General features: G+C 31.5%; 4 protein-coding genes across 11 annotated transcripts; 3 read left to right on the top strand and 1 right to left on the bottom strand.

The window, feature by feature from the left end:
- Positions 1 to 12,311: 12,311 nt before the first annotated feature.
- On the bottom strand, positions 12,312 to 13,525 carry LOC7475090 (ethylene-responsive transcription factor TINY). Its single transcript, XM_002298200.4, has one exon. The coding sequence runs from the start codon at positions 13,264 to 13,266 to the stop codon at positions 12,565 to 12,567; it is 702 nt and encodes a 233-aa protein (XP_002298236.1). The 5' UTR covers positions 13,267 to 13,525; the 3' UTR covers positions 12,312 to 12,564.
- A 36,447-nt stretch (positions 13,526 to 49,972) lies between these two features.
- On the top strand, positions 49,973 to 54,145 carry LOC7475089 (uncharacterized). The gene is made up of 9 exons (XM_002299692.4): positions 49,973 to 50,242; positions 51,026 to 51,102; positions 51,815 to 52,043; positions 52,183 to 52,337; positions 52,460 to 52,505; positions 52,601 to 52,692; positions 52,840 to 52,930; positions 53,358 to 53,414; positions 53,679 to 54,145. The coding sequence occupies exons 1-9, from the start codon at positions 50,102 to 50,104 to the stop codon at positions 53,778 to 53,780; spliced, it is 990 nt and encodes a 329-aa protein (XP_002299728.3). The 5' UTR covers positions 49,973 to 50,101; the 3' UTR covers positions 53,781 to 54,145.
- A 2,893-nt stretch (positions 54,146 to 57,038) lies between these two features.
- Positions 57,039 to 59,897, top strand: LOC7475088 (uncharacterized). The gene is made up of 4 exons (XM_002299691.4): positions 57,039 to 57,319; positions 58,094 to 58,182; positions 58,315 to 58,412; positions 59,404 to 59,897. The coding sequence occupies exons 1-4, from the start codon at positions 57,310 to 57,312 to the stop codon at positions 59,501 to 59,503; spliced, it is 297 nt and encodes a 98-aa protein (XP_002299727.1). The 5' UTR covers positions 57,039 to 57,309; the 3' UTR covers positions 59,504 to 59,897.
- A 1,320-nt stretch (positions 59,898 to 61,217) lies between these two features.
- LOC18094774 (uncharacterized) lies at positions 61,218 to 66,681 on the top strand. 8 transcript variants are annotated; one of them, XM_024606982.2, is made up of 14 exons: positions 61,218 to 61,406; positions 62,307 to 62,718; positions 62,998 to 63,086; positions 63,400 to 63,564; positions 63,653 to 63,980; positions 64,326 to 64,434; positions 64,506 to 64,578; positions 64,822 to 64,875; positions 64,979 to 65,035; positions 65,139 to 65,307; positions 65,733 to 65,861; positions 65,957 to 66,127; positions 66,250 to 66,309; positions 66,384 to 66,681. In XM_024606982.2, exons 1-14 carry the CDS (start codon positions 61,360 to 61,362, stop codon positions 66,498 to 66,500), a joined length of 1,980 nt encoding a protein of 659 aa, XP_024462750.2. In that variant the 5' UTR covers positions 61,218 to 61,359; the 3' UTR covers positions 66,501 to 66,681. The 8 variants fall into 8 exon arrangements, with proteins under 8 accessions (XP_024462750.2, XP_024462748.2, XP_024462738.2 ...); XM_024606980.2 differs by having other exon boundaries at positions 61,219 to 61,406; positions 63,406 to 63,564; positions 64,316 to 64,434; positions 64,652 to 64,875; XM_024606970.2 differs by having other exon boundaries at positions 61,219 to 61,406; positions 64,316 to 64,434; positions 64,652 to 64,875.
- Positions 66,682 to 72,089: the final 5,408 nt, after the last annotated feature.

Genomic DNA, 72,089 nt, shown 5'->3' with positions numbered 1-72,089 from the left:
CATCTCGATTTATACAGTTCAGCGTTAAGGGTTAAGATTTCAACATATTTTGCTTTACTACGAGAATAGATAAGAAGATTTAAACACACACACAAAAAAAATAGAGCAAAGAAAATTTGTTTTTTTATGAGATGAACAATTTGATCAATTTATAGTTGTGTGGTTGACTTGTTTGCTGAGAAATCAATTATTGAGGGATGGTAAAAGAGAGAAGAAAATGTGTTGCATGTAGTATTGGGTGTTATTTTGTACATATATACACGTGTAAAAAAATGCAATATTTCCTATCAAAATTATCATTATCCTATTTATACACCCATTTCGTAAATATTTTTTTTTATATATAAAAGCCATTAACATCTTAATAAATGAAAGGTAAGGATCAATGTTGTTAAAATCGCGATTCAACTCGTAAAATCATAAAATTTTACGAGTCAATATAAGCTAAACGTGCTAAATCGTTCATAAAACTCGGAAATGGGTAAAATCAGGTTAAAATCAGGTAAAATCGTTAAAATCGGGTGAAATCGCGCAAAAACACGATTTCACCACCGATTTTACGCTTTCAGCACAAAACAGCAGTTGTGAGTCACTGTTCCCTCTAGATCCACGTGTCAAGCAATTATTGGCCTATTACACAGTACACACACAGAACAAAAGCAAAAGCTTCAAAACAATAAACACATAACACGTTCTCTCTTCATCTTTCTTCATCGACTTCTACAATTCAAGTCACTAGCCGACTTGTAGGTTAGCGGGTTCCCTATTTTATTATTATCATTTTTTTCACAACAATGTTCTGATGAAAAAAGTCTGTTAAAAGCGGAACTCAATTTAGGTCACTCTGAATCGGTTTGGAGATGTTATTCACAATTGTTTTCATTATTTTTCAAATTAAAAAGCATGAATAATACAGTTCACACACACACTTTTAGCAAAATATTAAAATTATTTTTGATATTTTTATATTTAATTAGTGTCATAAATTTAATTTTTATAATGAATATAATGTAAAGATTTTGTTTTTGGTTAATTTCTATTGTAATTTTTAATTTAAATAAAATAAAATAAATATTTTACGATCACAACTATAAAATATTAAGAAGATTATTATAATTTATATATGTTTTTTCATGAAAAATAGTTGTAATTTTGATATAACTTTTATTTTATTGTTGAAAAAATTCCTCTTGATTTTTAATAAATAAACTCGTTTTTTCAAAATTTCACCAAAAATAAAAACAAAAAAATAATTAGAAAACTAAAATTTAAAAAGCAAAATAGTTTTCTGTCAACGAAGCTTATGTTGTTTTTGCCTCAGCAGTTTCTGAGCTGAGATAGTCATGGCCTCATGTACATGCGTGGTTAGTTGGTTCTCTTAAGAATTCAAAATGACATGAAAATTCATGTTTGTTTTCTTTTCCATGCCCTTCATCTTGCTATTATTATATCTCAAATAAATTTAGAATGTGAAATTCAATTTGGAAATGGAATGATAGTTATATTCTAATTTTAAATCTAATTTCTGAATTTAGAACAAACCATAATGATCAAAACTTGGAGTCATTGTTATAAAACTCAACACGGTGAGTTAATTGTTGGTCTGCCGGTTTAAACCTGACTCGAGTCTAGTTTAAAATAGAACCAAGTGTAAGGCAAACCAGTCTAACCTAATTGATTGGTAGATCAATTCACGATCTAATTGACTTGGTCAAAAACCGAATGAGATTCAATTTGAAGATTTAAACACACACAAAAAATAGAGCAAAGAAAATTTGTTTGTTTTCTAAGATGAACAATTTGATCAATTTATAGTTGTGTGGTTGATTTGTTTGCTGAGAAATCAATTATTGAGGGATGGTAAAAGAGAGAAGAAAATGTGTTGGATGTAGTTTTGAGTGTTATTTTATACGTGTAAAAAAATGCAATATTTCCTATCAAAATTATCATTATCCTATTTATCGTAAATATTTTTTTAAAAAAAAAGCCATTAACATCTTAATAAATGAAAGGTAAGGATTAAGTGGCATGCTAAAAGTCACACAACTGTAAACCAATATAGCAAGGAAACGAAAAAGAATAGACACCTTGGGTCGACAGTGCTTTAAAGGAAAAGAAAGAAAGAAAGCAAGCAAGCAAGGTGAGAACTACAATGAAGACAAAAGAAAATGTCATTTTCAAACGTTAATTGCCTCATAATGTCTCCCTAAAGTAAAACCACCACCCAAATCCATCTAGGGTTAAGGTTCATGACTCTGACATGTTATCTAACAAATCAACAGGCCTTTAATTTGACAGTATTAATTTTTCATATACTAACAACCGTAAACTTGGTCTTCGCTTCTCGTCATGTCTTAAAAACAACAGCAATAGTAATGTAAGCAATTTTATAAAAGCATAAGTATACGAGCGGGACATTTCAGCTAACAATCATGAAGCACGCTTGGATATCACACTTTATAGGCAATATCTCGTGCCCATTCTTTTATATATATATATATATATATATATATATATATATATCAATTATTTGAGCCTAAACACTGTTGAAATTGCGCACCACAATCTCGAAAGCAACTATCTTATTGTCAAATTGTAAGGAGTCGACAAAGAATATGAGTGGGTGTAGTGAATAAAGAACATTGCCAATTTTAAAGCAAATAGGTGGCAGTGGGCATAAAATAGCCAATTTTGCAGAAGGTGAAGGTGATGAAAAGTTTGCGGATAATTTCATTCTAACTAACTATCAAGTTACAATTATCATCCCACCGAAGAGGATAATTTGGCTTGCAGTGTTCAATGATACTTGAGGTAATATAGTGCTATTAATTTTATTAATTTTGATTTTCAATGGAGCCAGCATAAGAGATTAACAAAAGCTACGCCACATGTAAAATCATTGTAGCTAAATTCATTGTGCTCCCTTTCAGTGGAACGGAGTAGTGAAATTTTTTATAAAAAAAAAACTTATTTTTTCTTTGATTGAGTTATTTTGAGGCTAAATTAATGGCCAATTGTTTCTAAATTGTTGTTAAAATAAAAAGGATAGAAAAAGAAAAAAAACGCTTTTATTTAAAGGTGGTTTCAAAATTCACGCAAAAAATTCATTTTAGTATTATACTTTCCAAAATATAATTTACGGTCTTTTTAGTTTATGAAAATTCAATCGTGGTTTAAAAATTCATTTTCCTTATTTTTTTTTAATTCTTAGTTTAAGAGATGAGAGAAAAGTCATTAGATTACGGTAATAAACAAAGAAAATGTCAATTAATACCGATTTCAGCTACGAGAAAAACTGATCTTGGTGTCCATTCAATGAGAGAAGTTCATCTAAAGTGTTTTTTGTTTTACCTTCCATAGCCTCGGATGGTAGCTTTAACCTCGAAAACAGTTTGAAATCCGAGGCTATTTTGGCCTTTCGAACCATTTTTCTATTTGAGATCGTAAATGGCTTTATCAAGGCCTATAACGTGTTTTTTAGGTGTTTTGAAAGAAAAATAGGTTGAAAAATAAATTTTAGAGCATAAATACATTTGTCTTGATTTCCAGTGACTAGGGCCTCGATTTTACACCGACCCTCCGATCATTAGAATCTAGAGATGCTGACAGCAGGTTATTTGCGCCTTTTTTATAACAAAATAGAGGTTGGATGGTGTGCTATTAGAGGGAGAAAAAAGAAAGAAAGAGGGGGGGGCCTCAGCTGCATGGTTAGGTCCACACGTCTAGCCTGATTGTTAATTTTTTTTAATTATTTTTTACTTAATACATTTCCAAGCCCTTAAACCTTTTTTTTTAAAAAAAAAAAAGAAACATCCTTTGTTATTTGTTATTTAAATGTATTTTTTTTATTTGACTTAAAAAAATATTTTTTATTTAACTTAAAATAGGTCATTTATTTTTTATATTATAGTCCCATGCACTTGTCTTGTTTGTTCTTTTTTAATTTTTTCAGTTGGTGCAAAGAAGTCTCACACACCTGGTTATAGTGTAATTAAATAAAAAAGTAATTTAAGAAACAAAAAGTTGTTAAATCCAGTGAGGTACATAATCTGGACCGTGGATTTAATAAGTCGACATAATTTCACTCGAGTCTTTTTTTAACTTTTTTTTAATTGAATATTTTTATCTTTCATTTTATCCTTCAACATTTGGTATCAAACATCATTATTTTTTAATTTGTTTTTTATAAAGTTATCACAGTCTAATGATCTAAGTCGCGAATTTCGCTAGTTCACCTAGGTCATTCAAATATGATGTTGTCCCAATATTTTTTTAAAAAAATATTTTTCAATATATCACCGTCTCAGTTTTGAAAAAAAAAAGGTGTCATTCAATATGCGTTAAATTTTGTATTTATAATTAAATTTTTTTCTCTTAAAAAACACTTTATAAATACCTAGATAAATTTTGTGTTGAAAAACAATTTATCCAACTCACAATATAACATGTTCCAATTAACTAGTAATTGTCGGATTTTTATTTGACTCGAGTTTAGAAAAAGAATGATATATTAAAATAAGTTAAAAACTTCAAAAAAATGAAATAAGGGAATTGGTTAAAATCTTGTTTGTCCTATTATTTATTTATTTTTCTTTAACTTTTCTAACTTTTTTAATTTATGTTGTATATTATTATTTTATTTATTTATGTAGTATTTTTATTTGAATTCTTAATAGGTAAATGCTTACAGAGATCCCCATATTATTTTTTTATTATAAGATTTGTGATTAATGATGTTAAATATCACCATTAAATGTACATGATCATAACATGTGTCCAATTGTTATATATTCACTTTATATCCAGTATTGGTTCATGGTTTCATTTCCAAGTTCTTATTTCTAGGCAACTTTATGCTCATACACATTTCTACTTTTTTTTTATCTCTAATTTTCATAATTAGTTAAAATCTAAAACACGTTGGCTGAGGTACTATGGAGCCACGCTATTCATACACACATAAAACATTATGGATGGCAATGTGCTTTTTTGGTAATTCATTTTGGTCCTCAAAATTTAATTTTAGGCAATTTCATGCTAATTGAAGATCAATTCATTTTGATTTCTTAAGCAATGGTAGAATTGAAAGAAATTGGACTAAAATGAAAAACATGTCAAACATAGGTAGCATACTAGAATATATTTTAAAAATACACTTAGGTTCTCAAACTTTCAAAATAATACAATTTATACAATTTAGGTTCCTTTAGATTTCAAAAATAATATTTTTGGTAGAAAAGTTTATTTAGATTATTTTTCAATCTATGGGTAGAGAGGGGAGAGAGAGGTAGTAGAATTCCGGCGATGAGAGAGGTCACCATTTAGGCCATTTTCGACCACCAAAATAGAATTTTTTGTTGTCCAGAGATTTCATGAAATGAGAGGGGCTTGATGGTGTTTGTTTGGAACTTTAATGTTGCCTTAAAAAATATATCTAACTTGAAGAAGATAAATCTAACCCGGCTTCATTTCATGTTTATGGACTTTTTTTTAGTATTTTGAGTTGATGGGTTGGTTTATGGGTGTTTCAAGGATATTGGTTAGGTGTTTATGGGTTAAAATGGCTTAAAAATTAGGTTTTATGAACAAAGAATCTACTACCCTAATTTTTCGGCCACCAATGGGTGGCCGGAATCTAGGCATGTGGATGACATGTCGTTTACTTGTTTTTTTTTTAAAAAAAAAGCCCAATTGCGCGGGCCTAGGCTTGAAAGCTCGCCTAGGCTTGAAAGCTCACCGATGCAGTTGGGCTTTTCTTTGCAATGGCCCAGATGAGCTGGGCCATAGGCCCGAGAGTCTGGCCTTTTTTTGCTCTCTTTTGGTTTTTTCTTAAGGTTAGATATAAATTGAAGAACAAAAAATATTGATCCCGGTTTTTCTTATTTAACCTATTTGGATAGAGATTGTTGTTTTAAAATGGTGTTGTTTGTATTTAGTTTTTGAAAATATTATTTTGAGTCATCTAGAATTTTATTTATTTTTATCTTTTATATAGATTAACTTTGTTTTTGGAAATAAAAAATATTTTTAGATAATATTTCTAATATGTGCAGCCTTTCATAATATTTTTTTTCTTTTATGTTATTCAATCAATTTAATGTGTGTGTCTATTTCTATTATTGTTCGATTTAATAAAAAAAATAATTTTAATAAACAAATTCAGCAAGCATAACCGGGTAAATATCACGTCTTGCGAGATTAAGTATCTTGATCTATACTTTTCTTTTTATTTTTTGTTATCGTTAATGACTTTTTTCCTCTTTTATTAACACTTATAGCTCTCGAGTTATTTAATTACATGTATACATTAGCTTTTTTATTTATATAATTTTTGTATGTATAAAAATATATTGAAAAAGTTATTATAAACAATGTTTTTAGAAAATAAAAAAATCTTGTCTGCGATGGAACACGGGTCAAATGGCTAGTAATTATCAAAGCTTGTCTGTTTTTTTTTTTTTTTTTATCTTTGGTCTACACGTCAATTTATTTTTTAACTTTTCCATAATTTATTTTTATTTTCATTTCAAAAAAAATATTCATGATACACGTTGTAAATCCCGAGAAAAAGAAAAGAAAAAAAGGGCTGGATTAAATTAAAGGAAATAAACTAAACTAAAAAGAAGTGGGGGCAAAACGAATACACTTAAAGAAAATGGGGCCTAAATGCAAATAAAAATAATTATAGAGCATAAGTACTCCTCTTCTCACCAAAAACAGATCTGCAGATAACGTAAAGAAATAAAAGAGGGAGTTTTTATATTTATTTTTACAAATCAAGAGAGAAACACCAAAATTTCAGAAACTCATCCAAGATTAAGGGTTATAGGTAGAATAAACACTGGTGGGAAGGGATTATCAAGAGAAATTAAACAAGAAGAGAAGAGGGGAGGGTCGGTTGTCATTAGAAAGAAAATGAGGGATCAAAACCTTGATTCGTACCAGGTAAGGTATTCTAAACATGCTCTTATGAGTCATTTCAAGTCGATTATGAATTGATGCCTGGATATTAATTTATAGATTTGAGTTCTTAGACTTGAATTGAGGAAAAAGTATGAGTTGCTAAATTAAAGAACTTCATGTGTTGAATATAAATGGAAAGATTGACGAATCTGGACAGTTTCATCTCTTGATTTCAGAGAGATTTCAGGTAGGAGGATGAAGGAATTAGGATCAGGTTCCTCATAGAAATTGTAGGGTTGGATGTTGGCTAACTAATGAAATTGGTCTTGCTCAATTTGAAGTTATAAAACTCCAGCTATGGGTCACCAACCGAGACTGGGTCATGACGGACCCTATGGGGTAGTAGGTCTGGTTCATTGATAATAAATTTTGATTGTCTTAGAGGTAGAACCGGGTTCTCCTTCCTTTAGAGAACTTGTAGCCTCATGTCTTAGCTTTCCAATAAAACTAATCTCGCTTGAATCGAAGTTCTATAACTATAGATATAGTTAAAAATCTGAAGAGAGGTCGGAGAGTAACAGTTCAATATCTAGACAGTAACAGTTCAATATCTAGACAATAACAGTTCAAAAAAACAAGACAGTAACAGTTCAATGTCTAGACAATGACAGTTCGGGATTTAAACAGAAACGATTAAAATATATATATAAGGAATGATAATTGTGGTTAGACAAAGAATGACAATATTAATGGGTGAAATGAGAAAAATATAAAATATTAAGAAATGACTGAAAGAAAGACTAATTGGTTGTTGATATGGTTATAATGAAACATATCCTTGGGTGAGGAAAATTTATGAGATAAACCTGTGAATTACAGGAGGGACCACAGGCGTGGTGCAGTAGCAGCAGAGGAGTACGAGTAGAGCTTCTATTGCAGGTAGGTGAATCGCACCTGTACTTCCTAGTAAATTCCATGAATTATTTATTTTACCAATGTAAAATGTGAATTACTAAATGTATGTGTATTCAAGATGAAAACCTGTTGTGTGAATTGTCAAATGATGAAATTATCACTGACAAAAGAAATATGAGAAGTGCGATTTGAGGCGTAAACTAACATACATTTAGTGTATGTTAGGATCCCGGGTAAGGGGATCGCCACGATTGGACCAGCATACATTTAGTGTATGTTAGGATCCCGGGTAAAGGGATCCCCATGTATTGGCTAGCATACATTTAGTGTATGTTAGGATCCCGAGTAAGGGGATCACCTTGCATCGACTCCTATGGGGTGATGATGATGATACCAGTGAAATTGATATCGGTAATGTGATAAGCAAGAATAATCATGGTCGATCTCATAAAGTCTGGAATGAAGGTTAAAAGTGGCAGAGGGAACAGTTATTAATAGTTGAATAAGGAAAAGATTCTGATAAAAACTAGAAAAGAGAAGCGAATGAACTATAAATGCATTTTACCCTGTTGAAATTATTAGATATTTGTGTTGTTATATTTATTGTAATATGCACCTTTCAATAATATGTATTTTGTTTCAGGATCATCGCATGCACGACAGGAATAGATCCTAGCTTATGTTCCCTTCTTGTAATCTAGGTTCTAGGGAGTTACCCATGTATTTTGTAAACATGAAAATGTGTGTATAACTTAATTTATATAATTAATGTTTAACCTTGATTGATTGTAATATGCACCTTTCAATAATATGTATTTTGTTTCAGGATCATCGCATGCACGACAGGAATAGATCCTAGCTTATGTTCCCTTCTTGTAATCTAGGTTCTAGGGAGTATACCCCTGTATTTTGTAAACATGAAAATGTGTGTATAACTTAATTTATATAATTAATGTTTAACCTTGATTGAATGAATTTAACCCTGTAGTTCATATAACCATATTTCATGTCTATGTATTTATATTTATTTATTTTTATCCATCCATAATGATATTTTGTTATATAATGCATATCATAAATATTGTGGTTGATAGGTGTGAGTATAAGTATGGAATTGAAACTCAGGATGATTGGGTCGGTAATTAAGTTATGAGATGCGAGCTATTAGAAGTGTAAACAGATTCCATGTCAATAACTTGGGACCTTCCGGTATAAGGGGGACTCCGTCGAAATTTCGGTAGATTTTAATACGAAGACCATGAATATATATATATTAATTACTCTGTTTTTCGATTGACATGAGATTGTCGTTTTATCCTGGAATGGAGGATGTTACACACATTATATAAGAGTGATATTTAACTTCGTTGGTCATAAACTATGATGGAAGGATGTGATGAAGAATATATAGTTTTTACTCTTGAAGATAGGGAAGGAGTAACTTTTACATATGAGGATACCCTCGTCATTACTATTATTACTTATAATCACAAATTACTTAGGTCTAGCATTTTATCAGGCACGCATTACTTTAGGTTTAACTGATTGCTAAACTAAAGTATGTTGGGCCTAGCATATTGTCAAATACATGTTATCTCGAGTTCAACTGATTGTTGAACCCAAGCTTTTTGGGTTTAATATTTTGCCAAGCGTATATTAAGTTTGTTATTTTTTTAAACCGGCGTTACCTTGAGTTTAGTTAATTGTTTTATCCAAACGTGTTATGCCAAACCCACTTTGTTTTATGCTTTTTCTAGCCACAAAAATATGAACAAAAAATATTCACTTATCAATTTTGGATGAAAGGATAAATGTGTTTTAATATCCAAGTATTCAATTGTCCAAATCAAAATCACATAACTTTATTTGTGATAATTTTGTACAATATGTACCTTTAATATCAAACCCTCATTTCATGCAATAATTTAGATCGACACATTAACAAGTGACCCCCCCCCCCCCCCCCCCACACACACACACAATTGAAGAGAAATATTTCTAATAAATGGTTTTGATTGGAGGTGAATTTTGAAAGTTAAATCGAAAGTTTTGATGGGAAGCTTGGACTATTTTTTTTTTAATATTATTCGTCTGATTGTATTAGTTTAAAAGAAAATAAAAATGATTTTTTTATGTCATTATCTAACTGGAAAAAAAGTTTGCTTACTTGGTAAATAATATTTTTCCATGACATACTTCGTTACATTATATATAGCATGATTAATTAATTAAATTTATAATGGTTCATGTTATTAAGGAATTGTCCTGCCTTGGTTTTAGGATAATAGCATCCTAATCTTTATTCGAATCTTTTTTATTTTATATGTTTAGTAATACGGTGGATAATATTTTTTTAAGTAATTTTTAATTAATAATATATTGAAATAAATTTTATTTTTTTACTTTTATTATCAACATATTAAAAATATAAAAAATATATTTATAAAATATTAATTTAATATTTTTTTATAAAAAACAGTTTTTTTTAATGAAAAAAAAAAAAAGTTGTTTACATTTCACGTCCAATACACCGAATGTCTGAGCAAATTTGTCGCTCACACTGTTGTCATCATCTCACATGGAAAGTCAATGAATTTCAAAAAAACTTGCAACGGTACCTTCCGCTTGTGTCACATCAACAAGCTTCGAACCTTCCAAGTTCCAACGGCACTTTCTGCAATTTGCATTCCTCGTGTATTTCAATGAGAGAAGGTGACAATCATGATTGCGCCACTAAAATATTGATATTGCTATTTAATTTAATTTAATTTTTATTTAATTTTTTTAATTTTTTTTGATATCTTACTATAAAAAATAAATTTTAAAAAATAAATAAATATTATTATTTTAATGTATTTTGAAGTAAAAAAACACTTTAAAAAGCAATATTTACTACAAATAAATTCTAAATTGATAACATACTATTATTAAAGGTATGTTGTGTATTTAGAATTGTGGTATATATTATTTTTTAAAATATTTTTTAATTAAAAATATATCCATCAATAAATAGTTAAAGAAGAAAAGTGTTTATAATTATTTAATTTAAATACAGAGAAAATATTAATTTTTAGAAAAGAAAACAATGATTTTATTACATTAAATAAATGTTATTTTCAATTTACATCTAAAAAATTATAACTTGTTATTTAAAATAATATTTGGCAATATCAATGTGTAACATCTTAGATTTATTTCTTAATGGTCACGAATTCGAGTCTCTCAGAGCCAGTAAAGGTTTACATGGTGTTAACTTTAGGACTCGTGAAATTAGTGGAGGGACGTGCAAACTAACTTAGACATTTATGTTAATAAAAAAAATACAAAAAAAAAACTTCTGAAATTCTCAAATCTAGGCTATCTATGTAGAAACTAATTACAATTCATGCACGCAAATGAATTTGAGTCATCATAAATGAGGGAATATACTGGACTAGTATGCTTTGTTGATAGAAGATCCAAAATCACTGACAAGTGTCATTTCTTCCATTTAGGTAAAAAAGTTACTAGACCTTGATTTAAAAGGAGAAAAACATTAACGAGCAAGGGGAACAAAAGGTAGATATGCGACAACATAAATCTAAATCCATTATCTACATTTATTCACACCCACACAAGAAAAAAAAGAAGAAAATATAAAATCATGAATAATAAAAGAGGAGAAGTTGTCTCCGTTGATTTTGACGGCAGCTATGACTGTTTCAAGAGACGTTTCTTTATACAAGAAAAAGAATGGAATTTGGGATACGCCAAAATAAAATAAACGTGAAAGAAGCAACGAAGGTTACTTTAAATCACGGAAGAACAAACGGTACAAGAGAACAAGAGATAGTGTATTTTTGTGTATTAAAAGAATTAATTCTTTTTTAATATTTTAAAGTTATTTAGAGGTGTGGTATTAAAAATAATTTAAAAAAATAAAACAATATATTATTTTAATAACCACTAACTCTAAATACATGTCGTGTTTCTTGTTGTAAGAATCTTAACTCTGGAAGAGACCGTCATGGCCCACCACATGTTCTTTGTTAAAACCAGGCCATCAAGATATTTTCTTCGTATCAGCAATATCCCATTCGTACCCTTTTTATTCTTTAACCCTTTATTGGAAATTGGAGAAGTAAAATACGGAAAAAAGTCCGTTGCTGAGGATTTTACCAAAACCCTCTTGTTTACTGTAAACTCGTCAAGATAAATGTTTTTTTTTTTTTTAATACTTGAGTTAATTTGTATGTATTTTAATTAATTTTATAAATTTTAAAATTAATATTTATATAAATCTCGAATGATAATTATATTAGCATCACATGGTATAATCACTAATCACAATTTATTACTACACAATTTATTCTAATATGATATTACTTAGAGGGAGCCTCTGGATTAATTACTGTGATTTTATGGTAGATTGGACCACTAATCACAATTTATTACTACAATCTCTTGGTATAATCACCAAATTAATACAGAAGACTAATTACTATTTAAAATAATTATATTACACATCTAAAGTCATATTTATTCAAACATGCATGCTGTGTATTTTACAAAGCACTAGCTAGCGTCTATGATCTATGTGTGTGATATATATATATAGAAAGCATCTAGCTAGTCTAGGAAACAGTATTATCAATCATATTACAGTAGTAAGAATAAAAATGATGACTAGTAGCCAAACATTTTTATATAGAAGCAGAAAATTAAATACAGAATAAAAAGCAAGCACACCACCAATTTCATTAGCCATTAATTCAACTCAGATCCTCCAAAGTTGCTCGGAATCAAGCTCTCCAGGCCCAGTAACTGATCGCAAAATTCTCCACTCAAGTCTAGTGGTGGATACACCCACCTATCAACCGAGTCAAACAACATGAACTCGGTTTGTGACTGATCAGGGGAGTCAAAGCTTCCTTCTATATTCGGTAACTCCACGATTTCACTCAAGTATTCTTCCTCGGATTCTGCCACATCTTCAGACACCGATACCGATGACGACGACAATGATGAGGGTGGTGACGATGAGTTAAAGTCGACCATGGCAGCAGCTTTCGCCGCAGCTGCTTGAATGTCACGTGGCATTAATGACACTGGGCGCGGTAATGAGGCAGCAAGTTCTGGAAAATTCAAAATGGCAGAGTCACCTTTAATACTCAGGGCAGCCACGTCGTGAGCACGAGCTGCCATTTCTGGCGTGGGGAATGTTCCGAGCCAAATACGTGATTTCTTGCGAGGTTGGCGGATTTCGGACACCCATTTGCCCCAGGCTCGCCTTCTAACACCCCTATAAACTGCGTGCTTGCTGCAGTCTCTCGCCTTTCTCGATTTTTGGTCCACTGGGTTTTGTTTCTTGAGCTTGTTGGTGATGGTAGTGGCAAACGACGACGACGACGACGACGATGTTGTACATATTGAACTACATGACCTGTTACTGCTTTCTTCTTTCGTCATTGGAATGCTAGCTAATCTGTGGACAGGAGTTGTTTAAGAGCTGAAAGTGAGAGAGATGGGGAGTTCGAGGCAGAGGAGAAGAATAATAATAACAATAATAATAACAGGAGGGGGGCTCTTTGCTGTGAAAATTTATCTATGGAAGATGTACGCTCCTTTATAGCGACCCATGACCTACCATTGATAAACAAGACAAACTTTCGTGTTTGTTTTTTATCAGAAAAAACATCTATCATAGTCCCAAACACAGCTTCTTGTAGGAGAGAGAGCAAATTAAAGAGATTTCCTTGCAATAATAAAAAAAGTAGAACAAGACAAAAGATCGGGAAGTGAAGTGAAAGGGTTATGCAGGAAAGTGGGACCAGATAAAGAATGGGGCAGGGCTCGTACCAAATAAGCATAACGTTCAATTAAATTTTCTCCCTTCTCTATTCCTGCGTCCACGTCTCTTTTGTTTTGTCCGTTAGGCTAGTTGATTTTTTGCCTTTTTTTTTTCTTTTTCTTTTCTTTTTTCTCTTTTGCACTGATCATGGCCATTCTTACCACTTATGTGAGTAATGTCTAAAGTTGCTCGGCGGAGAAAAGGGAAAGTGGCTACCCTAGTTGTCAAAATTATCAAATCCAACTTATCCATGGAATCGGTAAAGACAACGTCTTTGGGTCCCAGCTTACGGTAAAAAGTTGGAATAATCTTTTGATAACAAAATATATAAATAAATAAAATTAAATATTTGAGAAAACTATATAGTAGGTGGTCCAGTGGTAAGAGTTTGAGACTAAAAATAAATAGATATTATGAAAAAAAATGATGAGAAAAGAACAGATTTTTTAGAATAAAGTAATATTAAATTAAATATGAGCAACACTATTCAAAGTATTAAATAATTAATTTTTAAAGCAAAAAAGACTAACTAATTCATTTCTGGAAATTAAAGAGATTAATTTACAATTTACTCAAAAATATAAATCACTGATAATAATGAGTTTCTGATAAAGAAAAACAAAAAACTGAACGAAACATGTTAAAGAAGTTTCCTATAATCCCATGCATTATTAACAATATCATCAATTTACAAAAATAACAACAACAATGAGGGTACATGTATCTATCAAAGTTCATGTGGAATTTTTTCAAAGTTTATAAAAAGAGAAAGTATATTAAAGAATTCCTGGCCAAACTTTAATTTTTATTGACTTATTGACAAAGTACATTATACATAGTACTTTAAAAAAACAAAGATTATAAGCTTAGGAAAATCATTTTCATCTATCTTGATAAAAATTAAAGCTCTTCTAGAGAAGGCTTTCTTTACAACGTATGGTCCTTCATAGTTTGGCCCCTATTTGCTCTGATGTTCTCTCAACGCTGGCAAGATCTTCTTCAATACCAGGTCTCCTTCTTTAAACACTTTTGGTTTGACCTTCTTGTTGTATGTTTTAGTCATTCTCTTTTGATATATCTGATGATGACCAATTGTTGCCAATCTCTTCTCACCAATCAAATTTAATTGCTTAAATTTTAGCTATCTTCACTCTGATCTTTTCCAATTCTACATCTATTAGAACCCTTAATGATGAAATCTCCACTTCTAAAGGCATTATCGCTTCCACCCCATATACCAAAGAGTAAGGGTTTGCACCAGTGGAAGTTTTGATTGTGGTGTGGTACGCGTGAAGTGCGTACGAAAGCATTTCGTGTCAATCTTTGTAGGTGACTACCATATTCTGGATGATCTTCTTGAGATTTTTGTTGGCTGCCTCAATGACACCATTCATATTGGGTTTGTAATGGGAAGAATTAAAGTGATCAATCTTTCATTTGCTGTAGAGTTTCCTATTGAAATTCATAGCATTGTCAGTTATTAATTTTGTTAGCATGTCATATCAACAAACTAAGTCCTTAACGATGAACATCTTGACTATCGTTTATGTTAAATATGCATAAAAGCTAGCCTCTACCTATTTGATGAAGCATTCGATGGCCATCAAGATGAACCGATGCTCATTGCTAGCCTATGTTTTCATGGGTCCCATGACATCCAATCCCCACTTATCAAAAAGTCAAGCCAAGGTCATATTGATAACAGTGTTGGAGGTGCATTTATCTTGTTACCATATATCTAACACTTATGAAATTTCCTAACATAGTCAACACAATCCCTTTCCATAATCAACAAGAAGTATCTAAATCATTGTATTTGTCTTGCCGTTATATGTCCACTAACATTAGTGGCATAAATTCCCCTGTGGACTTCTTGCAATGCTTGCTTTGCCTCTTTCTCATTATATATCCATTAGCATGAGTAGAGTCCCATTGAATGACCTCTTGTACAAGATTTCACCATTCAAGTAATCCATAACCATCATTCTCAAAGTTTTTTTCATTTATCTTGGGGGCTCCTGGAGGATATTCTTGGTACTGCATAAATTTCTTGATATCATTGTACCATGGTTTTCCATCTGCTGGCTTTCTAAGTGAGTAGCAATAAGTATGGAAATCTCCGACTTTAATTTTTATTGGTTGAATCCTGCCTCCAATATTGATATGCGTCATCGAAGTTAAGGTGGCCAAAACATTAGTAAATTTATTCTTGTCTTTGCTTATATGAGCAAATGTTATCTTATCGAACTCACTAGCCAACTTTGAGAGGTAATCTTGGTATGGTCTCAGTTTCTTATCCTTAGTTTTCCATTCCTCTTTCACTTAACAGCTAATTAGCAATGAATTTCCATAAACATCGAGTTTTCCAAATCTCAACTCTAAAGTAGCTTCTAGACTGATAATGCAAGTTTCTTATTTAATCGTGTTATTAATGCATTCAAACTGCAACCTCACCAAAACAAGGTACTACTTTGTTTCTATAGAAATTATCACTACTCTAGCCCCATTCTTTAATACATTCAATACTCCATTAAAATACATGGTTCACTGGCCATTCATCTCACCATCATCCTCAATTACTAATACATGCTTATTAGAAAGATCAAGATTCAGTGGCTCATAGTCTTCCATAACATTATCTGCTAAATGGTCAGCAATTACGCTTCCCTTTACAACCTTCCTTATCATGTAAACAATATCATATTCCACTAATAACACTTGTCATCTTGCTATCCATCTTGACAAGTAGGGCTTTTCATAGAGTATTTGAGGGAATCCAGTTTTGATATCAACCAGGTTATATGGTACAACATATATTGCCTAAGTCTTTTTGCACTCCAAACCAAGACACAAAATAGCTTTTCTATAGCAGTGTATTGGGATTCACAATCATTAAATTTTTTGCTCAAGTAACAGATGGCTTGTTTTTTCCTTTCCGATTCATCATGCTTGTTTAACACACATCCTATAGCTTTTTTTTTATCATCGTCAATTATAGGATCAAGAATTTTCTTAGCACAAAGGGCACTATTAATGGCAAGTTTTGTAAATATCTATTAATCTTGTTAACAACTTCTTAGCAATCACCATCCTACACCCCTGGATTTTTCTTTCTAAGTAATCAGAATATCGACTCATAAGTCATCATAAGGTAGGATATAAATCGGGCTATGTAATTCAAATGCCAAAGGAACATCCTTACGTCTTTCCTTGTCTTAGACACCGGCATATCTTGGATTGCCTTTACTTTGTTTGGATCAAATTCTATTCCTTGACTACTCATTATGAAACATGATAGTTTTCTTATTTTTACCCCAAATGAACACTTTGCGGGATTTAACTTTAATAGAAACTTTCATAACCTCTCAAACAACTTTCTTGATACTTGCACATGATCTTTTTCTTTCTTTGATTTGGAAAGTATGGCATCCATATGTACCTCCACTTTTTAATGCATCATATAACAGAATAAGGTGGTCATTGCTCTTTGATAAGTGGCCTTGACATTCTTCAATCCAAATGCCCAAACATTATTTGCCAAACACACCTTTAGCAAACATAATTTGGGTCGGCTAGGCTTAAGGCCCAGACCCGACCCATTCTTTTCTTGGGCTCGATCTAGCCCATCCGTACGAGCTGGGATGGACCCAGTCGGCCCAGCCTGGTCACTGGCCCAAACCAATGACCCGATTGGGCATAGCAGTATACATGCGTGAACAATTCACGCATGCATTCTGCAAAGTGCAAAGGTAATTATAATTACCTTTGCATTGTGTAATACAATGCTTACCAAAGAATTACATTGGGAAAGCTTACATGTGCTGTTATTTGAAGACGAAGATGATGGTGATGGAGGGTTGGCCAGCTGCTGTTGTTTTCTCTCATGTTTTTGTTTTTCCTTCATCTTCCCTAGTCTTTCTTTTTGTCCCTTTTCTTTCTTTCTTTTTTAGTTCGTCCTGGTGTTTTCTCCTCTTTGTGTCTGTGTGCCTTATGCTTTTCTATCATGTGTTTGTTCCTTCATCTGTTTGTGTTTGTGTGCCTTCTGGTTTATTGTTTTAGATTGCTTGCTTGTTTGATTAAAAAGGATTTCTACAAACACGTAACGTAGGTTGTGGTTCTTGGCTATGAAAGAAAATGATTCATAAGGCTTAAAGAGTGTTTCAAGGTTTTAAAGACTGAGGATCACTATCAGCAGTTTGACTTTTTGTGTCTTTCATCCTTTTTTTTTTTCTGCTCCTCTTTGATTTTCCTTTTTCATTATTTTGGCTGGGGCATACTCACTTTGTTTTGATTATCACTTTTCTTGTGATTTGGGTATGCCCCCTAGCATTTGAGTTTCTTAGGCTCTTTTGTCTTTTTGGCTCACGGCTTTTTATCCTTTTTTATCATTGAAATTTTCACTTGCCCTCAGTGTGGGGTATGATCCTAGTCGGGATTTTTCATGAAAAAAAATTATTCAGGCTCAAAAAGGGACCGCAAGGGATATACTTATTTTAGAATGTGAAAAGAATAACAAAAATGATATTTCCTCATTTTAAGAGCAAATAGTTAAGATCAATAAACTTTGACCTCGTCTAGTATGATGGTTTGGACTTTTGCAAAGAAATGCATTTCATTAGTCTATGAGTAACGAGTTCACTACATATCATTATTCATGCATTTAAAATACATGGTTCAAAAGTCATAGTGTGAAGGTGAAAATTCATTTTATATTCGTGCACTTTAGTTTAGAGTTTAGTCATCTCAATGAAGGAGTTGCTTAATTTATATGTCATTCTACAAGTAAAATGTCAAAAGTGTTGTTCTAAATAAACATCAAATCATTTTTTAAATTAAAATGCAAGTTTAAGTTTTTTCAAAATTCCACTAGGGGAAAAGATTTTGGTAAAAGAAATGAATCACATTTATGAGATCACGCGAAGCTTCAAAAGTGTGTTTATGAGTTCTTAGAGGGAACCCCTTTCAGGATATTTGGCTATAAACTAAAGGAATGTACATAATTGAAGGTCAAACTCATTATTTCATTGAAATTTTAGAAAAAAAGGCTCAATAACAAAAACCTTATACTAACATCTTGAGTTATGATTACTAGCAAGGTAATACATGAAAGGGCTAAACACTCAGCAATTATTGATTGGAATTTCTAGAATCTTCCAATCATCTCTCTACTATAAACTCCTCAACAGGGGTACCTTTTCAATAGTCAGTTGATGTCATACTTAGTCCAGTCTTGGCCTAATGACACTCTAGCTTCGTCTTTAAGATAATTGATCTCTAGGTGTCTTTGTTTTGGTAGTTCTTTCTCTCGTCTTTATAACCACCTTCGATATTATGAACCTCAGTTTCTTTATTTTTTCCAGTGAAACTTTTCTCCTTAGTCAAGTTAGCAATCCTTCCTAACCAGATGGCTTGTTTAATTCTCTCAACTATCACAACCAGGTCAGAAAAATGTTGTGCAGAGCTTCCAATCAGGTATTCAAAGTATGGAGGCCTTAAAAGTGTTGGCAAACAAATTGATCATCTCTTTTTCCAACAAAGAAGGATTAATTTGTACGATTGTCTCATGCCACCTTTAGGTGTATTCTCTTATGGACTCCTTGTTGTCCTTTTCCATAGCTTGCAAGATTGACCTATTAGGGTCCATATTCGTATTAAACTTATATTGCCTAATGAAAGCATCAACTAAGTCCTTCTAGTTTTTTACTTTGGTATTGATCAACCGCATATATCAAGTAAAGACAGAGTCACTTTAATTGTCTTGAAAGAAGTTAATCAGTAGTTTCTCGTCTAAACCACCTCAATCATTTTGTTATAGTATGCCTTGAGATGGGTTACAATGCATTGAGTTCCTGTATATCTGACGAATTCGTGCACTATAAAATTTATGGGGATGATCACATTAGGCACCAAACACATCTGAGTAGTCTGTATGTGGTCATGTAGGCTAGTTCCCTCGAATGCCATCATCATTTGCTCTAGGACAACCAATTTGTCCAGGCCATCTTCTCTTACCATCTTGTCCTTTTGAGATTTCTTCATTGTAAAGTCAATGGTAGACGACATTCTTATAAGATATGTTAGTTGAGCAATTTGGAAATGCGTAGCTAGTTAAGATTCAAATGACATCTCATTTGCCCCTAGATTCTAGGGATTTGCAGGCAAAGGCTTAGGCTAAGCCATAAACTTTGCTTCTCTAGATTTAGATCTCAAGGCCTGTTCGAATAGATTAATAAGCTTTGCGACTTCTTCTTTAAGACTTTCCAACTCTTTTCGGTGTTGGGCTTTTTTTTGTTTTTCATTTGTCTTTTTCACAGTCGAGTGTTATAGGTGCGTTTCAATAAGAAACTTATATTTCAACCCGCTAAATGAAAATTATGCAATCATGCGCAAGTGATGATGCTATCAACAAGGAAAATGCAGATTCAATGTGGACTCGCCTGTCATAGGGTGGAAATGGTCGATATTCATGGATTTTAGGAACCTGATATCATTATCATGCCAACGAGGGGCTCCTTGTCCAGTCTCGCTCAAGTTTAAGCTTTTGATAAACCTTTCAGCTTTCAATTCAAGTTAGTTCCCTCTTGTCAACTATAATAACTCAGACTCTTGTATCATATGTGACGAGCATTTGCCGCCCAATGGTCTTGGAATTCAAGATGTCGCGTGTTGGGCTAGCCATAGTGAGATTACACAAGGTACAACCTAGCAGGTCAGTTCTAGTCATTAAGTGCATCACCTGGATATGTTACTATTTAGTCTCAAAAGGTCTCTCTCATGCTCAGTGATTGTCCTCAAAAGGTCGATATAAGGCTTATAGGTAATGTGAAGATAGAGGCCATGAGTAATATCAAATTGGCATATCAACCACCATCGAGTAAACAATCAAACGAGAGATGGATAGTTTTCGAGTCTTACCCAAGCTAAAACCATTGGGGTGCCATTACTTCTCCAAATATCCTAAATTTCAAGGTGTGTGCTTTTGAAGTGATGCATGATAATATAAACAGGAATACATGCTAAAGTAGTAAAGGCAATCAAATAAATTGAACAAACACAACAAACGAGATAACAATAAAAAGATAAATAGCAAAGCTTAGTCCTAAAAATTCCAGTGGAGTTGTCATTCTGTCACACCCGGATATCACGGCGACCGATTAAAAATAATCTAGAAAAAAAACAGATATCTGGCATCTTATTCTTTGGGGAAAATTATTTAGTTCAAGGAGTTATCACCTAGTATTATGGTCACTAGGAACCCTAACTGGTTAACAGAGATTCTATGGTACGAGATTGGTTACGCGAAAGGAAAGATGTTATCACCCCTTAAGTCTCATACCCGAGGCAGACTGCATTGCTAGTTTTGTCTAAAATTGCTAAAAAAATGTTCCTCTTTTTTTTATTCTTCCTATCATATTCCCGACTCTGAACCCAGCCAAGATGTTATCTTACGGGCTGGGCTAGACCCATCTAGCCCAACCTAGTCACTAGCCCAAGCCAGTGACCCGGTTGGGCAAAGAAGTATGCATGCGTGCACAATTCACGCATGCATGCTGCACAGTGCGAAGGTAATTATAATTACCTTCGCACTGTGTAATGCAATGCTCACCAAAGAATTACACTGGGAAAGCTTACTTGTGCTGTTATTTGAAGATGAAGATGAAGGTGATGGAGGGTTGGCCGACTACTATTATTTTCTCTCTTGTTTCTATTTTTCCTTCATCTTTCCTAGTCTTTCTTTCTGTCCCTTTTCTTTCCTTTTTTTTAGTTCGTCCTAGCGCTTTCTCTTATTTGCGTCTGTATGCCTTTTGGTTTTCTATCCTGTGTTTGTTCTTTCTTTTTTTCTTTTTTTTAGGTTTTACTTATAATGGCCTCCTCTAGGTTTTTGTCATCTCCTTTAAGGTTTCTTGTAATAGCCTCCTCCCTTGTGCATATGCACTGAGATTTGTATTTATAGTGCAAGAGTCTCATGACGTATGGGAAATAAAGTCTCAAATAAACTCATTCTCTTCTTTGAAATTTAAATTTGATTAAGAATCAAATTCAAAAAAGGATAACTATCATTATCTTAATGATAAGGAGAAAATGACAAAACACGTTGTAGTCCCTAGTTTTTCCACAAGTTGATAAGTCACACTTTTCATCGAAATAAATCTCTGGTATTTTAATTTTAAAATTTAATCCTTGTAAAATTAAATTAAAAGCTAACAGGCCAAAATTGGGTTATAACAGCATTGATAATTTCTTTTAATATTTTGTTCTTATGTTCCACAATGTCATTTTGTTATGGTGAATAAGAAGCAATAGTTTGATGGATAATACTATTTTGGGAACAAAATTCACCAAATGGTGTTTTGTATTCTCTATCTTTATCACTTCTTATTACCTTTATCGTTTTGCTAAGTTAATTTTCAACTTTATTTTTGTAATGTTTAAACATTTCAAGAGCTTTATATTTGCTCTTAAGCAAATAGATATAACAATATCCTGTGTAATCATCTATAAAAGTAATATAATATATTTTTTCATCTCTAGTTTGCACAAACTTTAAATCACTAATATCTAAGTAAATTAAGTCCAGAGGTTCATTACTTCTTTAAATTGTTTAAAGAAAAGGTTTTATAAAATTTGATTCTACAAAAATTTCACACCTATAATTTTTTCCTTAAAAATCATACTTGGTAATAATTCATGGTTTTTTTAGCCTTTGCATAGAATTATAATTCATATGACCTCAAATTTCATGTCATGCATCATAAGACTCAAATAAATAAGAAGATACAATCTTATTTTTGTTCTCGTCATTGGTTACAATGATCATCACATTTATTTTAAAAAGTCATCACACAGATACCCTTTTCCTACAAACATACCTATTAGAAAGTATAAATTTATCACTCTAAAAATCCATCTTAAAACCATTTTTGCTCAACAATGAGCCATACACTAAGTTTTTTCTAATATCATTAACATGCAATACATTATTGAGGGTGAAAAGCTTTTCAAAGGTTATCTTCAATATGACCTTTCCAACACCCAGTACCTTAGAGGTTGATGAGTTTTTCATGTATAGGTTTTCTCCATCCACTTCTTTATAAGTGGAAAACATCCTTTTCTCAGCGTATAAATGTCTTGTAGCACCAATGTCGACCCACCACTACTAAGGATTGTTGATAAGGTTGACTTCATAAACAACACAAGACAAGTTCATTTCTAAAACTTCATTAGTGAGGTGATTAACCTCAATGATATTGGTTTGAACAATCCTTTTCATGGGGTTTCCTTGCTTGCTCTTTTTTCTTTAATTTTTTGTTAGAAGCCTAGTCTAGTTGCAAATAAAGTACTTGTCATTGAACGTCTTAGCAATTCTTTACCTTTCATAACAAGATTCTTTTGGTTCTTGTTGTGGGACTTTATCGTTCTATAATATTTGCTTTTGGGGCGCCAAAAGAGTTGTTTCTCTTTTTAGATAACTTATTATCATCTTCTATTCTTAACCTCAAAATGAGATCATTAATTCTCATCTCCTTATGCTTATGTTTAAGATAGTTCAAAGTCTTTTCAAGATGATGACATTTTCTCAATGATTCCAGCCACTTGAAAGGATTAACATTGAGACATCCATTCAGCATGTATATCATATAAAATGAGTTGAAACTCTTGAACTTCTCTCATTACGATCCTTGAATCAATTATCTTGAAATCTAGCATCTTCAATTTTGTACTTTTTGTTTGCATTCATGATTGAACTATACATATTATATAGTGCATTTTTCAACTCATTCAAGATGTAGTTCTTGCATATGAGATCATTATGATTTCATGCATCCACATCCACCATAATAGTTGGGTCATATTCATTTTTTGATGATTTTAGTGTTTTCTTCGTGCAGAACTCTACCAAGTTCAAGGTGAGATAGAATAATATCTTTTGTTGCCACCTCTTAAAGTTTAATCCATTGAACTTTTTAGATTTCTCACCATGCACCATAGATAGTGATAATGGAATCCTCACTACCTAAGTAATACTTGTCGAAGCAACATTGGTTGACACAACCAAATATTGAATAAAAGGGGTAAAAGATATAATATGATCTATATTAAAAAAAAATAGCCAATAAAATTTATAAATAAATATTTTGACTCCACAATAAGCAAGTAATAATAATAAAAAACTTGTAAAATAGCATCTTTTTAAATAAAATATTTAAATTATACAAGATAAAATCCACAATCATTCCTTTACTTTAGGTTACCATGTTTAGCCCTATTTTATTCACTGAGATTTATTCAATTATTATCATTTCACTTACAAACTGTTTCGTATATAAAAATAATATTATGTGAATAATACTTTCACTAAGTTCTCATAAAAGATTGGAGGGGTCACAAACAATCTCGTTTAAAATACAATCTCCTTATATAGGACTTCCTAGACCGTATCTATTTATAACACTAACTTTTTGTATATGTGAACAAAACTCACCAGATAACTTTTATGACAATCTTATAGAGTATAAGTAAGATAGTATAAACTATCATAAACAAAACAATGATTCACTTATTGAAAAATAAAATTAATAAGATTTATGATATGCATCAAATCATCCAAATATCATGAAAAACAATTTAGAAGATAAACTATAACTTTAAAAAAAAATATATAACCTTCTAAAATTAAACAAAAAAAATCATAACATAGCAAAACGTTTTAGATTAAAGCATATAGAAAAAAAAAACTTAAATCTATATATGAGAATATAGCAACTTAAAAGGAAGTTAAATAATAACTTAAATTTTAAAGATGCTAAAAACCTCTTTCGTAATTAATCTATATTATTAATTTCATTATTTTTTTCCCACACGATAAACTAAACCAAGTCTAATAATAATAAAAATATATAAAGCCTTAAGATTGTAAATCAAAATTTGTAGATATATATATTAGACTAGTGAGTAATGATGTTTAGTTTATCATAACAAGACATGCTAAATATAAGAAAGTTTTCAAGAAAAACCTAAAATTCATACAAGTTTAAATCTATAAGCATGCAAAAGCATAACTAATAAAAAACATTCTTTCAACAAAAATAATAATAAAATACCAAAATGCATATTAAGCATATATTCATAATATATATATTAAACTAGTGAGTAATGATGTTTAGTTTATCATAACAAGGCATGCTAAATATAAGAAAGTTTTCAAAACAAATCTAAAATTCATACAAGTTTAAATCTATAAGCATGCAAAAGCATAACTACTTAAAAACATGTTTTCAACACAAAAATAATAATAAAATATCAGCATGCATACTACGCATATATATATATATATATATGAACAAACCATAGCATGCATACTAATAATAAAATCAATTGTGCTTAAATTAAAAAAAATGGTACTTACTTGTTGAATGGTATTTACTTATTAATGCACTTTAAAATAATGAATCTTCTGTTGTTGTCAAGGATGAATCATTTGTTCTTTAAGGCTATATTGTTTTTCACTTGTATAATTAGAATGTTAGCAATATGTCTCTTAAAATTCTAATAACACCACCTTGATTTAATGCATTTCTAAACAAGGGTTTTGATCTAAAAATTATGTAGCTCAAATACTTCTCAATAAAATGAATTTAAGCTCTAGATTTGGAAGGAAAATCAAAGCATAAAAAGAAGACGAAAAACACTAAAAATGAGATGAGAAAGAGTGAGTAAAATCTAAAAAATTCAAGTTAGAAACTCTTCTTTCACACTCCCTTTTTATAATGAATTTTAGAAGGTAAAAAGTTAAGAATTAATTTTTTTAATTATGACATTTGATTAGCCATTATAAATCAAAAATTAAATCTAGAAAAATCAAGGGTTCCTTGAGTAAGAAAACTAAGGATTCTTTGAATATAAAAATCAATGAATCTTTAAGATTAGTTTTTTATTCACCCATAATTTATTTAATTAAAATAAATTTGAGGCTTATACTTCCATGACTTGGTAGATACCACTTCTTTAACAACCCTGAAGTTTCAAAAATTGACCAAGATGAATCGCAACTGCTGCATTTGAATATTTTGTTCACTTTACATGAATCTATGGATCACATTGATAGGCCTGGAGAGTCTGCTGATAATCGGATTTTATTCATTTTGTAGAACTATTGGTAGCCACTTCATGAATAACTAATTACAAGTGGATAATTGGTCATTTTTCTTGTTTCGGGGATTGCATGTCAAGCCAACAACTAGTAGATTTTAATCACGAACAACGTCTTGTTAGGTTTGATGAGTATGGTTTTGAAATCTTCAGTTTAAATCGTTTTACTCATCTCTCCATTTATGTCATTCTGATGTTAGATCTTGCTGAACTATTTGGGTAGAGAGCTTATGCTATAAGCATTAGTATCAGTCTACCATTCACGGGAAGGAAAAAATGAAAAAAAAATTCATCTTCTTGATTCTAGTCAATTAAACTCTATGAGTTTTGATCTTTGATCTAAATTTGCTAAGTTATACATGTCAAAAGTCTGATGGGAAACTTCAATAATGCAGAAAAACAAGCTCTCTGCATTGTGTGAGGGCCCTTGATAGGTGTTTGGCGCCATCAACAGCAGGTGATGAGGGATATGGGATGTGGCAATATGACCATAATTATGGTACAGTTTAATAAACCAATTGCATCAACTTCCACGGAAGAGCAATCCTCACAATCTGATCCTGCTGCTTCTGAATCTAAACTAGAGGAGAGTTAATTGAAGTCCTATAGCCTGGCAATGCTATTTTACAGCCTCTGGATGGAAAAACATAACAAAGGTCTAATATTTTCTCAAAAATTCAGGTGCTTAGCTACTTAAGTGTGAACCATAATTGTTTGATGAAATATGTTTGTAGATGGTTTAACATGGATGGATGAAATATTAAGAAAAATTGTTTGATGTTCTATGTTGGCTTATGTGCTACTTAAGTGTGAACCATAATTATTTGTCAAGATTTATTTAAAAAAAAACAGATAACATGGTTTAACAAAAAAGAAATTAGTGAATTAACACAATTTAGTTTTCATGTTGTTATTGCAAAACGCAACATTTAAAGTTGTTGTTATTGTGAAATGTGACATTTAAAAAAACTATCAAATGAGTTGGCATAAATTACAATGTAGAGAGGAGGCAAAAAAAAAAAACAGAGAACCTGAAGGCACACTAAAGCTCTTATTATAACACTACTAATACCATAAAAAAGATCTTGATGAGATGAATTCAATGATAATAAAGAAGGTTACCAATGATGATCGGAGTGGATCACACTCTCCGTCAAAAGACAAGTAAGTAATTACAATAAGAAGAGAAAAAAAAAGAGACATCAGATGCACATCAAAACTCTGATTACAAAATTATCGGTATTATCAGAAAAATTTCTGTGAGACAAGTCCAATAACAACAAGAAAGGTCACCAACAGTGACTGGATTAGGTCACACGTGTCTGGTAGCTTGCTTGCTTTTGGATAAAGGGTGTTACCAACTCGGGTCATTATCGGTGACCTTTCTTGGTGTCGTTGAAATTATTTGTTTAGGTCTTTCTAATGATATTAGTGGTGTCATAATCAGATCTTTGGTGAGCCCCTAAAATCTCTTTATTTCTTTTTGTCTACTTGTCTCTCTTCGTTGTATTTGCTCACTTGCCTTTGGACAGAGAGTGTGGCACACTCGATCATCATTGGAGAACTTTCTTAGTGTCGTTGGATTTATCTAGTCAAAAGCTTTCTAATGGTATCGTAATCAAAACTTTGATGTGCCTCGAGGTCTCTTTATTTCTCCTCTAAAGCCATCTTTTAGTACCCTCTTAGTTAGGCTTGAGCAAACCATCCCCAAACCCAACATGAATCTTCTTGGACCTAGCTTTTTGGGTCCACCATGTCAACCAACCTTCTGGATGGTTGATAATTGGAATTTACTGCTAATATGATCCCTTTACCATCATTTGATCTATAAAACAATGTTAAGGCATGCTCATGCCAGAACCTAGCCCTCTAAAACATCTCTTTTCACACTCAATGGTGTCACCATCTACCGTTAAGAGCTAGTCTCACATAATTAACTTATAATAAGTTACACAATTTATTATTATATTTTGTTTATATGTGATTTATAAGTATATAAATGTTTATGAATCACTAGGCCATATTTTAAGCTCATAAACACACAAAAGGCATTTTATTCCTCTATATCTCTTGTATATATCACCTTCATTTACTACAATGGCAATATACAACACACAATTTTCAAGACTATATTCCTCGTGTATTTATGTTAACTTAAGCATTGGAGGGTCTCCTTTCTATACACATAGAACTTGTTTTGTAGGTGCTCGTGGAACCTAAGTCCAACAATCTTTATCTCCTAGTCCATCCTTAACAACCTATTCCATCCACTAGCCTTGAAAAGACCTTGATCTTTTAAGGTTTTCTATAAACCTTGTTATTAACACTATACCTGAGAAATTTAACAAAAGTTAGTTCAGTTCTCTTTCTTTTTATCTCTTTCATAGTTCTTTTCATGGTTAACAACCTATAAACTCAAAGATATAGGAGAGTGACAAACCTTTAAAGAGCATGAGGGCAGCCCACCATAGCACACGTTAGTAATGTTTTATTTTTTAATCATATTTATAATTATTGAAAGACTAAATTACCTTTTATATAAATTGATTATAACTAAAAAAATCATCAGAAATATACTAAAAATACTTTTAGATGTCAGTTTTAATTGTTTTATTTTTAAGAGAAGTAAGCCTAAAAGAACTAAAAGCTCTTGGATATCAGTTCGGTTTTATTTTATTTTATTTTAAAGATATCTTAGTCAGTGTATTGTATTGTGTATAAAACAATATAAAAAGTTCAATGTGTCATTAATTAACATAGTAATGATAAATGGACATATAGAAAATACCCTTTTATCTTAAATAACAGGCTCATTATTCTTTGCTGTGAAGAGCAAAATCCTCTCTTCACTATTATAATCTAGAGTGAATTGCCTCGTAGGCCCTAACACACACTCAGCACTTATTGTTTATTTTATTTGATAAATAAATCAAGTGCTCTCTATAATATCATTCATAATTTGAAATCTAAAAGAGTTCGTAAGTAAAAAAAAAAATAAAAGGATTAAATTGAAAAAATTCAGAACTTTGAGTACTTGAGTAAAGCAAAACCGAATATTCAATCTCTAATCATTTCTCTTTCGACCATTCCTTTTCTTTCTCATTAATATTGATTTATGACGTGATAATGATGGCATTTATGGGTTGAGGTACGTGTACTCATCGTACGAAACTCTGCGGAGGCCGGAGGAAAACATGGTTGTGTTCGCTTCAGCTTCTATTTTTTAAACTTTTTTAAGAGTTTTTGTAATTAAAAATTATTAAATTAATATTTTTTTATATCAATTTTCATAAAAACAATTCTTCTTTTCTTTCTCTTCAGCTAAAATCCATTTCTCTCCTCTCTCTCTCTCTCTCTCTCTCTCTCTCTCTCTCTCCTCTTTTTAACTCAGCTCCATTCCACTGCAATACTCACGACCACACACAACACAATTGTCCATCCACCGCAAAACATAGCCACCTTCCATCAAAATCCAACAAAAATGATTTTTTTATGCCAAATCATAGAAAAAAAAACAAATTCATAAACCAAAAAATCCCTCAAAATCCACTATTTTAGCATTGCCATGCTTCTCCCTCTTTCTCTCCCCCACCAGCACCAACTACAACACCCACAATCGAATAGAAAATAGCAAAAACCGTCCATCTCCTCTCTATCTCTTCCAACTTTGGTGGCAACAACAGCCGCCACAATGGTATGAGCATCCACCAAAAACTACAACAATAGTCACGAAGCCTTCGCAGCAATCGAAGCATCCACAATAGCCATCATCCACGAAAATAATAGCAGCGACAAAGGCAGCAATAACTATCACAATTTATTGATTGAGGTCCTCATTAGAAATGATAAAGATGCGAAGGATGGGGGGAGGGAACGATAAATGGGGGTTGCTGTGAGGCTACACGCGAAGATGGAGTGGGAATGATAAAAGGGGACCAGGGTGAGGTTGTTGTTGGTTGGGATTGGAATTGGGAATTTGTAATAAAAATATTTTATTTTTTGTGTTTTTTGGGATATTTTTAGATTATTTTAAGTGGGATTTATGACTATTGAATTTTTTCAGTTCAGTTTCAGAGAAATTACATGGATCTGGTTGGGTTTGTGAGGGCTAAAGTTGTAAATTTATTGTTTATTTAGGTTTATGTGTGGTGTGATGGAGACTAGCATATTGGTTACGCTAGCCAATAATAAATTTTTAAAATGTAAAAAAACACTTTAAGAGTAGATAGAATATTTTACATGTTTTGAGTTTGGCGGTTATATCAGACCAAAAACAATAAATCTAGTGATCAATTCAAAATCAAGTTTTTTAGGTATGTTGTCAATACCCAAGTTTTTTAGTTTTAGTTAGGTTTAATGGTCATGTCAGACTCAATAGCCATGAAATATCATAAACATAAATGTCAATTAATTTTTTTATAAATATTTTTTATTTTTTCTAAAAAAACATTTAAATAATTCTTAAAAGTATCTAAAGAAAAATACTTATTAATTTTTTTTATAAACGGTTTTTATTTTTTTATAAAACAAAAATTAAACTACCCTTAAAGTATTCTAAACATAAAAATTAATTAATATTTTTTTATAATTTTTTTATAATTTGTTTTATAAAAAAATATTTAAACTACTTTTAAGTATCCTAAATAATTTTTTTTATAAATTTTTTTTCTATTTTTTTTTAAAATAAACTATTCTTGAAATATCCTAAACAAAAATCCTAATTAATTTGTTTTTATAAATTGTTTTCTATTTTTTTTTAAATAAACTATTCTTGAAATATCCTAAACAAAAATCCTAATTAATGTTTTTTATAAATTATTTTATATTTTATAAAAAAACATTTAAACTATTGTAACATAAATAGAAATTTTAATTATTTTTTTAATTTATTATAGGCTCTTCGAAATCTTAATTGATGTTTTTTATTTTTTATAAAAAAACATTTAAATTATCCTTTAAATATCCTAAACAAAAATTATAATTAATGTTTTTTTAAAAAAAATTATTTAAAAAAAAACATTTAAACTACCCTTCAAGTATCCTAACAAAAATGCTAATTAATTTTTTTAATAAATGTTTTTTTATTTTTTCTAAAAAAATATTTAAACTATCCTTGAAGTATCCTATAAACATAAATGTTAATTGTCACAACCCATCCCAATCTGCCAGATATTGTCTGCTTTGGGCATTACTGCCCTCTCAGATTTGTTCTTGATGATCACTCATGGCCCCAAAACACGTCTGACAAATCAGCAATCAGCACTACTAATAAGGGAAGCAACCAAATCCTCACCCGCCGATGTGAGATATTACAATTCACCCCCTTAATGAGCCCAACGACCTCGTCGGCATAACTGGACAGCCAGTAAGGTCGGCTCTAATACCAAATGTCACAGCCCAGCCCAACCTGTCAGATATTGTCCGTTCTGGGCCTTACCACCCTCACGGATTTGTTTTTGGTTACCACACATGGCCTTAAAACGCGTTTGATAAATCAGCAACCAGCACTACTAATAAGGTTAGCTACCAAATCCTCACCCGTCAATGTGAGATATTACACTAATTAAATTTTTTTATAAACATTTTTTTTATTTTTTTCTAAAAAAACATTTAAACTATCATAGAAGTATCCTAAACAGAAATCCTAATTAATTTTTTTTAAAATTGTTTTTTTTTTCTATAAAAAAAATATTAAAACTTTCCTTGAAGTATCCTAAATAATATATTTTTATTTTTTATAAAAAAATCATTTAAACTACCCTTGAAGTATCCTAAACAGAAATGTTAGAAATGCTAATTAATTGTTTTTATGATTTTTTTATAAAAAAAAACAATATTTAAACTACCTTTGAAGTATCCTAAATAATTTTTTTCAATGGCTTTGGCTTTAGCGGCTATGCCAGACCCAATAGCTTGGGTCAGGTGGTCATGCCTTGACCAAACATTCGCCAGTAACTTTTGGAATAAAACTAGAACAAACAACGCCTCCATGGTCTTTTGAATATCTACAGTGTGGTCCACAGTTGTCAAAACTCATTTTTGGGTTATTCCTCAAATTCACTTTTTCTCTTTCAAAAATAAAAAAAAAATATTCGGACTAAAAACAAAAAAATTAAAATAATAACAATGAGAAGAGGATGCCGGAACGCCTAGAAATTGGTTGAGGAGGTTCAAAAATACAAAAATTAAAATTTGACAATATATTTTTGACAGATAAAGAGCCCTATTGACAATGAAAATTTAATTTGAAGAAGAAAGATCCAAAAACAAATATTTATAGATTCAATTAAATTTTATTGAAGATTTAATTGAATTTTATGAAGGGTTTGGTTACAAGAAAAATTGATTTAGGCTTTAATTAGAAGAAATTAAAGTTCAAGGGTCATATTATATTTTTTTAGAGTTGATTTGGTCAAATCATAGGCTTAATTGCATAGATATTAAAGTTTGATGGCCAATTAGGGACTTAATTGAAGAAATTCGAAACCAAAGACCAAAAGGGAAAAAGGCACTAAAATCTAGGGCTTGAGTTGAAGTTCTTTAGGGGTGAAATTGAACAAAATTGAAAGTTTGAAGTCAATCAGTGGTGTAATTAGAAATAAATCACAAATTGAAGGACTAAAGCGTAATTGATAGAAAAAGATGAATGTTCATCTTCTTCTTCAGAGGGGCTGCCTGAATGACCACCTTCCTGAGACATTAAACCTTCGCTTCTTCATCAAATTAGACGAAACCCACACACAAATGATCCCCTGACACTTGACTACATGACAGTGTAAGCTGTTCGGGTTGATCGAGGCTACAGAGGCGGTGGCACCGCTCCAAAGTGGCCAGCCCGACCAACTATTTTCCTGCACAAAACTGACAATTAATCATTGCTACTTTGAACTAATGGTTGAGATGCTTTCAAGTCAATCCAAGGGCTAAGAATTGGCACCAGAAGAGACAAAGTGCCCCTCTTTCATCGCCTATAAATAGATTTGATTTTCATGGTCCATGTGTGGAGAGATTTGGGTTTAAAATCGACGAAAAAACCAGCCCCCCCCCCCTCATTTCTACTGCCAGCAAAACCCCCCCCTCTCTCTCTCTCAACCACGGCCTTCAGCCACCAACATCGTCACCACCAGCTTGAACACCTCCATATCCATCACAGGAAGCCGCCCCACCACCTCATATAGTGAGCGTGCCACCGAGCCTCTCTCTCTCCTCTACAATTTTCTTCTTCCTTCACCAGCAACAGACACCGGCCACCATTCCCTCCACTGAAGCCTCTTGAGCCACTGGCCAAACCTCCTCGTCATAGCCAAGCTTCCACCACACCAAGTAATCCCCTCCTCCTTTCCTTCTTATTCTTCTTCTTCATTTGGCCCCGCCTCCATTGTTCTGCAAAGTGAACAGTAGAGAGTTAATTAATTCACTCTTCACTATTTATTATCCGGCCCAGCCTAAAATGATTGGGCCAGGTCCAGCATAGTCCAAAAACAAATTTAAAAAATCCTTTAAAAACAATTTATGACTTTCCCGTGAATTTTTCTATCAAATTTTGCTTAATATTGGTTTGTATTTTTATATCATAAAGATAAAAATCTGATATTAAAATACGTGGTTTTCTCTTAAAATGTTGCAAAAGGAAAATAAAAAAAAATGTCTTGTTTTCTTGCATATGGCCAAGTCTCTTAAAGATAAAAAAAAAAAAAATCATCACATCGTATTTTCATACATCAAAAATTCAAAAAATATATGTTTTAGCATGCATTTTGGCTTTAATAACTAGTTTATTAAAACCATGAGAACTAGACCAATATTTCAAAAATACCCAAAAAAATATTTTGTTTTTCTTTTAGTATTTGGGATTATGAATTTATAAATAAAACATATTTCCGATATTAAAAAGGTAGTTTCTTTTTATTGACATTAGAACGATTACGTTTTTACCCGATAAAATAAGGACCTCCTTACCGAGGAGGATTTTTCTTAAACTATAGACGAACCAACAATTAAAAATACAATAACACCTTAGCTTTTTATCAGACAATCAAACAATGCTGCTTACCTTAGGTAAGACGTATTTGGGGTGCTAATAACTTTCCTTTACGCAACCAGTCCCCGTACTCGATCTTTGAGACCAGTAAGGGTTCTCAGTGACCAAAATACTATGTGACGACTCTCATTCCTGCTTTCCACTGATAAAAGACAAGAAATCTTTGTCTTCGACTCATCACCGCGATGTCGTACACGTGCGATAACAGTGCAAACACTCTATGCACACAGTACCAGCACAGTGATTTTCTCACACATTTTAAAGTATAGTATAATGTTGTTGGAGTTGTGGATAGTTAGGGTGGTAGTGAAAGAGAATAAAGATGGTGGAGTGTTGCTATATTTGTTTTGAAATTTCTTACTTGCTTTTGTTTCAAGTTTCTAGGTTTGTGTATTGTGTTGCTAATAAAAATAATGTACTATAATTTTAATTTAATTTTTTTGGTTTTTTTATTATGGATTTAAAAATAAAAAAAATAGAATCAAATGTCAAAAAAAGAAGAAGCAAGATTCTGATTGAGGAAGAAAAAGATGTAAACATGATGGCATAAGGAACAAAAAGATGTAGAAATTATAAAAGGGTGTTTTGGGCATTAAGACATTCATAATTGAAAACTTGTAAATTTTAGGCTTTTTTGTTAATTAAGTTTAACTAAATATGTAAAGTGAAATCAACTGTATAAGCAGTTTGATTTAAAGTGTATTTTATTTAAAGTATGAAGAGAAAATGTTACTACACTTAAAAGAGAAAATATTTTTAGCTCCTTTTTATTTAATATTTTTGTAATGTATTTTATTTATAATTATGATTATTCATTTAAAAAGTAATTCCATGTATTCAATTTGATTATATATATATATATATATATATATATATATATATATATATATATATATATATATATATATATATATATCCAAACTCATCCTGATATTGGGTGTGTGTGTGTTATTTTCTTCTCTCTTTTTTTTAGCAAGAAAAACTATTTTATTTTATTTTAAATAATAAATAGCTTTTCTTGCTAAAAAATAGAGAGAAGAAAAATACACACACATCCTACACTATTAGGATGAGTTTGGATATACACACAAATATACATGATATTCATTGCTCAATGGGTAAAGTAACTATAAAAACACTCACTCATTTGGATCAGTTTGGTTCGACATACATCGAATTTGGTTAATTTACCATCCTTATTCATATCTAATGCATTAAATTCTTCTAATTGCTAGTTTTAAGATTTGAATTCATAAAATCAATAGAGGGAATATACATTATTAATCACTTGACTAACCCCTCTAACTTGATCGATTCAATGTTGAAGCCAATTATAATTAACTAGTTGGGCCATTCAACTATCTAATTTAATTAGTTTTCACTAGTTAATTGCAAAATAGTCTTTCTTAAAAAAATCCTCAAAACTAAAAGAAAATATTTTTGAAAAAGTAGATTACTCATGCACTAAGAGATTTTAGAATAGTTCACTAATCCGGTTTAATAACACTTAATATGTCATCTCTTACTACTTTGTACACGAGAGCAAGAGACTTTAGAGTGCTCTAAGAGTGATTTTCCAACACTTGCTCTACGATGAGAGATAGACATAAATAGGAGAGAGAAACAAGAGACAGAAAAATTAAGCATAAGTAAAAATATTTTTACCATTTCTGGTGAGTTCATATGTGATTTTCTCTTTCATCATCTATCTCTCTATTCAAAATGAATCCACGAAGTAAGTATTGATAATTATTCATGGACCACTTTAAAAATTTACTATGAGAACACCACTCTAAACTTGAGTTTTCTATTTTCTAAATGGGTATTTCAAAAAAAAACTCTCACATGCAAATTTCACAATCGATGTTATTAGAGTTTGTAGTATCTAGCTTATAAGATTGGATAATTAAAAGATACAATAAACATATATTTATTTGACATCCTTCCTCAACCATATTTTGATAAATAATATTCTAGTGTCAAAATAAGGTTATAAGGCTCCCCAATATTGGGGGAAAAAACCCTATATTGGCTGCCTAAGAAACAAATCAAGTTAAACCATTATTGTTGTGTTGTAATTTTACTGATGGCCTAGGACCTAGGCTTCCAACAAGGTTATATTTTACATCTTATACTTTATATAAATTGTTCTTTAGTTATTTTTGAACCATTATTCTTTGAAATCTAAAACTCAAATGCGGCTAAGGTCATACTTTTTCTAAGTAGAGTTTCTTAAGTTTAAGCTTTAAAAGACCGACTCAAGAGAAACTAAATAAATCATATTTTCTTAATTTTTAAGTGTTGGCTAAATAATACTCTATAAAATGTATTAATTAAAATTTTATATTAAATAATATCGTTATTGAGTGTGGTAGGAAGCAAGGGTCATTCATGTAGAATATTGTTCCCAATTAACTTAAAACACAAGAAAAAACTCTAATACAACCAATAAATAAAATTAAACTTAAAAACCTATCTATACTTAATAAAATCAATTGAAACTTTGCAAACAAACTAAAGATACCTTAATCTAATCACAAATAAATTTTGGAGAAATTTTGAGTTGATTTAATATATAAACAAAATGAAAATAAACATCTAGAAATTTGACAATTTCGTAAGCAAGTTTTAATAAAGTTTAAAACTTGATGAGAAACATGGTAATAACAAAAGATCCAACCTAACAAGAACATAACTTACCTTGAAATAATTTAATACGTGAATGGAATACAAAGGTTTTTTCTATAATAAAATTCTTCTTTAAAATCATCTAATTGTAAAATACCTTAGTTTTCTCATTGTAGATCATTGAACTCTCATTTGCTTCGTTTCTAATTTTCTCAAGCTTATTTAATTATATTTTTCTTTGTTCAATCACAACATCAATCTCATATTACATTACTAATAACCTAAAATGCCTCGTGTTCCAATTCAACTGGAAGATGACATGGCTTGCCATACATAAGCTGAAAATGTGACATCCTAAATTATGCTTTAATAAGTCTAAAGTGCATCATTAAAGTGCATATCTAAGACTTTATATTATAATTCATAATTTTAGCTAAAATGGAGATCTCATGTGTAACATTATATTTTCTAAGCAAAGATTCAAATGACTGACTATAAAAATGGATTTCTACATCACTTATTATAGCTCTTGGTATTCCAAACATTGCAAAGATGTCAATATTTGCAAAACTTACAACCATTTTAGAATAATTAGTTTCAGTGGCTTTTGCTTCCACCTATTTTAACATATAATCAACATTAAGAAATATGTAAAGATTACCATACATAGAAAGAAAAAGGCTTATGAAATCAATGTTGTATATGTCATAAATTTCAATAATTAGGATGAGTGTTTAAGGCATTTGATTTTATGCACCAAAGTCACTTATTCATTGACAATGATCACATAACTTGCAAAAAAAGAATATATTTATAAGCAAGGTGGGCCAATAAAATCCACTCTTAAGTACCTTAAAAGGCATTCCTTTTACTCCATAGTATCCACCACATACATAAGAATGACAAAAGAATAGTATATATATGAATTCATAATTAGATATACTCATTTTTATCATTTGATTGACGTAATACTTCCATAAATAATGATCATTCACATATATTGCTTTGTAATCTTTTTTTTATTTTATCCTTATGAGCATGAGTAAGATAATTTAGAATTGTTTTTGGTGACTAAATAGACCATAATATATGCATACCAAGGGCTAAAATCTCCAAGAAAAATAATTGCTTAACCAAAATATTTTCATGCAATAAAAGAGCTTCTTCATCATAAATAAGATGATTATGTGGTCATCAACCATATTATCACTTCCTTTCTCATCTTTGATATTCAAATCAAATTCATTAAGAGAAGTATCCACCAAATAATTCTTGATTTAACATCTTTCATAGTGAGCAAATACCTAAAAGTTGTATAATTTGAAAAGATATTTACTTGACTACTAATTAGATAAGAACAAATTTTCTCTAAATAAAAAGTAATTATTAACAGCTCCTTTTAGTTATGGAGTAGTTAAGTTGTGCATCATTCAAAGTCCTCAATAAAACTTTCACCACAACATAATCATTTGCATCGCATATTAAGTTAAATGGAAAGCTTCAATTAGTTGTTGGATAATTGGAGCTATGGTTAAAAGATTTTTAAACTTCTTGAATTCTCCTTTACATTTTTCATTTAATTTGAATGTCATCTCCTTTTATAACAACCTGTATAAAGGCCTTGCAATATTAAAAAAATCTTAGATGAATCTTTGATAAAAGTCTTATGTTCAAAAAAGAAATAAATATTTCTTGCATTTGTGGAAGGTGGTAAAGAACATACGAGACCTATCTCATATTTGTCTACTTTTTCTATTCCCCTATCAGATATGATAGAGCCTAAAAGCATACATTTATCAACCATGAAATGACATTTCTCTTAATTAATCATAAGATTAGTTTCCATACGACATTTAAGAACAAATGTAAGATTATCTAATATTTATCAATAGAATCACCATAGACACTGAAATCATCCATAAAAACCTATATAATACTTTCAACATAATCTAAAAATATAGTACTCGTACATCATTGAGAAGTCGTAGGGGCATTGTAAAGGCCAAATGACATGTGTCAATAGGCAAACATTCTAAAAAGCACAAGTAAATGTTATCTTCTCTTAGTCATAAGGTGGAATCATGTTTTAATGATAACCTGAATAACCATTAGAAGAAAACAATAGTATGAATAACTTACTAACTTTTGTAAAATTAGATTAATAAATGGAGTTAAGTTTTTGATAATTAATGCAAACTCATCACTCAGTTTTGATATGAATTGTCCTAGCTCATTTTCCTCATTCTTGAACATAATAATGTTAGATCTCTTTGGGAAAGTTTAGACAAATTTGTTGTTCGAAATAGGGTAAATCATGCCAACATCTAATAATTTTAGAATTTCTTTCTTCATAACCTGCATAATAGAAGAATTCAATTGGGTTTGAGTTTTTTTAATTAGATTTTATCCATCCTCAAGAGAACTTTGGTGTATGCATATGATAATTACTTTTATCTTAGTTATTGTCTAACCTATAACTTTTTTTTATGATTTTTCAAAATATGTTCTAGTTTTTCCTCTTGTAAAGTTATGAGGCTATTTACAATGATCACATGTGTCTCCCTCATCTAAGTATACATATTTGAGATGTTTGTGAAGAAGCTTAAGTTTCAAGGTGTTTGTATCACATAATATAAAAGTCTTTCATTATATAAAGACAAATAAATAAAAGAAATATGTTTGAAACTTTTGAAAAAGACTTCAAAAACTTCATAGCATCCTCTATATTTTCTTAAAATCACATAATCTTTCTTGGCTTTTTTAGATCCTCTAACTTAAGGATCTTATTGGTGGTTTTTCCACAGCATCCTTACCAATTAACTCAAAAAGTAGTTATGTTAAAGAATCAAGTATGTCAATTGAAAAATAATAATGTAAATCACTTGGATACCTCATTGCCTCAAAGATATTGAAGCTTATTGATGTAACCATATTATTCGATAGTTTCACTCACATTTAACTAGTGTTTTGCCTATTGTTTTATGTATAAAATGCCTTGATATTCTTTGTTTTATGTTTTGAAGGCACCTTTAGATGAAAGATGCAAAAAGGAGTAAATTGGAGGCAATTGGCAGATTTGACCCTCAGTCGATGTTTTGTGCAGAGCGTGAGTTCTAAAAGTCGAAACGAAGTGATTCCAGTGGCATTAGAAAGCTTACATCCATACCTTTCTTGAAATCTAAGTCAAGAAAAATAAAAATACAAATATCATGGAAATCACATCCTTCAAAGTCAAAACTCGCATTCTGCCAGTGTTGACCTTTGTCCATTCAAAATTCAATATCTGGAGCTGTAGATATCCAATTGATTCAAACTCAATTGTTTTGGATTCCTGACTCAAATTTCTATAAACGCTCCAAATTTCAGCCAAAAACGATGTCATATGAGGGCGATATGATGTTTCAAAGATGAAAGCTGAATTCTGCCAGCAAACAGGTTTCGTGAAGAAACGAATCCAAATTACATCCCGAAGCATCAAAACCGACATCCAAGTTTTAATTTCAGCAATTTAGCTCCTCAAGAACATCAATCCAGAAGGTCAAGGAAGGCAGTCACCAACCTCAAGCCACCAGCCGCCAGCCGCCAGCCGCCTTCACACTACCACCATCTCTTGATGTTCACACTTGAACTTTGATTTTTCTTACTTACAATTTGTGTATAAATAGGCAGCTAAGTTCATGATATTAAGAGAGCCAAGAGAGAGGGAGAGGGAGTGCAGTAGAATCAAAGAAAGAAGGGTGGCAGCCATAAGAGAAGAAACACAAACTCTCCCCTCTACAACCCTGAAATCATGTATTCTTTCATCTTTAGGAGTAGTTTTTCAATAGATATGCAAGGCTAAGCTCGTTTTCTTGGTTGCAAGGACGCAAACACCTTCAGATTTCAAGAACTGTGAGATTTATTCTTCCATTTATTTTCAGTTTGTATTATGAATGACTATGTTTGTTTTCCTATGCATATTTCCTATGATTGTTTATCTTAATTGCTAGAGCGGACTCTAAGTTATTATTGTGAACAATCTATTGCTAAGTTTGATATCAAAACCGGAGTTGTGATATATAAACTTGTGAAGCAACTAAGCTTGGTAATTGTAGCGGAACTACGTTATTAAACTTAGGGAGAACATTCGATCAAAGCAACACAAGCTGACAACTTGGTTGTTAAGATTAATGAATTTATCTAGATCTTAAGGCTGCCATTGGATTAAATCATTAGTGCGGACACTGTGATTATTTGTTGGTTAGGGTTAGTTATACGGCGGATCCGTTAATTAACCAATGTTAAGAAAAGATAAAAAATTCAGAATATAAGCTGAAGTTTCGTTTCAAGGATCGGTTCTGATTTCTGTACGTGGATGTGTGCTTGCAACCAAGGTTTGTTTTCTTGATATATTTCAGTTTCAATTGATTTTGTTTGCTAGTTTAATTTCTTTCATAGTTTAGATCATCACAAATCAAAACCCCCCAATTGCATAACGTGTAGCATAAAAATCTGAACTAAACCTTCCTCGTGGGATCGACCCCTTGCTTGCTTTATACTATCTTGTGTGTTTTAAGCTAGGGTAATTAATTTGTGCGACCGCGACATCGCAACAAATTTTGGCGCCGTTGCCGGGGAAGTAATTTTAGTTGATTCTTGTGCTTATACTGTTATTTTTATTTGTTGTGATTGTTATTTATTTTTGTGAAAAAAAAAACAGAGAAACAGATTTTTTTGCTTGCGGCGGTACTGTTCACTTACGGCAGCGGTACTGTTCAAAACATATTTTTTGGTGGAATTAGGATCTGGCCTTTTGTTTCCTGAAAGGAAACAACGTTCTGAACAGGACTAGTGGAAATCACTAGCCCCACCTTATCGAGGCCAAATTTCACTGTTTTCTAGGGTTTTTAGGTCGTTTTATTTTTCTAGCGTAAGATTTTCATATAATTTGCATTGTTTTTTTTCTCTTGTGTGATTGGTTTATTTTGACTTTTCTTGAAGATTTATGCCAGTAACCCGTTCTACTAATCAAATTCAAGTGCAGTTGGATCTTGAAATAGAAACACTTTACGTAGGTTACGAAAGGAAGCTCGCCTCAACACCATGGCTGTTGCACGACAACAAACACTCAAGGAGCTTGCTGCTCCTAACGTGGAAAACCAACCATTGTGCATAAACATCGACAATAATGTAAACTTTGAGCTCAAATCTGGTTTTATACATTTGTTACCAACATTCAATGGTCTTGCAGGAGAAGATCCTCAAACGCATCTCAAGGAGTTCCATATGGTTTGCATTGGCATGAAACCGAATGGAGTTGACGAAGAACAGGTTAAGTTGAAAGCTTTCCCTTTCTCTTTAAAAGAGGCAGCAAAAGCATGGTTTTTCTCTATTCTCCCAGGTTCCATTGGAACTTGGAATGCCATGAAGAAGATTTTCCTTGAGAAGTACTTCCCAACATCTCGAGTTGCCAACATAAGGAAAGAAATATGTGGGATTCGGCAATCTCATGGAGAGACACTCTCCGAATATTGGGAAAGATTTGAGCAACTCTGCATTCAATGTCCTCATCATCAAATACCTGATCAGCTGCTCATTCAATATTTCTATGAAGGATTGATGCCTACTGACCGTAGTATCATTGATGCTGCAAGTGGAGGGGCATTGGTAGATAAGACACCTGAGGTTGCACGCCAATTGATCTCAAACATGGCAGCCAACTCGAAACAATTTGGCACTCGTGGAGACTTCTCAAACAAACGAGTAAATGAGGTAAGTGTTTCTAACCTTGAAAATAAAGTTAATGATCTTACTTCTCTTGTGCGTTCTTTGGCTTGTGGAAATGTACAGCAGGTAAAAGTTTGTAGCATATGTTCCTTACAAGGACATGCCTCAGATATGTGCCCAACAATGCAAGAAGATTACATTGAACAGGCTAATACAGTTGATGGAGCATTCAATGGACAACCCCAGCGTAAATATGATCCCTTTTCCAACACGTACAATCCTGGATGGAGAGATCATCCCAACTTACGCTATGGGAACCCACCTCAACAAAGCAATCAAGGACGACAGTTCCATCCCCATGGATTTCAATCCCAACAGAATTATCAAGCAAGACAACCCCCTCCTCCATTCACAAACTCCAATGTTATGGGGTCGTCATCCAATGATGATCTTCGTGAGATGATGAAAACTTTGGCTTCTAACACTGTGACCTTACAACAAAATGTCATGTCTTTTCAACAGGAAACAAGGTCAAGTATTCACAACTTGGAAAAGCAAATGGGGCAAGTAACTTCAAGTGTAGGGAAATTGGAAGCACAAATGAATGGAAAGTTACCCTCCCAAACATTGAATCCAAAAGAGAATGTTAGTGCGATCATGCTGCGAAGTGGGAAAGAACTTGAAGAGCAAAGGTCGAAAAAAATTGAGATTGAGAAAGAAGAAGAGATAGAAACCGAATTGAGCATAAAGAAGAAAGGATAGATAAAATCAAATTGAAAATAACTATGATCAATCTCTTAATCTCCCATCAATGTCCAAGAATATATGCATTATAAACAAGAATACAATCAAGAAGGATACAGAGTATAAATTTTCTTGAATTCATTTACATGCAAACTTCAAAGCTCAATTAATTGTCAGGATTTAAATGAAATCTATGCCATGCCAAAGTGATAGGTCCTCTCATTGATATACACTCCAACACTCACGTGTTTAGGGCTTATGTGTTTAAATCTCTCAAATTCAATCAATGAATATAATCTACCATAAGCTTGCTCTTCAATCTTATCTCCATTACTAACATATTACAAGCAATGCATGAATCAAAAGGTCTTATTTTCCGGTTGTAATGGGGCTAGGGGTAAGGTGAGGAAAAAGAAAGTAAAAGGAAAGGTTCAAACCAAAGAAAGTAGAGCATTCTGAAAAATGATATTTCAAACAAGATATTCCATCAAAACACATAAATTTTCCATCTTTAAGCACCAATGCTTAACTTCTTTTGATTTCAAGCTCTTTCAACATAAAACCTTAAGAACATAAAGGAATACTTTGTTTTTCTTTTCTTTTTCTTGTTTTTCACCTTTGGCAACTTTGCCCATCTTTTCATCAAGCATCACTTCTTCTTTCTTTTCACATTATTTCCAACCATAATTCCATGAGATATCACAAGTATATGCTCTACTAATCCTTGGCCAGGGGAAAAGGAAAACATATATAAAGTTAAGGCTTATACATGGATAAAGCAAAGAAAAGATAAACAAGCTCAAAAGGGGTTTACTAAGGACAATTTGCTTTAGGTTGGCTTTTTGGCTCAAGTGGTTAAAATTTCTAATGCCTTTATCATCTTCATGTATATATGTAATGCGAATGTAATCTCAACAAGATATGAAGCAAGTTCTAGAGATACATATCATTGAAAGAATGCACAATAAAAAAAAATATAATGTTGAAGGCTCAAAAGCTTGCATTGGTATAACACTATAAAGTCAACATGGCATATTCTCAAAGTCAATCCTTAAAACAATTAAATCTTAAAATTGACATGCACACTCATTCATTTGATTTATATCTTCATCTATCTCAACTAATTCTCATACATAATACTCATATTCTCAAAAACCAATGGGAGTTCTAAAGATCAAACATAAATTTTTTTTTTAAAATAACAAAGAAAACCAAAGTTCTCTTACTTATAACTTTGTCATCAAACTCCACTTTTAGGGTTCCATCATGAACATCAATTTTGGTTCAGGCAATTTTTATAAATGGCCTTACTAAAAGTAATGATATCAATCTAAAAGACAAGTAATCCTTCATATCAAAACATAAAAATCAGCAAGAAAGCCAAAACTCATTTACCTACATTAAGAAATCTTTCAAAACTTCTTTTAGATATGCATTAGATTGATTAGTGAGCTGAATAATTACACTAGTGTTCTTAAGTGAACCAAGATTTAAATAAGCATAAATACAATAAAGCATGTCATTAATAGATTCTTCTAAATCTAGCATAGCTTTTTTAAACCTTATATTGCCAATTATACATGGTATGGTGAAACTTCTCAAATCTTTATATTTTAGAGAAACCTTTTTTTGCAAAATAACAAATATATTCTCCCACACTTTTACAATCTCATCACCATTTACCTTATATTTGATGGTGCACAACTCCTCAGAGAACTTTGCATAACTTGTTTATTGCTTAATGGCGTCTAAAAGAGGTGTATTGACTTGAACTTTACAAAAAGTTTCCAAAATCTCCTTTTCATATTCCTCCTTCTTAGACTTTGCAAACTTACTTGGAAAAGATAAAGAAGAAACATTAGTAGTAATAAAAATGTTAGAAATGACTATAAGTATCGAAGAACCCCTAATGGCTAGAATATTTCCCATGATGGTTAGACTTTCATCCTCCTTAAAATATTAGCCTTCTAGTTGTTTTGTCGTATTCTTGATTTCTCTCATCCTCTTTAGTGTTTTTGATAGTTTCTCAATTTATTTCCAACTCTTTAAGGTTATGACATTAGCATTTTCTTTTGGATTGATCACAGTTTAGAATAAAAGTTTTTTGAATCCTTATGCTTCTAATCTACCCATGGTACTAACCAAATAGCTTACTTGATTATCCAAATTCTTCATAGTAGTCCTTGATTCTAATTTAAATTATAAAGAATTAGTGGATAAATATTTAACTAAATATCCTAGAAACATACCTTGGGTCTAAAGGATGGATTATGGTTGGTTGATTGAAACCCTAATGACTGATTAATGTTAGCATTAGGTTTAGCTTGTTGATGAATTTTTTAATAGCTAAAATAAAGATGATTGCTTCATCCAAAATTATAGGTGTTAGAGAAAGGATCATATTTTTTATTTGTAACACTTGATTCCTTTAAAACCCTTATAAAACATTGGCTTACTCTAAATTATCCTTCTGAAAAGGTGGAGGTATAATGGTTGAATGACCTACAGTAAAAAAAAAAAAACTCCATACATTCTTGATTGTTTAATAGTACCTAGAACCATTCGTTAAACTATGAAAGTGAGTTATCAAGATGTTCTTTATGGTAATTCTATTTAGTTGCTAAACTGTGGTGAATTAGCCATCATATTAATTATTAAAGTCTTTGTTGTTGTGGAGTTTTGTCCACTACACCCCCCACACTTGCAACATCTACCATGCTCCTTTTCATTGAAAAAAGTCTTTAATAAAAAATTGAATTAAGAGTTGCTTATTGATTTGGTGATGAAGGTAATATGCACATAGCTTCCTGAATCACTCTCAATACTCACACAAATTCTCTTTATTATACCGTTAAATGCCACCATTTCTTTCCTAATATTTGTGATCTTAGATGTAAGGAAATACTTCTCAAAAAAGAGTTTATTCATCTCATTCCATATGATAACAGTGTTAGATGGTAGATAATAAAATTACTCTTTTGCGTTATCTACTTAGGAGAATTGAAAAGCTCTCAACTTTACTTTCTTTTTAGAGGTTCTGATTGGCTTTCATGCTTGAACAAACTATATGGAAATTTTTTAGGTTTTTTTTTTTTTATCTTCACCTACAAAACCATAAAAGCTGGTAAAAGATGAAGTATTCTTGATTAAAGTTCAAAATTAACTTCAAGTTGAGGATTATAAAATACAAATCAGTTGATGGTCAAGAGTTGGTGCTACCAACTCTTTGAGAGTTTAGTTGTTTACTACCATCTCTTCCTCTTCTTTCTTAGTTGGCAGACTAGGTAAGAGGATAGTATGCAATGCTCGATTGAATCCGAATGGTGAAGATGAAAAAAGTATAAACTAATCATTTGATTTTTTATTAGATGATGTGAATTCTATGATTCTTTTAAGTATTCATTTGTCTCTTCTCTAGTTGGTTCAAATATTCATAGAATACTATAATAAAATAAAAGCAAAAACTAATAAAGAAAAATATAATACTAGAAAATAACAAATTAAATAGAAAAAATAATCCTCAGAAACTTAATGCCAAAATTGATACTCTGAGAATGTATTAATTAAATCCCTTCATGAAATAATATCACTATTAAGTATGATAGCAAGCAAGGGTCATTCCCGTGGAATATTGTTTTCAATTATTGAGTCATTGACTCAAAACACAAGAAAAACTCTCGAATGATTAGTGAATATAATAAAACTAAAGAAATTATTTAAACTTAATAAATTTGGTTAAAACTTTTAAAACACACTAAAGACACCTTAATCTAGTCATATATAAAATTTAAAGGGATTTAGAGTTGATTTGTTATATAAACAAATTATAGAAAATAAAACAAAATCAGAAGCAAGTTTTAAAAAGGTTTAAAACTTGATGAGAAATATGGTTAACGAATCATTCTCCACTTCTAAAAATAAAATACAGCTAATAATTAGAATTATTTTTTTGACTTTTTTTTGAATTTAACAACCATAAAACAATCACAAGTTCAATTATCTTGATCTTTTATTACTTTATTGTCAAGTAATATAAGCTCTCAATTTGATCTCTTCTAATTAAACAATCTATAACAAGCTCTTTAAATTTAATTTAATGAATACAATAAATAAATAAATAAAATATAGGTTAAATTAAGAAACAAACAGACAAGCTTAGTTCATTAGTCTTAAGTTATATTCCACCCATAATTAATTGAAAACCTTTGATAATCTATGATCACAATTTACAACTTAGCTTAATATTGATAAAACAAATTAAAATCCTAAAATAACAATCAAGTCCTTATTATATTGATCTTATTGCACACCTAAATCAATAAGATATCAATTGTTAATAATGAAATCAATATAATATAAACAAATTCAATAGAGAGATGAAAGAAAATTTTGAAATTTATAGATTGAAAATAAACATGCTTAGAGTTTTAAAATCACCCTTAACTAAAAAAATATCTGGTTATATATGCTTAAAAGATTAAAAGCCTATTTATTTTTGTGTTTCAAAAACACTTTTGAAAAAAAATAAAAAAATTTATTTTTGTTTGCTTCAAATTAATTTTTTTTGGTGTTTTTAGATTGTTTTGATGTGTTAATGTAAAAAATGATTGTTTTTTAAATAAAAAAAATATTATTTCGATATATTTTCAAATAAAAAATATTTTGAAAAAAACCGTCACAATATCAAACGACCTCTAAATATCATATTCATAGAGAAAAGTAATGAGAAAAAAATATATATGAAACTCAACTATATGATCCTTATTTTTTTCTTCTACCTCTTAATTTGCATTTCTCTTGATTTTTAAATGTGTCCTCTTTTAATTTCTTCGTCAGATCCTCCTCTTTTATTTTCAAAACATTTATTATTTAGTGTGGTTGTCTAATTCATCTCCAATAAATTCAAGTCCAAGTTGAATTAAATAAATAATCATGCCAATCTCTTTTTAGAACATAATCTTTTGATTAGACCACATCATTAAATTAATAAAATAATTTTATGTGGTTTTAATAACTTGATTAGAAAATTAGCTTACATGACAATAACTAATTCCTTACGGTTTACAATTGAATTTTCATCTAGCCCATTAAAAGACAAGATTTGAGCTTTTAAATCATCTTATCTTAGTTCCAAAATCATAAATTAAGCTCAAACTCATTTTTGAGGCAATCAAGATCCAAATCGATGCTCTTAGAGTGTTTTCCATACTAATTTGAAGCCCAAGCTCCATTTTATTTATTTCCTTCAAAATGCCCACAAGACACCCAAAATAAAATATATAGCATAAAAAATTTTCTAATTTTAAAAGTTAGAACACTTCATAAATGCAGAAACACATCATTCTTGTTTCAAACTCGTGCCCCCACAAAAGTTTCATCGTTGTGAATCATGTTTATCTCCATTAAAAAAAAAAAAAAAAAAAGTGGTTGCAACAATAGGCAACGAATGGGAGCATGAAGGTGGATGGTCAACTTGATATTTTAACGAAGACTTTCTATTTTAAACAAGAAGCTTGCTTGAGAAGGTGGGCACCATGATTAAGCAAGCAAGCAAGCAAGCATATCTAACCTTGTCTGAGGATTAGAAGTTCATGCATGATATGTTTCCTCTTACATGAGATTTAGAGAGTTGCTGCTCAAATGGAGTAGGATAGAAGGAACCCAATTCTTTTTAATTTGCTATTGAGTTTGTTCACCTAATATTGCTGTGTTTCTTGGATGATCCATTAGCTCAATACGACTGCTTTCGAACTTCTTGTCCACCAACAAAAAATAATAATACAGAAAAAAGGTCAAAGCCAGTCGCCAAAACAATGCATAGTAGTTGGTCCTCTCCCTATACACTCTGAGGTCATTTTTATATTTAAAACGGAGAATCATACATATATATATATATATATTACAACTTAATAAAATGCTATATATGTTACTGAGCACTCACTTCTTGTTCTTGTTCTTCTTTTCTCATAAACAAGATTATTTTATTTTATTTTATTTTGAACCACTTTCTATTTATTGGGAAATTAATATGAATACTTGAGTTTATATATAAGTTAATTCTTAATATTTTCAACGTGATTTAACCATCTCAAGTCACGTAAACCTTACACGCAACATTCTCTTTTTGAGGTATATGGGGAAGTGGTTTTGTTGCATGACCACACCCACATTTCCCTAAAATCATGCCCCATCATCCTCTTTACATTTATGTAAAAACAAAAAATTAAAACTAAAAATTCATTTTTTTTATGTGTCAAAAGGGTTTTTTTTTAAATAAATTTTTTATTATTTTAAAATTGTTTTAATGTACTGATATCAAAAATAATTTTAAAAAAATTAAAAAACATTATTACATATGTTATTAGCAAGGAAAGGAAAAGAAACTCTCTTCCAACTTGATATTAAGCGAATGTTTTTCTCTTGCATGCATTCTCTTTCTTATTTAATCCATAAAAGCAATGAAAAATTTATTTTAAATTATTTATTTCTTGCCATTCATATGAGTAATTCAGATTTAGATTCCTTTTGTACATGATAGAAAGCATGAACCAAATCTTATTATTTATTTTTAATTTTATAATTTGATTAAATGGAAGGAAAAAAATAAATAATTATATATAGCATGCCTTAAATTAAATCATATCCAAATAATTTTAAATTTGATAATTTATATTTAATAAATATGAGAAAAAAATCCCAATACAAGAAATTTAATCCATGGCCCTTCACTTTTTTATTTTTTTTTTAATTTTATTAGATGGTAATATGTGTTTTCAAACTAATTTGCACATTAATGAAGATTAAATATATTCCTTTGACAATTGTAAAGATACTTCACAAAAGAACTAAAAAAAAAAACCTCTTCAACCACGATACATATTCTCTATTCTATTAAAGTTATAGAATTCGATTTTGCACCAATAATATTTTTTTTATTTTAATACAAAAAGGAAAACAAAAATCATACCAAAAGGAATCATATGCGCGTGCATAATTGAACTCCTATTCAAATGGACACGTATATATAAACACGGGGAGACCGGGAGGGAGACACAAGCCTTGAAAAGCACGAAAAAAAAAAACTCAACTAAACTATTACTAGCGCAAGGCACAAAACTCTCTTGGAACTCTTCGAGTTTTTGAGGCAAGGTTAGTAACAAAACTGCCTCTCTCCCCCTCTGAATATGGAAAGAATCGGACCGTATCGGGTCGAACTGGACGAATCGTATCGGCCTCTCCCTGCAGTGTACCTGGCTTTACTCTTTATATGGTTTCTCTCCGCTTGCTCCTGGACTTTCAATACCTATAAAAACCGCCACTTTTCGGTATGAAATACAGTACTTTTGTTATTTTTATGTAACTTTTGTTTCAAGTTCTTACAATGTCTGACATTGTTGCTTATTTGGGTTTGTTTAGCTTTTATTTGGGTCTGTTTTGGTTGCTGTAAAATTTGATAACTGAAAGCCATTTTATTTGTGAGAAAAATCTGAGTTTGGTTGTTGGCCTCGTGAGGAGTTCAATTTTAAGAACAAAGGGAAAGTATTTGTTTTTGGGTTTTTGGGTTTTGTTGATGATTAGTATGATTTCGATTGCTCTCTATTTGGTTCATGGTCTAAACTTGGTGGAGGAACGGAAATAGTTTTCAGTTTTGACTTTTATTTTTTGAGCAGTGTTTGGGGAAAAAAAATCCTATTTTCCCAGCAACCAAACATAGGTGGTTGTTTGCAACTGGTTTCTGTCAGTGTATTTCTCTGTTTTATTTCTGGGAAATTAAACCAATCGTTGTTTTTCCTTTTTTCCTTTTCTAAATTTAAGACTCCTTTGCGGTTTTATACTGGAATAGTTGAGTTTGGTAATTCTTAATAATAATAAAGGCCTCGAAATATTAATTTCATTTGCTTGCATTTCCTTTTGGTTAATTATCGGGTCTCTTATAGGGAATTAATTTTGTCTCATGACAATTGTTAGAGCACATATTGTAATCCCATCTTTCTGTTTTTTTTTTTATTATTATTATTATCATTATCATTTATTTTTTATTTTTTTTGGGAAGCGCTTATTAATTTGTTTGAGAATGTGCTCTTTGCATTGTGATCATACTAGAGCAGACGATCAATTTGCAGTGGACACTAGCATCTGTGCCATTGATTAAAGCTTTGCAACTCACACTGTCATTCCTCTTCTGGTATGTTTTCTTAATGAAAATGAAATAAGATATGAATTATGACGATTGCCAAAATACAGAAGACATCTTTTATATTAGAAGCTGAGGATCATAAATCTTTCAGATTCTATTTTTGAAATACATTATCATACTACACTTAATACTCTTTGCAAAGTTTAAGAAATACAAATAGAAAAATAATGCTTGTCGAAACAAAAACAAGAAATTTCACTTGCAAATATATGTATATATATTGGACTCATCCTGTTTACGTAAGACTAAATATATGGTTGGTAGATTTGCTTACTTTGTACAAGAAGGGGTAACTGTTTGCGTCAGCATCCGGAAGTACAGAGAACAGCCCCTCGGCTAGATTTAATGAGATCACACTTTCACTTATTTGCGTCCTGTTAGAGAACTAAGTGGGAAAAAAATTAAAAACTAAAACAAAAGACATTTCTCTGCCTTGAGAAATAAGGCACCTTCTCCGGTAAGGAGGGTGTTCATATTTAAAGTTTTACCATTGCATCTTTATCAAGTTTACTAAAATACAAACAAAAACATATATTCTTCTGAAGGTTAAGGGATGTTGTCCAGTTTTACCATTTCATTTTTCATGGATGTTAGATCAAGTAGAGAATATTAAGTGCTTATGCTTCTACTTCTTCTATTTCAACTTCTGTGAAATTCTGTTGAGAAATTTCATCTTAATATTCAAATCATCATTTTGCAGGTATTCTTGCTTTTATCATCAGATATGTTCTCTGTGGATGTCATTTGGGGTGTATGTAACTGGAGTGCTCTTTCAGACAGCTTATTTTGTTTCCTTTATACTAATCTCTCATGGTTACTGCATCATGTATGAGCACCTTTCCATATCTGACCGCCGTACCACAGCTGCACTTGGATGTGTCTATTACCTAACTCTTGTAGGGTACAGAGCTTCTGTACCATACTTCACAGTGAGTTTCCCAAATTAGCATTTCACTTTGACGCTAACATGGCAGTAACTGTTGCTTTTAGCTGACTTTAGGAATTATCATTTTCATATAGTTTTCCTACATTAAGCACTTTTTTTTTATTTGATATGCTCTTATGCAGGTCCTGCTGCTGCTGAATTATTTAATTTCATTCTCTATGATTTTCCGCCAAATATCTCAAAATTTATCAGTATTACGAGAACAGTTAACTGTTGTTGAGGAAGAGGATGTTCAGGCGATGTATGATGCTGTGTATATGAAATATACTATGTTCAAGTATGTGCTGTATAATAAAATATTTATTTCCATATTCTGTTGATTCATAATATTTCAATGCTGGTAATGGTCTAGCTTTTAATGAGAGAAACAACTCACTTGTTTTCTCTTGCACTGTTTAGGAAATTTCAGGGTGCGATGCAGATTGTAGTTATGGCAGAAACTGTGGTATGACTATATTAATTGTAGTTTCTATGTATACTTTAGAATTGCAATATGATCATGATTAGTGAGACAGTTAAGTGCATTTATTTGATTTTCAGATACACTTTAATGTGGATACTTCTTCTGTGAACTACTGGCTGCGCTTGTTAGTCAGAGAATGGGCACAGTTCTGCATCTTTCTGTATATTGGGTATGTGTGAATTACCAATTGCATAATGTCACCTCAGTGGAATGGCTTTTGTCTCCACATTCAAGTAGATGAATGACGTGAATATTTTTGAACCTCAACTTACTTTCTCAGCCATCAATAACTTCCTCTTTCTCTCTTCCCTTACAGGTGGACGTTTAGGTCTCAAGACCGGGCACCTCGTTTCTCTGTTATGCCAAAGTCTAAGGGAGAGCTAATGGTGCCTCCCATTTATAGTATTGTAAGTGATTTTTCTGTGTTCGGAGTTTGGACACCACAAGAGGATAGATACTCCACTAGAAGTTTTCAGGAAAAAAAAAGTGTTTTCTTAATTAACATGTTATGAGGACAATCAGTTTATATTGAGCATGTTTTCTTACTTGGCACTGAAGCCGTTGAATGCTTTCTCATTTTGATACTCTATGCTTGGTAATACAAAAAGATGGCCTTGGTCATAATTGAATGAACTCAAATCTATTTTGGAAAAAAATTAATTAATTTTTTTTTCTTAAAAGTTGGACACTATATTTGATGACTTTTCTCTTTACAATAGAAGTTAAATAGAAAAGGTGATGAGTGTTATCCAGCCTCTATGAATCTCTCAGACTTGAGTATGACTTTAATAATATGTTTTTCGTTTTCTAATAACCTCGAGTCATATTTTGCAGGAAATGGATGCAGAGACTTTCAAGGAGTTTAGTTGTCGTGAATGGCACATTGGAGTGGTAAGTAAATTTCTTAACGTAGACAATTGATAGTTTTATAACCATCTCTTGAAAACTCTCCTATATCAGATCATGTGAACTAAATTTCTTAACTTGCACGGGTTGACATATTGTCGTTGCAATTATGCACCTATTTGCTCTGTTCCTTCGTTTTGAGGAATCTGAATTTACTTGCCTATACCTGAGTTGAGTGGCGAATTCAAACCTTCAATGTGTAGTATACTTGTTGGCTTGTAAACTGAAATAATGTTTCTACTTGTGCAGCCAACCTCTGCAACTTATGATAGAGGCTTGAGCGATCCCATTGTAGTAGTAGTTCAGCATCCGCATCCGCATAGGCTGCCTACAGGCACAACATCTTCTTGAGGGTTGAAGCTCCAAGCCATCAATCTTCTTGTACTGTGCATTCCAGTACAGATTCATGGCCATGGTACAGAAATGTTTCTGGAAACAGGCCAGCGACATCCAGTTTTTCGGTGCAAGTCAGGTCGAGCAGCAAATTTTATTTTAATTTTGACGACCCCACTATTTTTTCCAACAGAAATTTGAAGGGCAACAGCTGGTTGGTTCATCAACGTGAGAAGGTCCCCGCATCCCATGAATATACGTAGCTGTATATATATAAATATATAAAAATAAATGTATATACAACTCTTCCTGTTTGTTTTCATGGCGGATATTTGAGTAAATTTGAGATCAAGCTCGTTAATGTAGGGCTAGGCCTTCAAGTCTCTCTGCAGGCAACTGCTGACATATGCCACCCTCTATTCTCTGGTGGCGTCAAGCCCTTTGTTACTGTTTGGAAAGTAAGATCGACCCGGCTCTATCTACTATAATTGATAAAAGCAATTGACCTTAAAAAAAAAAAAAAACAGCAAAGCCTTTTCATGATGGATATTTTTTTTCACAGTTTAGTGTAAATACTAGTTAGGTGGTTCTTGTTGTGATATGGGCTAATTTTATTTTTTTTTGATATAAAAAATATTTAAAAAAGTTAAAATTCAAGAGTGTTACTTCTATTTGTAAAGGTAGATCCAAGAGCCAAGAGCTTTAGACCTGATTGCAACAATAATAATATTTATAATATTAAAATAATATCAATAGTAATATTTATAATATAAATAATAATATTTTTAATATTAATAATAATATTAAACTTAGTTGATCCAAGTTCTTATAGTTTTTTATCTCTTGAAATCAAATTTATAATTATTTTTATAGTAATAATATTTTTAAAAAAAGTTATTAATGATAATAATAAGAATAACAATAAGAATAATACTAAACTTAACTCTGGGCATTGATTATAAACTTGTGCCTAGCCAAACTTAAGTTTTTAGGGTCTGGTTTTTCTAATAATAATAAAAATAATAATATTTATAATAAAATTAAACTTATCTAATCCAAGTTCTTATAGTTTTTAATCCCTTCAAATCAAATTTATGGGTTTTTTTCAATAGTAATAATATTTTTTAAAAAACATTAATAATAATAACAATATTAAGAATAAGAATAACACTAATAATAATAATAATAACAAGAATAACGGCGACGACGACAACAACAATAATAACTTTTAATTTTATCATTTAAATCAAATCTATAATTTTTTTTCAATAGTAATAATATTTTTTAAAAACTTTATTAATAATTATATTAATAATAATGACAATAATAATATTAAACATGTCTGACTCAAGTTCTTAAAGTTTTAAATTTTACCTATCAAATCAAATCTATGGTTGTTTTTTTCAATATTAATAATATTTTTTTTCAAATTTATTAATTATTATATTAGCAATATTCATTATAATAAAAATAATAATATTAATAATATTAATAATATTATTAAATTTGTATAACCCAAGTTTATGTAGGTCCGGCTGCAATGTCGAAATCAAGAGCCTTAGGTCTAACTATAACACCAGATCCAAGAGTCTTGAATGTAGGTTTGGCTGCAAGGCCATGTCATGAAAGTATGATAACTAAATAGAAAAAAAATTAATATTAAAAAATGAAATTAAACAAAAAAAAAAGATTAATTGAAAAGGAAAAAACAAAGCAAAACACTAGTCCACTTAATAGTGCTTTGTGAGGAGGAATATAGTAAAATCCCCTTATGAAATCATGATAATCTAATAAAAAATAAACAAAATAAATAATAAAATTTAATTCTCAATCAATTTGATATTAAAAGATGAAATTGAAAGAAAAAAACTAATTAAGAAAAAGAAAAAAAATACGAATCAACTGAGTTAACCCGCCAAATCAGGTTAACCCATCACACCTAAGATCCGTGTAATGAGAGTGTGATAACTAAATAGAAAAAAAAATTAATATTAAGGAACCAAATTAAACAAAAAAAAAGATTAATTAAAAAGAAAGAAAAAAGAAAAAAACTAATAACTAATAATATTTTTTTCAAATTTATTAATTATTATATTAGCAATATTCATTATAATAAAAATAATAATAATATTAAACTTGCATAACCCAAGCTTAAGTGGGTCTGACTGCAACGCCAAACTCAAGAGCCTTAGATCTGGCTGCAATATGAAACCCAAGAGCCTTGAATGTGAGTCTGGCTGTAAGGTCATGTCATGAAAGTGTGAAAATTAAATATAAAAAAATTAAATATTAAAGAATGAAATTAAACAAAAAAAATTAATTGAAAAAGAAATAACAAAGAAAAAAAAAAGCAAAGCACTATTCTAATGAATAGTGCTTTGCGAGGAGGGGTACAGTAAAATCCCCTCATAAGATCATGATAATCTAATGAAAAGTAAACAAAAAAAATCATAAAATTTAATTTTCAATCAAATCGATATTAAAAGATAAAATTGGAAGAAAAAAACAAATTAAAAAAAGAAAAAAAATATGAATCAACCGGGTTAACCCGTAAAACCTGAGATTCGTGTCATGAAAGTGTGATAACTAAATAGAAAAAAAAATTAATATTAACAAACTAAATTAAACAAAAAAATTAATTAAAAATAAAAAAGCAAAAAAAAAATCTATAACTTAAAGGCATAAGGAATTTGGAAGAAAAAAACTAATTAAGAAAAAAAAAATTGAATCAACTGGGTTAACCCGTCAAATCAGGTTAACTCATCAAACCTGGGATCCGTGTCATGAGAATATAATAACTAAATAGAAAAAAATTTAATATTAACAAACTAAATTAAACAAAAAAAATTAATTAAAAAAAACAAGAAAAAATCCTATAACTTAGAGGCATTAGGAAATTGAAAAAAAAACAAATTAGAAAAAATCTGAATTAATTGGATTAGCCCGTCAAACCAGGTTAACCCATCAAATCTAAAATCCGTGTAATAAAAATGTGATAACTAAATTAAAAAAAAATACAATTAACAAACTAAATTAAACAAAAAAATTAATTAAAAAATAAAAAAACCCTATAATTAAAAGGTATCAACCTTTTACTATAATTTATACAGTAAAAACTGACCAGATTTAATTATAGTTAATGTTGCTAAATTACTCTATGGATATTCATCATCGTTTTAGAAGAAAAACTCAAAAAAAGTGTTATTATTCAAATCTACATACTAAAATCTTCGTAAATATCAAGTAATGAGTTTTAATAAAAGTTAGAGATAATTAAGTGAAGTAACAAAAAAAAAAACAAAACAAGCCGATAGCAGCGGTCGCCTTCGCGCACGCATACAGCAACCCAACCAACTACCAGTGTGGACAACAACCAAAGAGGCTGCGCGGATAGCCGATAGCAGCAGTCGCCTTCGCACACACATACCAATAACCCGATTCGATTTTTGAGTTTTTCTTTCCATTAGGGTTAAGTAAATAACTCAATGATAGCGTAGGTAAGCTAAAATAGAGAAGGACAGCAGCTCAAGAATCAAAGACACTTGAAATGAGTGCAGGTACAATCTCTCTTTCTTTTGTCTCTAATATAATGAATTGAAGATGATGGGGGTGGTTTTTCTCTTGATCTCCAACTTTGTACTGAAACAGTCAAGTAATTACTTTTTTGTTCCTTTTACTCTTTGTGCGTTTTACCCTATAAAGACTGAAACTGGAAAAGAAGAAGAAGAAGAAGAAGAAGAAGAAAATTTTGCAGAATCGCTGAAGGAGAATGATAGGGCGATACATGCCAGCTATCTTTTATATTCTGAGATACTACTAGTCACCAGTCACTGCATATGTTTGACGATGTTATTGCTGGCTCTTTTGTTGAAATAACAATCAGTTTTTGAAAATGTCTCTTAACAAGACATTTTTCAAGTTGTAATTTTTATAGGTTAAGATTTCAAATTTCTAGAGATAAACCATTGTGGCATGGTTCTATGATTGGTTGTGCAAGTGCATAACTACATCATGGGACTTTACATCTCGGTGCAATTTGTATGGAAAATCATGTAAAAATGCACGATGAGGGGTTGCAGCTTTTCAAGTGGAAGGAAAGCTGCGGTTGTTTACTTCTTTCACTGAAGTATCAATTTGTTGATCTTAGAATATGAATAGTCTCCTTGTGTTATCTTAGTGTCATGCACTGTTCTCTTCTGGGGACCAATCCATTTTTAAACGAATTGACATTGCATAATCCTCTAATTTTGATTACCTGTGAGAGAAAAAAATTGAACATTTTTCATGTGCATATTTCATGAGTCCTTTATGTTTTCAAAACATATCCGCAGGTGGTGCATTTGGTGGAAATAGAGGATTGAGACCAGTACCGCCAGAAAAGGGCATCTTCCCCTTGGACCACATGCATGAATGTGACTTGGTGCTGTTTCTTTTGAGTCTCCTACTTCTAAAATTTTAGTTTTTGCTAGTTTTGTGAATTTACAATGAAATATTTCTGTAATCTTTTTAATTTCTTGTTGGTTCCTTAGCTTTTATAATGGGTTTGTTTCAGGAGAAGAAAGATTACCTCAATTGTCTCAAATCTTCTGGTCACCAATCTGAAAAATGTAGACTTTTCTCCAAAAAGTACCTGGAATGTCGTATGGAAAAGTAAGTCTGCTGGATTTCTCTACTATCCTTTGCTGTAATTTGTTCTTTTGCATCTAGTTTCTTTCTGATTGTGGTTAATTTCTGAAAACCCAAAAGAAGCATATCTAGTGAGGGTTGGTGTGTGTGTGTGTGTGTGGGGGGGGGGGGGGGGGGGGTGTTGTCCATGCTGATACCTGCCTGAATTATGTAGTGTTTTGTTTAAGTGAATGACTGTTACGATAAATGTTCATATTCTTTAGCAATGAAAATTGCATAAACTCCATGTGGTAGGTAGTGTTGCCATAGTTTTGCACAACTTCTCTACATGGTTATAGGAAATCCTGGTTGTGATGCAATCTGTCTTGACTTGTAAAAGAAAAGCACATAACAACTGCTACATCCTAAATCCAGGAAGCAGAAAGCTAAAATCAGCGAATACTGAAAGCCTATATAATTAAAAAGGAAAACTATTTGCTGTGTTAAAATGTAAAATTAAATAAAGATAACTGGTAGTAGTTTATTCAAATTCTTCTGGAAAAGTAGTTTGTTCAAACTCTTCTGGGAAAGATAATGGCAAAGGATTCATTTAAGGAAAAGGTGCCACTTTATTAAACCCTGAATACATTTATGCCTTGGTTGAATTAAATTACAACCTTTTTTTTGTGTGCATTTGGCATGATCTTCCCTATTAAAATTTGGCATTTACAATGATTTTTGTTGTGAGCAAATTTCTGTGCTAGAATGTTGTGTGCATTCTGCATGATAAGAGTAGTGAAACAAAAATCGTTGTTGTTTGATATCATAATCAAATCCTAGAAAGTTGAGCAATTACTGCTCAGACAGCTATGTTTTCAGAGGCAGATGAAGAAACTGTGTAAACGAAAACTGTGGCCATCCTGGATTAATGTTGGCTGATCTATCATATTCAAGTCATAGCCATTCAACATTTGTTTTCAAGTTTGTTCGTGGAGAGGTCTCACATAACCTAGAACATTTCATTGTTATCCTGCAGAAACTTGATGGCTAAGCAAGACATGTCAGAACTTGGGTTTGGAAAGGTTTCTGAGATAGATGCTCCAGGTGAAAAACCCAATGAGAGAATTAATAACTGATCTGGAACTAGTGGCTATACGATCTGGAACTAAAGGATGAAGAAGAGGGTATCACAAAGTTGGAAAAGCTTTTGCGGTTCAAACTGAGTCAATGGGCATTTTCATTTTCTTTTTCATTTGACTGATGTACGTTTCATTATGATCAAAGACAGCGAATGAAGCGAAGATATCCAACCGTTACAGGGTTTGATTCAAACACTTTTGAGGACCTAGATAGGGATGCATAAATTTTTGTAACCAACTGCTGTGTTGATCATTCACAGTTTGCTAACAGCTTTTGCTGATCCTGCGTTATCTAAACAGGACATTAGAATTATTTTGTTTTGCATTGTTTCGGTTGGTTCTATCAGATACATTCACTTAATCCAAAATCTTTGGGATTTATTAGGGTCAAGTTCTTAAGAGCTCTTTTCCTCTTTCCCCTAAAACCCCATGTTTATTCTTCAGTGCTGTTTGCAATTATAGATTCACATTCAGTCAAATGCTATGATGATCTTAAAGAATTGCCCGCCAAGTGCCAACTGAATGCTATTTACATTTGACAATATGTTAGTTGCCGATGACTACATTCAGTTGCACTCACCAGACATTGTCCGACATTCGGTCAATTGTGACTCAATGTGATCGTCATTCATCGACATTCGATCGAAAAAAGAATACGGTGAAGCCACCTATTCCTTACTTGTCTTGGTTCAAAGATGATGCTATCCATTTTCCGTGCAGATGATAGAAATATAAAATGCCAGTGCAGCCAAAAAAAAAAAAACTTGGTCAGGATTATTACGTTGCCATTTGTTTACGTGGCTGCAATTAAAATAGAATTTACAGTCATTTGATAATGAAAAAAAATGATTTATTGTTCATGGATCCTATATAATTTTTGTGTCCAAAATGCAAGTAATAAAAAGTAAGGAATTCCTGTTTTTCGCATGTTAATTGCACTGTTCATTGAATAGTACAATTAGCATGAACAGTGTACATTGATACACTGATCATATGAACAATGCAAGAGAATTGCACTGTTCACTTAAAAAACAATGAACAGTGCAATTCCCTTGCACTGTTCACGTGAACAATTTTTTTTTTCAGTGTGTTAATTTTATTAACAGTTTTTTTTAAATAAAAAAAACTAGTTTATAGTGAATTAAATTCACTCGCACTGTGATGTGAACAATATTTAGAGTGAATTAAATTCACTCGCACTATAATATCAATTTTATACCTGATAATATTTTATCTAATTTTATTACATGTTCAAAAAATTATGAAAACTGTAGTTCTTATCGGATGAATTTTGTACGTAATAGAATTATAAATAATTTAATGAAATAATAAAAAATATTTTATATAAAGTATTATTTATTTCATAATGTAATAGGAGTAATTAATTCTACAATATTTAAATTTAAAACCATCAATATTAATATATATTTTTTAAAATTATTTTATAACCTCAATTTCAAAAGCATTTTTAACCAAATACATTAAATTATTTTTTTTTTAATCTTAATTTCAACCACAGTTTTAACAAAACTTCTATTTTTTCAAACCAATTTTAATTAAAAATATTTTTTATAAAATAACTTTTTTTAAATTATAATTACAACAATTACCACAATACCAAACAAGCAATGGTAGTCAAATGAATCCAGTATTTCCTAGCAGTCCAAAAAAACTTGAAAGGTGTAGCTGCTGGCGGGAGGTAAACCCTAAGCTACATCCTCCTACCTTGTAACTACAAAAAAAAAAAAAAAAACTCTCACTCTCTCTCTCTTCCTCGAAGGCATCGCTAAGGGCACTCCCCTTGTATAAAAACTCGATGCTCCACATTTTCTATTCTCTCTCCTCCTTCTTCCATGGCTTGCCATTGGTCTCTGCAACTTAACAACTCATTCTACTTCTCGTAAGTTCCTCCTATCTAATGCTTACATGCAATAGACATAGGCGTATCCACGCATTTCTAAATGTCTTTGTTACCCGCTTGTGACTTGCCTACAAGTGATATGATTATACATGGAGTAAAGGAGATAGCGGTGAAGTTAAAGATGTAGTTATGGCAGGCATCTATGAAGTGATTCTTGTGCATTTTCCATTTTTGAGTATGTCTGTGCTGCATTACTATATATAGTCTTGGAACTGGATTGAATCGTGTTTATGTAAACTACAGATCTAAACTTCTTTTGCTCTTATTATATTCTTCTGCCTCATAAAGATTAATTCTTGATTGCCCAAGAATACACTGTTTATGCTTGGACTAAACTGGAAACAACTAAGAGAGCAGAAATTAGGTGTAGTTTTTAATCATTCATGACCAAGCTTGACGTTTGAACTTACCTTCTGGGACATTTCTGCTTTGTATAAATGTAGTATGGACCTCTAGCAAGGCTCTGAGTGGATAACAACTTACTTTCCACCAACAATATTTATTGACTTCTGCAAGATGGGGTCTGGATTGTTGAAAATAAGAATGGAGGAATAATATAGATTGCAGGCTCTGTTCAGTTGATGGGGCTAATGAAAACACCCGGGCTATATAAAATTATTTATCAAAATTAGGAAATTGTATTGAAGTTACATAGAAGAGAGTAAAGATTCTATTCAATTTAATTCCTCCAGCTTGAGGATTTCTAGACACTTGTTTTGTTGGGTTTCATTATTGGTATCCAACAATTTTATGAACTTATGTAACAATGTGTTCAATAATGAGGATTATATGTCCATGTTAAATTTGCCATTTGAATGCTTGTCTGAACTGGAGGGAAGAATATTTCATTATTGATTGGCTGTCCTTTTGAGGTCACAGGAAGTCTTCTGGATCAAAATGCAAAAGAAGGATCAAGGCTGATGCTCCAAACTTTTCAAAATTTAATGGGATGGAACATGGGGTTTCTTTCTTTTCGAAGAATAGCATTTCACTTGGATTTGTGTTTGCACGTTATACTTCCCGGTACATTTCTTTGAAGGTGTTATCTTCCATGTCTTCTTCTGCTTCTACTGGAGAAATTAATGACGTGAATGAGGCTGTTGTGAGTAGACCTGATGATAAAAACATGGAGTTAACTCGAATAAATTGTCTTGTGTGGGTACTGCATGAGTCTGCAACAAGCTTTTCCCAAGCAGTTGAGTCCCTTGAACTGGCAGGAAGTGGTCCAGAACTTGCAATGGCATGGAATGGGAAGGATGTCCATATATGGCATAAACGTTTGGCATATCAGGTATAGACAAACCAAACTAATGCATTAGCAATATGCTTCTTTTTTTTTTTTTTTTTTTGTTATATAACCTGAAAAAAGTTAGATTAATTCATTGTTGCTTGTGATTAAGATCATTGTTTCTATAATCATAATTGGTCATTTAATTCAAATATTGTGCTCATATGTTGTTCTGCACTTGAACACTCAGAGATAATTTAATTGTTTAGCGGTGGAACCCTCTTTATGAATGTAGAAAACATAAAATTTCAAACAAGAATCGTTGACTAATATGGCTGTCAGGTAGCTGTTTATGCTTTGCTGAAAACGGCAATTGAAGTAGAGATTTTGCTTTCTCATGATCGTCACAACCCATCTCCAGTTAAAGAAATGTAAGTAATTCTTATGTGTAAGTACATATGTTCATGGTAATTACAATTCCTTAACCAAAGAACTTATGGCAACGGATGTAGAGGGGGTTTATTTAAACCCAAAGTAATGCTTGTACATGATGTTTTAGCTTGGTATAACTCTATAAGAGATTTGATTCCATTTCTTGGATGTTTGGCATTAAGACAAACTGGTAGTTTAAACCTCATCCGAGATGCATTCTGTGTCTGCTGATTATACTCTTTCTATTTCTTCCATGGTTCAAATATTCGTGGTCCATATATCATCTAGTTTGATGCTTTTACTTTTCATTAGGTCCAGCTTTACCCCGAAGATAAACTTGCTAGGCGAGTACATAGAAAACCAATTGAACATGAAGCATCCAGAATTAGTACAGTGGTTTAAAGTGGTGGAATTGCCTCATATAGCAGGATTTTTTGCTCCTTCGCTGAAACAGTGGTCTGTAGAATATGCTGGAAGGTTTGTTCGTTTAATCCGCTGCTTCATGTCATTGCAATTTACCTTTAGTTCTTGAATTATGATTTAGCCTATAGACATATATATTCAGTGGTGTTGCAGGGATTATTGTAGCAATAAGCTGCTGTGCGGCTGTTGGAAAATTGGGCAGTGAAAGAATTTGCTGTCCATTATTCACGTTGTCACTAGAGGATGTATTAATAGAGCTCATGGATCTTTCACATAGTATTGTTGAAGTGGACAAATTACACAAACTAGCAACCGAGGCAGGATTTGAACTTGATTTCTTGTCCCATTTTGGTGCAAAGGTTTTCCCGTGCAATAAAACTGAAGAACTAGAGCTCTGGATTGGGTTGGCGCAGCAAAAACTTTCATTGGCACTCAGCAAAGAAATTGATTTAAGAGGCACAGGAAAGAGGGTCAGTTCCTGCATGACCAAATATCTTTGAAGTTTTTAAAAAACAGTCATAGTATTAGCACATATTTAGCAGGAGTTTTTCCCTGACAGAAAGTTAAGTCATCGTCAATAGATGGATTTTAGACGCATCAATATGTTGTTCTCACTCAAATCCTGACTTTTATAATAACACATCTGGTGTAACAAAATACTGTTGTCCTGTTATTAGGTAACTTTTATATAAACTTAGAATTTCTAACTGTTTAAGTAAATTTGGGTACCGGTGGTGAGATTGTCAAGTAAAGTTGCATTTCTCTGGAATTTGAATAATGGCTCTTAATTATAATATTATAACAGGCTCGTGCAGATAGTTTGGCCACTCTGGGGCTTTTTGCATATCTGGGAAGAAAGACTAGATTATTCTTGTCAAGAATGGGCATTAAGGATCTTGATGAGCTTGTTCTGGACTTCCTCAGGTAACTTCTGAAAACTGAATGTTCAATTTGTGTATACAAACTGAGTAAGAGGTCACATTCTTTACCTGCAGTTATTTGGAGTGTGGCTGCCTTTTTGTTTACCCTGAACTTGCTTCTGTGTCAACATATCAATGTTTCATGGAGGTAATTTTAATTGTAGTTTTATTGGAAACAAAGAAATGAGAAGCTCTCTAATATATGTAAAACATCCTTCTAGGTCGTAAGTGATGAAATAGGATGGCTTGATTTTTATGCTGCATGCTCTTTTTTAAGCAATCAAGAAAGGGAAAGGTCCAAACAGCACACAATTCAAGCAGAGAAAGAGATAATTCTATCTACTGTATTTACTGTTTGTTATGATGTTTTCTCTGGTTTTGCTCACTTCAGCCGTTCAGCTCAACAGCCCTTAGATGCAGAATTGCTAGCTTTCTTGCTCCGAAGGTTGTAAACAATATTTCTACTTCCACTATTAAGTTATTCTATTAAAATACTTGATCTGCTTCATTGACCAATTGATTGTTGACCTGTTCTCTCAATTTTTCAGTCAAAGTCTGTTAACTATCTGTCTGGAAGACTACTGGGCAGTTTATGATAGATCTTGGTATGCTGTTTGTTTTACTTTCAACTCTTTCCTAATTGCAATTGGACATGAACCAACTTATGGGAATTCAATATAACTGTGCACATGCTGTTTTTCTCTGCAGTGAACCACTAAAGATTGTAGAAGCAGGTGCCTCTGACCACATGCTACCTGTAGGAACAAAGGGAAATGAGAATTTATATGTGACATTAGAAGCGCAACAGAGACCAGCTGAGTTAATACTAAAGGGATGCCTGACAACAAAATCTCTACAAAGCATTAACCTGAGAAAGGTATGGCTAACTGCGATCCTTGACCAGTTGAAGAAATAGGTGGTATTGTTTGCCAACTACATAGATTCTGCAATGAAACTAGAGTGTTGAGTAATTACAAGGTAGAAGTTTGAGTTGAAAATACCTAGAGTTTCAAGGAAAGCAAACTAGGTATTGATTATTTTTAGTCTGGAACAATGGAAAGAAATGACAGAAGTACTGAAGATTTGATAGCTACTACAAAGACCAACTTTTCTGTTTATGCATGCATGCATGCATATGTACTTACGTACAATACGGAACTAAATGCTAAAGATTCTTAAACATCAAGAGATATCCAAAATTTAGCACTCGACATCTTTCACCAATTTATTCTTAGACAGTTGCAAGATGGCCACGTTCCTCGTATCTGATTTCTTTGGTATTCATTTGCCTTTTAAGAGCAGGCTAGTTGCTCTGCCCAGAGAGAAGCAATAACTCATGTGGAAGCCTCCAGCACCACCGCCACCAGACCAAATCTTCCACATGAGAGCTTACTCAGAAAATACAGTGTCAAATTGGTATCTACAAGCTCGGTAAGCCCAATTGTCCTGCACCTCTTTTCAATGAACAGCATGGTTTCATTTTTGGATGCTGGATTGCTAACATAGAAAAGCAAATTGTTTTGAAGGATCTGTGGATGGGAACCCAATTGCTTGTTGTAGACATCAGTTGTGCTCTGAAGCTACTCTTAAAGCAATTTCATGGCCACGAAGTTACAATAAGAGAAAGAAAGAAGTTAAAGAGAACGCTAAATGACATTATAACACTAATCCCAGTTACAATACTAATGCTGCTTCCTGTAAGCACCCATGTACCCTAATGAAGATACTCTGTTATTTAGGTTAGAAGTGCAGTTTATACAAGCAGAAATCTAATAATTGTTGAAAGAATCGATTGAATCTTCTTTTCCTATATATCCAGGTGTCTGCTGTAGGTCATGCAGCTATTCTAGCAGCCATCAAGAAATATATGCCGTTCTTGGTATGTCTTTCTGCAGATCTTCCTATTCCTTTTACCATTTCCGCTGATCTTGTTTTCCTTTACTGTGTAATTAGATCCCTTCTTCATACTCCGCTGAGCGACTTGAGGTTGTGAAACAACTAGATAGAACCAAGAAGATGGAAGTTCAGTCATGGATCAACCTTGAAGATCCATCCTCTAGAATACCATGAATAAGCACTCTTTCCACGCTAGTGCTGTCATCTGAAGTAATAAATTAGTTTCATGTGTAACTGCTACATACCTAATTGTATGATCTGAGTTTGTAAATACATGATTGCATATATATGTTGAGAGCATAATGTAACTTGCTAATGCTACACTGTATAGATTCAATCCGTTTCTTTTTGGTTAGATATTGCTTACCTGTTTGTTAAGTAAATGAGAACTAGTTGTAAAAATTGATAATATACAGGCTTGCTGCGGTAATGGACTTTTTTCCCCTGGATTTCATCCTGCTCAAACCAACAATGTTCTATAGCAATTGCATCACTAGGCTCTCTTTGCGAAAAAAGTTGTAAACATACCAAAATACACACAATAGGGTACTGCAACTGCTGAAAACACAAAAACAACACATGATATTATTAGAATCATCTTTCCAATATCTTTAGTGAGAAATGCAGAACGAAGAGGAACATCTGGATCGGCCAGGGTTAAAAGTGAGATTTCATTTTTGGTGCTCTAGAAGAGGTCCTCCTGCTACTAATTACTGATATATAAAAAGTAATGCTGTTATATGCCTTGTCAGAAGCGGAGTAAGGTATGAAATCGATCACCTAGGCTGTGTAGAGGATCTTCGTGATACTCAGATCATCTGTTAACAGGTATTATAATGATGTAAGAGTAAAGAAGATGTTTATTAATGTCTACCACGCTTTAACAGGGAAAGGAAAAGAAAACAGGATGTCATTTCCTTGAAAAATCACACAGAAGACACGATATCATTAACAAACACCGATAACTCTGATAAAGCAAATGGAGACTGCATCTGTAAGGAGATATTGTTGCCCACGAACTAGCAAGTAAAAATAAATAAAATCATTGAAGATGTCGTTTATTTGAACATACCGGGCATCACCTAATCTACCTTGCATAACCCACCAACATGCCAACTTAGGCTGGGCAAAACAACCAATATGTTTGGTCCTCTTATATTTTTAAAATGAATTTCGAACCTATTCTGTAACAATATCTTGTCCCCGAAACTTTCTATTAGAAGAAGATAGTTAATAATAAAATAAAATTTATTATGAATAATTATATATGAGATCTAGTTGATCTTCCATACAGAAGTAAACTATTAGAACATAAGTAGATCTTTAAAATGAAAATAAAAGCTGATGAAACTATTGATAAATATAAAATAAGACTTGTCATTAAAGGATTCAAACAATAAAAAGATCCGGACTATTTTGACACATATTTATTTGTATCAAGAATAACTTCCATGTGAATGTTAATAGATATCACAATTATTAACAAGTTTAAAATACATTAAATGGATGTATGTACATCTTTTTTAAATGGTGATCTTGATGAAGAGGTTTACATGAAACAACTCGAGAGGTTTGTTGTTAATGGATTAGAAAAGGAAAGTTTGTAAGCTTACTAAACCATTATATGGTTTGAAACAAACTCCTAAACAATGACATAAAAAATTTGGCAATATTATGTTCTCAAATGAGTTTAAAATCAATGAAGTTGATAAATATGTTCATGTGAAAAAACACAAATAAAAGTTATGTCATTGTATGTCTCTATGTAGACAATATGCTTGTTTTGGGCAACAATGATTACATGATCAAATATTCAAAGAAAATATTAACTAATAAGTTTGATAAGAAAAATTTATGCGTTGCAATTTTTATATTAAGTATAAAAATTCTAAGGCATCTTATGAATTGGTATTGTTCTAATCTTATTATTATGTTAAGAAAACTTTTGATTAATCTTCCAAGGGTGACAATAACATAGTAAAAAACCAATAGACATAAGTGTTCATATGTTCAAAAAAAAAGGAAATACCAATTGAAATATTCTTGAATAATTAGGAGTTTGATGTGCGTCATGAACTGCATAAGACCAAATATTGCATGCTAGTTAGCAAACTTAGTAGATTTATTGTTAATTCAAGTATGGATCATTGAAAAGCAATAGATAGAGTATTCAAATTTTAACATACACCTTTGGATTATGGGTTACATTATACTAGTTACCAAGTGGTACGAGAAAGGTATAGTGATGCTAATTGGATATCTGACACTAAGCATTCAAAATCCACTAGTGAATATGTTTCATATTTGGTGAAGTAGCAGTGTCATGAAAATCCTCTAATCAAACATGTATCACAAGATCTACAATGAAATAATAGTTTATTGGTTTTAATAAAGTTGGAAAGGAAGCTGGGTGACTTTAGAGTTTCTTAAAAGATATTTTATGCTGGTCAAAACCAATGCCAACAATTTATGTTCATCATAACAACCAATCTATAATTGGAAGGGCATAAAGTAGTATGTATAATGATGATTATAGACATATACATCATAAATATAATACCATTAAATAATTGCTCTTAAATAGTATTATTTCCATTAACTATGTAAAGTCAAAGAAAAATATTGCAAATCTGCTAATTAAAGGATTGTCGAAAGAGCTCGTGTATGATTCATTGAAAATAATGGGATTAAAGCCTTTAAAGATTAAATAGTATAATGATGGTAATCATACCTTGTTGACTAGAAATCCTAAGATCTAGCTTCAAAAAGAAAATTAACTCGTATAACATTCTTAATAGCACTAGAAAATTAAATTAATATTTCCTACTTATTTTTATGATGAAAAAAAGGTGTTAGATGTAGCATGATAAAGGGTGAGTTGTGCTTAATAATTTTCATATCTTAGTATTCCAAGTGAATTATAGCAAAATACTCTTAATGAAAAATTACCTATATGAGTGAGAAGTGTGGCTGAATTTTTATTTTTATTTTGTTTTAGGAAAGGTTGAATTATCTGAAGCACTAATGAATTCAAGAGTTGTTTAGGGTCAAAATGAATACAAAAGTAAGAACAAAAAAAAATCTCTAAATAGAGAATTATGTGAATATTATTGTCTTAGTTTATATAAAAGGCTAAAATAGTTCAAGAGATCATGTTTTCTATTTAGACAAATAAATCCAATAGTATTTTACTAAAAATATTCAAAGATAAAAGCTACTTGTCCTGATATGTGATCCACCAAATCAATATATCTTTATGAATCTTTGAGTCTTTTATATTGGTCAAACAATTTCCATTCATGTGGGGAACAATTAAAAATTTGATTAAAACCATGGTTAATAGGCACCTAAAAAAAAAACAAGCTTTTCTGGTTGTTTATAAAGTGGAAATGTGAGAACTTTAAATTTATTCCAAAAGACACCTCAAGTATCTAGAGAGGAAAGAACCTAAGTAAAATAGGTTTTAGATTTAAGCCACACACACGTGTGTAACTCAGTTTGGACTTTTGTTAGGTCTCGAGCTATGGGCCAAGCTTGGGTTTGGATTTACTATAAAACATTTTTTTAGGCTATAAAATATTATATTTTTCCAATCTATTCTGATCTTGGGTTTGTATTTATAACTTTTTTGCCATAAAGAAATATTTTTTTCCAGTCCATTGTTTTATCGATCTTATGAATAAAAAGTGTAATGTTTTGAATATAAAGACATAGAAAAAGGCTTGGATGCAGGAATAAATGAATGAGGGGTATAATAGTAATTGAATAAAGAGATGATAAATATAAATAGAAAGAAGAAAAAAAAAGAGATCTGAATATTTTGAGAGAGCAAACCGTGAGAGAGAAGGGAGAAAGAAGAAGAGAAAAGAGGGAAATTAAAAGGAAAATAGAAAGGAGTTGAAGAAATAAGTTTAAAGGTAAGATTTAGGTTGTTAAATGTATAAATGTATGTTAATTGAACTTTAATTTCAGTTTTGATGAATGTTAGGGTTTTGAAAATTTGTATTTCGGGTTTGATTGATGAGTTAATTTGAATGTTATAGGGTTAATTGTTGTGGATATTTGATTATTTGGTTGATTTTGAGAGATTGAATTGAAAGATGATGATTTTGAGTTATGATTTTGTTTGAATGGTGAATTTGTGTTAGAAATTTGAAGAGAACAGTAGGTTTTCTGTTAAAATTCTGGGTTTGAGGTTGAAGATGACAAAATTTCAGTTTGGTCCCTTAATTTGTGAAAATTACAGTTTAGTCTCCAAACTTTGGAAAATTACAGATTGGTCCCTGGAGCATATTCCGAGATTCTGAACAGAATAAAAGATGAATTAAGGGCAGAATTCCTGTATAATTATGAAATTTTAACACTTTCAATTTGGTCCTCCAATTTGACAAAAATTACAATTTGACCCTAAAAAATTGGTAAAATTCCAGAATGGTCCCTGGAGCATAAGGAGATATTCTGGACAGAAATGAGGATTAATTATGGTCAGAATTTCAGTATAGTCATGGATTTATGACAATTTTAGTTTGGTCCTTCAATTTGACAAAGGTTACAATTTGACCCTTAAAAATAGGATAAATTACAGATTGGTCCCTAGCTGTAATATTAAATTTTGCAGATTGGTTTGATGAATAATTGAGGGTTATTTAGTGAATTATTACCAATTTATTATTTGTTTTATTATGGATTAAATTTCGGGAAAACCGTTAAATTTTGGGTTTTTGGGAAAATAACTAGTTTAGTCTAAAAACATATAGGGTTATGGAATACACCCTTAGATAAGTGTATTAAATAGGTTATATATTCTTTTGAGTCATTCTTGAATATGTCTCCTTTGTATTTAGATAATCTTGATATTCTACCGGCGGGATGTCAGTAGGATTTCCTTCGGTATCGGCTTTAAGTTCTGTTTGCTTTCGAGTCAGGTGAGTGGATAATTTTCCATATGCATGAGAAATATTATAAATATTTGATTTGTTAATATGAATTGGATCATGCTTCTTGATAATATATATGTTGATTATTATCCTTGTTATAATAAAGCATGATCAATTGTTGAATCTGAATTCTTGATATGAACCAATATATATTTTGAATTGACTTCTGAATTGATAGCTCCTCATTTGATTGATATCATGAGTTGAGCCTTGAGATATGAATATGTCTGTTTGATTATGATTATGAACCTATGGTATGTCAGTCATAATACTCATGCTAACAGGATAGTGTTAGTCTTTGTGTACATCGTATCTGAACCCTAGTTGGTCGGGGGAGTCACCAACCTGTGTGGACTGATCATCCCACAGTACGGAACCTTATGCTCATTGCATTTTGATTTTCTGACGAGCTTTACCTTCTGATATTCTTGTTATGGCCTATTTGAGAAACCTTCCTATAAGAACCTAGAGCCATACTTGTATATATATTTCTCATTGTTGTATTACCTCGTGTGTGTATATTGAACGTTATCTACTCACTGAGTTGTTGAACTCACCCTCTCATTATTTATCCTTTTCAGGCTTATAGCTTGATAGCAGGTCATTTTTGTTGGACCTTCAGAACCTGCTCTTTTAGTTGTAATTTGTACCTTTTCTTTTATGTCTAGTTAGTGCTCCAAAACTATGAATTTATATGAACTCTTGTATTAAGACAATTAAATTATATTATGAAGTTAGTTTGTTGTTACTGCTGTGTTGAACTCTGATTGACTTATTTGAAGGATAAGTTTGTATGTAAGTTTGGGTTTGCATAGGTATAGAACCT

The sequence above is a fragment of the Populus trichocarpa genome, chromosome 1, assembly GCF_000002775.5.
Source record: "Populus trichocarpa isolate Nisqually-1 chromosome 1, P.trichocarpa_v4.1, whole genome shotgun sequence".
NCBI classification, from domain to species: Eukaryota; Viridiplantae; Streptophyta; class Magnoliopsida; order Malpighiales; family Salicaceae; genus Populus; species Populus trichocarpa.
This window is presented reverse-complemented; position numbering and strand designations above follow the sequence as displayed.

Coding starts and splice junctions, on each gene's coding strand:
- LOC7475090 (XM_002298200.4), bottom strand. CDS start 13,266: ATGACGAAAGAAGAAAGCAGTAACAGGTCATGTAGTTCAATATGTACA.
- LOC7475089 (XM_002299692.4), top strand. CDS start 50,102: ATGGAAAGAATCGGACCGTATCGGGTCGAACTGGACGAATCGTATCGG. Junction 51,103..51,814: donor ACACTGTCATTCCTCTTCTG/GTATGTTTTCTT, acceptor ATCATTTTGCAG/GTATTCTTGCTTTTATCATC. Junction 52,693..52,839: donor TGCATCTTTCTGTATATTGG/GTATGTGTGAAT, acceptor CTTCCCTTACAG/GTGGACGTTTAGGTCTCAAG.
- LOC7475088 (XM_002299691.4), top strand. Junction 58,183..58,314: donor ACATGCATGAATGTGACTTG/GTGCTGTTTCTT, acceptor GGTTTGTTTCAG/GAGAAGAAAGATTACCTCAA. Junction 58,413..59,403: donor CTGGAATGTCGTATGGAAAA/GTAAGTCTGCTG, acceptor GTTATCCTGCAG/AAACTTGATGGCTAAGCAAG.
- LOC18094774 (XM_024606970.2), top strand. CDS start 61,360: ATGGCTTGCCATTGGTCTCTGCAACTTAACAACTCATTCTACTTCTC. Junction 62,719..62,997: donor ATAAACGTTTGGCATATCAG/GTATAGACAAAC, acceptor TATGGCTGTCAG/GTAGCTGTTTATGCTTTGCT. Junction 63,087..63,399: donor CCATCTCCAGTTAAAGAAAT/GTAAGTAATTCT, acceptor ACTTTTCATTAG/GTCCAGCTTTACCCCGAAGA.